This window comes from Ylistrum balloti, unplaced genomic scaffold (assembly GCF_031769215.1).
Source record: "Ylistrum balloti isolate Yb309-2 unplaced genomic scaffold, AGI_CSIRO_Ybal_v1 Utg370354, whole genome shotgun sequence".
NCBI lineage: Eukaryota > Metazoa > Mollusca > Bivalvia > Pectinida > Pectinidae > Ylistrum > Ylistrum balloti.
In genome coordinates this window covers 14282-86370 of record NW_026782252.1, presented here as the reverse complement: position 1 = coordinate 86370, position 72089 = coordinate 14282, and the positions used below count along the sequence as shown (strand labels likewise).

General features: G+C 34.0%; 1 protein-coding gene across 1 annotated transcript; it reads right to left on the bottom strand.

Moving 5' to 3' along the window:
* Positions 1-19428: 19428 nt before the first annotated feature.
* LOC132553784 (ras and EF-hand domain-containing protein homolog) lies at positions 19429-47820 on the bottom strand. Its single transcript, XM_060218063.1, is given in 17 exon segments — positions 19429-19519; positions 19726-19802; positions 20102-20221; positions 20562-20676; positions 21487-21580; positions 22233-22368; positions 22893-23105; positions 23466-23605; positions 25897-26054; positions 26455-26552; positions 27196-27286; positions 29982-30050; positions 31790-31983; positions 32358-32453; positions 34430-34520; positions 36288-36437; positions 47531-47820. Coding segments are annotated over 17 exon segments (2223 nt in total).
* Positions 47821-72089: the final 24269 nt, after the last annotated feature.

Here is a 72089-nt window from a genome sequence, read left to right as displayed (position 1 = left end):
AGATTACAACGATTCAATTTAATTGTCGAGTTTACATATATGTTTACTTTTCATACCGTGAGATAATCAAAGAAGATTAAAGATACAGCGGTCCCGGAATTCAGATTCAGACAAACGCTTGTAAGAAGATCTATAAGTACGGCCTGCTTGAGAAGAAATCAGGAGACGATAAGATCGAATCCTTTCGATTGATTTTCTAGTGATATCCTAAATATATACCAAGAAGCTCCTTGTGGGTGTCACTCATAGGGCGGCGTAGATCACAACATAGATAGTGATTTATACTGTTTTAACCAAAATATAAATTTCCTTACTTTACTTTCTCGTTTTTAAACACAATTTAGTAATACAGTAAATTCTAGATTTGGATAATTTCTCTACTTTCTACACACACACGTATAAATATAAGGTGACAGATAAATAGTTTGATATGAATGTTGTGAATGAAAAAATGTGGTAAACTTAATTCTGTTTTTGAATTATCATTTAAGTTGGTTTAAATTTAACTTAATAATGTATTGAATAAATCCCTGTTTTGAAATTTGTAAATAAATCAAACACTTAAATATCTAATTATAGATGCAACCTAGGAATGTAACATCGTTTTTCATAGTACTCGTTAAACGTAATTGTTATATATACCAACGGTCTCAAGATCTAGAAAGCGAGTTAAAATCTGCCAGAACAACATAGAGATGGGAGTATAATTAGCCCTATAATTCAATATAAGTCGATTTTCGATGTTCGACAGTTTAAAATAATGTTAAGTATAGGTGTATATACTGAACCGTGGTACAATTTATATGAATTTAAACAGACCGGGCGGATTTAAAAACCATATGATTATAACTAGATTTTAGAAGTTTGAGAATACACGGAACGTTCTGGATGCAACCAAAATGTCGAAATACTTTATGTTAAGAAAAGTTGAGATAAGAAAGTTAAGAACATTGAAGTTGATGTAGTCAGTCACATCGAGGTTATAGGGACAAATTTCATAGCTAAAGCGTATCTGGAAATATTCACTGAAGTTACTGGAATTAACGGGTTGAACTTTATCATCTTTTAAAAATATTTGAATGAAATGATCAAAATCAGTCCTATAACTTTTCCAGTACAAAACTACGAACTACAAGCCTTCATTTCAAAATGGCGTAGTTTTTCTATATTGTTTACAGTGGAAAGATGAAATGTATAGTAAACAATTCAATAACATTAACAAGTTAAATAATATTGGATAGTAAAACATTCGCATTTCGATTTCTAAACGAAACATTTGTTCGCGCCTGTTATTTGCTTCTTGCTTTATGCAATCGTAAACATTTTCCACATATCAAATAACCGATTTTATTTTATCAATGATATGACAGTGGTAATCCTAAGTTCAAAAACTCGAACAAACTTACTAACAAAAACTTGTAGTTCTAAGTAGTCACATCTGAAGTGCTAAGTGAGCTGATACCTCTAAACAGAAAATTGAATTGCAACACAACAATGCATAGCATGGAAATAATTGTGACATTATCAACAAACAAACATGTCAAAAATAAGATTAAATATGAAATCCATACAGCAAATGTTTCGCTCCAGCGGTCATTCGGAAAACTTATTCTTGATAGAGAAGTTTTAAGAGCTTAAAGAGTTGTTTTAAAGGCCACGGGACACTCAGATGGCGTTTCCTAGACAAAAAATATATCGGATTGTGTAGATTTCTCGCGCGTGCCATACTACGCCTGCCTTGCGACTGACAAATTTTTACCGGCGGAACTACTGCCACAATTTATCAATAGATGCTAGGCCGACATTTTTGTGGTGCTCACCTTCGCTTGTTGATGAGAGGATGTGAGTTCATACATCACACGTCGTACGTAAATACTACTGGACATTGCTCAGACACGATGGTCAGTGTTCACAAAGTCACGTGTCTTATTGAGGGCTAATTAACGAAACTATTCTGATAGGGAAATTTTCACCAGTCATGACCGTCATTGAAATGATACACATTAGTATTAGATAAGTATAAACAGATTTTGATAAAAATTATTGAAAGCAAAGTTCGAAGACCTAATTCAAAACAGCATTTTAGCGCTAAGTTGAATCATTTCAGTACAGTGTAATTTGTTGCGAATAAAGTACAGTTTTTGTAATATTTTCTCTTGAATGTTTAGAATATATACATAAAATTTTATCTTTTATCTGTTCACGTTGAATAAGAAATTCCCTCGAAAGTTATTCCCCAAATTTTCTCTAATATTTATATGGAATTAAAAATGTATGACTTTCAGTTGAAACTAGATTAATTCACATAGTAAAAATACGCAGACATACTTATATTGGTTGTATGAAAAAAGTAGTAGTTATTCAATTTTGATTAAATATGTGATGTCAACAAATTATAAAGACGTAAACCGAATAAATAAATAAATAAATAAATAAATAAATAAACCACTAAATAAATAGATAACTAGATACATATAAATGATTGGATGCATTACTTACCATGTTTAGATGACCACGATCGTATGTCCACAGGTAAAGGAGTCCGAAACAACATATTGTTCTGCATATCGTCCTGACCAAACTGACCGAACTGCAGGACCTCCTTATCCTGTAATTCAAATCTTCAAGCACAGTTAAGTCTTTTAAAAAGGAATTTCTATAATTTGCATTGGGAACCCTCAATGTATAAAAAGATTGAGTTTAAGTAGGGGAAACCTTTGACAGATTAGCCACGAAAGCGCTCCTGCGTTGTGAAGGTTCGGCGCCGTACCCAACTCCTGGATGATGATAGAACTATTTGATAAAACCTAGAAGTGAGGCCGAAGCTGAGAGAGACAACTATGTTGTCGGGTTTAAGCATCTGACATGCGACAGAATTTTTGAACGAGACTAACATGTCTGGAGTAGGAAGTGTTAGTGCTTGTTTTTATTCTGGAATTATTTCCCCGTATCTTACTTCCTGTTTTGTGATCTACAAAAATGCATTTTCAGTCAGACCATCTACGTCACTTCCTGTTCCATGACTATGAGTTAAAATGCTTTCAATCGATTCATTAAACATTTGATTTGATGCTGCAATCATTACTGGAAGAAGTCCCTGTTCTGACAATTTCCAATGATACTCGTGTAGGTTATCACAGAATATATTATAAGAAGGTCATGATACTCGTGTAGGCACTCAGTCGATTACGTTATACGGAAATCATGGTACTCGTGAAGATCGTCACCAGTGTACATTACTGAGTATAAAGGAAAGAATCATGATACCTGTCTGCATTTCTACAAACCTTAAACCAGGACAAATTAATGGATTATACTTTTCAACATTCTAAACGATAAAGCGAGGACAAAGTCCTACCGACTTTACCGCTGTACCCTATTATCATGAATCTAGATACACTGTGTTACATTTCAGCAACAATGCAGTATTTGAATTCCCCAATACCCATTAAAACCTATTCACCTATACTCACGTGCTGGCTTCACAATTCCATAATAGTATACTTTAGATACTGATACTCTTGTAAGTCACGTGATTTGTATAGTTCCTACATACAACTCGAAAACGCTTGAGCCAAACATCACCCTTTGTAAACTCAGTACTCTTGAGAACAAATAAAGGTCTACCCAATAGCTATTAATAGAACGTAATCGTAAACCAAATACTCGGAAACCTTATACTCGTAAAAATTTACCTTTATCCTCAGAAAACCAATACTCGTAGCTAGTCCTGTAATCCTATCACATGCTACATCCTCCTACCCGAGGACTGGTGTCGTGGATACCCCACACAGTGACACCGTCATCACTCACCGTGCTATCAAAGGGATGCGTAATTGTTGTGATTGTACGTACGAAAGTTTCCGTCACGTGAGATAAGAGAGTTAGAGCTCATCTCGCTACTCATCCCCGTGTTTACTTTCATTAACTGTCCCCTAATTCCCTTTTTGATGTTCAAATAATCCATCTACATGTAATACCTATCTTAGTGTATACAAGGATTCCTATAGTCATCTATTTTACCCCCTCCCTCCCCCTCCCATCAAAGTGTACTCTACTTCCCGTTTCACAAGGTACTCCGAACAAACAACATGAAAGGAAGGTTACTAATTTTTTTTATTTATTTGTATTTTCTGGATCAATTTTTGAATTTTTTTTTATTTCGAAATCATGATTATTAATCCAATTTGCAAATTATCAGATAAATGTGGATGTATGTAAAATATTTGAATGTTCTCTCAGGACTGCTTATTTCCTGTATGTTGGAACACCAAAGATACAGTAAACTAGGAAATAATATATTTATGTGAAAGGAAACATTTTCGTCTTCCAGTAGTATATGTATAGATATTTCCATCTTTACAGCTTCACTACTTGGGTCTGATGTCGCCAATTGATTCATAATAAAACGTACAAGATTTATAAACAACAATAGAGTTTCTTGATAATGACGAATTCACTTATTTATCTGGGCTAGTCTAAATTTGGTCATTAGATTTTGATTTGATTTGCTTTATAGTATAAAGCCACCAAAATATTATCAAACGAACCCCATGAAGAACAACATGATTTACTACGGAATGTATATTACACAGCATTATGATATAATAAAACAAGCGGAGGTCACTATGCGGTGTATTTTCCATTCTGTGTTATATTCTTGAGGAATGGCAAATTAAAACGATGATTTACTGCCTGTGTAACGATTCTGGGTAATTTCCTCCTTGTCCTTCATTGAACTCAGTGATTTCTACGTGTTTGTGTAATTCTCATTAAGTTTGTCCCTGTCTTTGTTGTCAGCGGTTTCTCCTTGACCCTTTCGCTCTCAGTGATTTCTTCATATCTGTCGCTATTCTCTGTGATTTCTCAGTGTCCGGCATTATTTTCAGTGGATTTTCCATGTGCGTCTTTTTCATCATTGGTTTCCTATGTCAACCTTTTTTTCCTATATGGTTTCTCATTGCCCGTCTTTTTGTTCTACACGGTTTCTCTCTGACTATCCTTTTTGTCACTGATTTTCTTTGTCCGTCTTTTTCCTCCTTTAATTCTCCTTGCCCTTTTTTTTCAGCGGCCTCTCCATGTTCGTCTTTTTTCCTCCGTGGTTTCTCCTTGTCCGACTTTTTTTCAGTGGTTATTGTATGCCCGTTCATTTATCCGTCTTTATTTTCAGTGCCTTCGCCGTGTTCATCTTTGTACTCAATGGTGTCTCCTTGCCCGTCATTTTTTCGGTGGTTTCAACATGCTCTTCTTTGTTATCAGTGGTTTCTCCATGTCCCTCTTTGTTCTCAGTGGTTTCTACAAGCCCGTTTTCCTCTTGGCCAGTTTTGTACTGCCTGCAAAGATTCTTGCCTTAAGATATTGCTTTTAAGTCCTAAAGAGTACAAACACATGGCTTTTATTTGCGTACTAGCATCAAAGTATGTATGATACATTGGGATACCGTAACTACATATTTATTGGTCCTCAACTTCAATTTAATAGTTAAATCACAGTGTACCAGTGAAGGCGGCACCACTGGAGGTTCATTGATAACGTTCCCTTCCAAAAAGAGTACCAAGGGCAAATTAATGAATTATGTTTTTTCTTTTGTTTTCTTCTTATTTACGTTTTCTGTGAATGTGTACAGAGAGTAGTATTATCGTTAGATATCTTGCATGCCTCTCCACATTTAAAAACCATACACACATTGCGCATTCACGTACAAATGTAGTGAGAAGACGCGAGTAATCTTGCACAAGCCTAATCGCCATACGTAATATCGGTAAATATAAACATTAGGGTTGGTAAGTTACATCTTAAGACTGTGTAATGGATGAGGAACTAATGTTGTCTTGAATAGCACACTCTCATACGACCTCTTCTACCATTCGGAAGCTCTCTTTAATACACATACTTGGTCAATATGAGGAAACAGATATTCTGAATAGGATGCTCCCGATTAGACCACACGTTTTCTGGAATATACCTATTAACTAAAGAGATTTTCCAAAGACATATTGTGACCAGACTACAGCTGCTTATATCACATAATATCAGTAAATGTGCCCCGTAGGCGCACCCCAGCACTGACGGAAACTATCTTGTGTATCATTCCTTAAAATGTTTTCACTGTATCCTACTTCAGTAAACGTTTGATACCAAACAAACACGGGTATATTTTCCCTCTTCATCATACCCAGGAGTGTAAACACACGCTGGCCTTATAGCCGTTTGTCACCCCGACTGTCACCGCTAGGGGGCGCCCTTCACTCTAATTGGTTTGGTGATGCGCAAGGAACGCTTGATGGCAGTGTCGGTTCGCTATGCATTCTAAACTTGGTCATTATTGGAATTAGGTGTTTGTATAAATAGAAAAAAATACACTCATTTGTTACTGATATCAAACATTTACTCACAAATTTTATTCATTTTTTGAAAGCTTTCATCTTTTACTTTTAAGCATCGGACTATACCTAAACACTCTGTCATTTGACTCAAAATGGAAAGATATGTGATCAGGTCATTTTATAGAATTTACTTGATGTCAACAATGTTATCAAGTCATTACATCGGCACTGTTAACTGTCTTCTTTTCCATACCATCGTCAGAAAGTCCTAAAAAAAATGCAGATTGAATGTATTAGAGGATAAGCAAGCTAGGCATGGTAAATGTATTTGTATCTTAACTTAAAGTGATTGTTGAATACCAAAGCACAGTAACATTAACAAAGATGGTAGTCACCCGTGTTTGTCTTTTAACCCGGTAACTACTTGTTTGTTTTGGGGATTTATTCAAAACTGAGTTAAAATAATACAGTTTAGTGTTAGTGGTAAATACAGTAAGTGTTGTAGTTTCAATTAACATTGAAGGATAATATACTACTTGACCAGTGTTTTGAAATAGAACATAATTCGTGATCTAAAGGCTAGCTACATTTCTTCATCTTCGCCTTCGGCTTATCAAGTTTTCCCAGTATAAACACCATCACAACACTAAGTTAATACAGATATTACAAAGACTGTGACTTTGTAGACTTACGTGATAGTCAATGGTTATTTTGGAGTGTGTTTTGTGAGGTAGTAGATACGCAATCACGTGGTTTTATTACACTCCAGCACTGTTGTAACGGTCATATTTGGTTGACTTTGTCATCAGAACTTGTCCTTATAGTTTGATGGTAAGGTAACTTTCCTCCAGATTCGCTATCATGTAACACGGTATATTTGAAGCGGCGTGCCGGTTATCTCGTCTTTTGAACATTTATAAGTTGTAAATAGATACAACCTGACTATCCCTAACACAAGGAAGAAGATTTTGGGCGTATCAAGACTCTGGTAGAAGGAATTAATGTTATTTACATATTTTGATCCTTGACACAAACAAGTTATCTATCACTTATCAGGAACATGCGATGTCAGAGAAAGTTATAAACCGGGTTACGGGGAAGCTAGCTAGATGAAAATTACACAGCGATCAGTTTCCTATCGAGTGGCACCAGTCAGAATTATACTTTCAGCTCAATTTCAATATCAAGAGCAAAGCTAGAGTTTGCCGAGGTGAACACATAACTGAGACAGCAAACAAATTTAAGCTTATAGAAACTTGGATGTTTAAAAAAACAATAGGGTAGCAATATTGCAGGGCAGTTCTTGTTATTATTTCCATCAAAAAGCTGTATGCTAAACTTGACGAGTTTACTTTTTTTTATAAAATCTTTGCCATTATATAATGTATTATCGAGACATCATGACGTCTGTGATATATGTCACCTACTGACAAACCATTAACAAAGAGTGTGAAGAAATGGAGCGGCATCAGAACCAAGGACATGTATTATGATAGCCATCACCAAGAGATATTCTCTTTCTGTTTTAATCTTGCTTATTTCACACTGTAGTACAATAAGGTCTTGTTTGTAAATTTCCATATTGAGGTATTGGCCCGCGTCTGTTTTCCATACAATGAAGACAAATATTTTGACTTTGCCGTCATACTTTTATACATGAAGAGTGTCAAGGTGAGTTTGCTTGGCTCCATTAATTTCATCATCACATGTCAATTTGATGTTGCTGGTATATACAGTATATTTATGTATAGCCAAATCCTTTTGTAACCTTTTCTCGACAATCTTTTATATTTTGTCACTTTCCATAGGCAAGCTCTGTACTCTTAATTGGGAAGTGGTTGTAGCTGGACTATAAATAATTGTTCATAAATGGTGTCATTGGGCTGCCCATACGTCGAGAGATACACAACATCGGGCCGATTATAAACAAACCGGGGCCGTGTCAGCTTTCGTTTGTCAAAATATGGATAGTTATTACCACTTAACATATCAATGAAATAGCATTTACTCGACTCTATGATTTTCTTGCCATCTAGTGTATTATTTGTTCTTTGGTTAAGATTGGATGATTTGATGATCATCTCGTACACTTCTATTGAAATGTGCTCGACGGGTTATCCATCAGATGAAGGTGAGACAATTTCTGTCTGGTTTTGATATCCTCACATAGATATAAGAATGATAGGTTTACTGCATGAATTGAATAGTGTTTAAGAATATGTTAACATTTGTCGATGGGTATTCTAGTGGTGAAGAATGACTCACATCAGCTGATATCGTTATTCTAGCAGGTTTTATTGCAAGTAAATAACGCGTCCTTGAAAATCATGAGAAATGTAAGCATATTTATACACAAGATGCTTTTCATTTATTTAATGTAATGGTCAGGGAGGCATTACTGTTGCGTAGACATTGTCAAAGAATATACTTCAAAGACGTATGTCATCGTGGTGCTAAAAGACGTGTTTTCTTTTTTTTTTTTTTTAATCTATTTCGTTGATACTTGATAAAAAAAAATGTACACAAGCAATTCACTAGTACAACGTGCATGCGTGCTTTCTTTGAGTACTAACACAATAAATGGATTTACAATATATATGTTCAGGGTGAGGTTCATCGGTATTTAGAAATAATGTTTCTCTTTAACACAAAGATTTTCATCCCAAAAATACATTATTGCTACATGTATATTTTGTAGATACCGCCCCATCTTGGAACTCTACCATTTGGTTTCTTCCTAATGGTCTTTGTATAACTTTAGTGTACATGCCCATAATCATTATTGTAAGCTTTGCCGTTTTACTTTATTGCAAAACGATCTAATGCAAATTACCTTCATCTTATTGACTACTGTGTCTTTATAGGCATTATCAGTGATACGTAGAGTTTAGAGTGTGGAAACTCAAAAGAAAATTTTAAAAACGTCTTTTAGAAAAGCAATAGACTAAATTATTATACCAGGGTTGGCAAATATGTGGCATTTGGATAAGTTTTAGCTTGCTAGTAGATTGCGAGTCCTTGTCAATTTTAAGTACATAGACTTTGTATCTAGGATTGGAACAATACTACACTATCGTCCTTATTTCACTAATGTAAGAGGTATGATAATAAATCTATACACGAGCCAGTTGATTTCTATTTGTATATTTGACAATTGATTATAAAGTAATGTGTCATGTTGGAAGGGTTTACATCCAGTGTCGGTGGTTTTAAACTGAAATATCAAATATCATAAGATAATTTTTACACTCAATAGGAAACATTATGGTAGAGATTGTACAAAATCACACAAGTGAACAGCGCCTTTTGATACAAAGTAAGAGTTAAATACAGTAGAGTTAAATAATGAAATAAACAGTAGCAAACAGCTGTTTCGTGTTCTTATGACCTGACAGTGATAGTAAGGGCCTAAATTTTGAAGCCTAGGAGGCGGCTCAGAAAAACCCAAAATGATTGAAAGAAAAGTCAAAATCTGGACGGGGAGGTGCACTAGCCCCATAATGCAATATCTGGATATTTGCTAGAGTTTGGCACATTGTAATATAAAATCTCCATAGGTAAAAATTCGAAAACGGTTTTTGAAATATGGTAAAAATTGGGTTTCCAGAAATAGCAACGACTGGAAAGGACTTGCCTTTCAGAAATATCTGATCAGGTATTGAAAATTGAATAATCATTCTTGAGTTAGAACTAAGAATATATATGAATAATTTCTGTCACAAGTTTCAATGAATATATTTTGAGATTTTACATTTGTTATAAAAGCAAATTATACAATTACGATAATCTTATCCTTTAAACCTTTAAAAAGAAAGGGAGAGATGAAGATTTATAGACGTCATTTGCTCTGATAGAAACAATTGATGTCAGGAAACCCACTCCCATTTAAATTTTGAATGATTTAGGAGTCATGATATTATCATGGTAAAGTTTCTTTTTATTTTATATTCAACAGCAATGTTTTAATACTGTCAGGATTAATCATCGTTTTGTGGTTTATTCTATCTTAATTTTGATCGTAAATAACATCAAGAAGCATTGTACGTCGTTTAGAGAGTATTTTATGATGATCTGTGTTGACTGAACGCTTGAGACCCCCTTTTGATAGTCTGCGTTACAAGACGGTAGTCTTAGTGTTAGTGTATTTATCAGGGGACACCTAATCCACGTTGTACTATACCGATATTTATTGCTGGATCTCCTTAAAATCTTTACTCCGATCATTCTAGGCCCTTCACGTAACAATGTTTTCTATAAATGACAAACATTTAAACGACCCTGAACGGTTAAGTACATTTTAGGGCAATTTAGACAACAGTGATACAATGGTTGCATACGGTTATACAATATGGTGGAATCACAAATAATTCATAATAATAAAGGATATTAATGAAAAAATAGATCTAACTGAAAAAGCCTAGATTAGCAGCAGTACGTGCAGTGGTTTGAAAGTGATCGTGCCAAGTACTAATTAGTATAATCTATCAAATGCTAGGATAGTTTTAATCGTCCAACAATTCGATATACATATCTGCCTAATAAAATATGCATTTTTTCTTAAAACGCATCATGTTTGCAAGCTGAAGATACACCTTAAGAAGGCGGAATAAGTAAGTTTAGTGTTGACGTCAATTCTTAATGCTTTCTTAATGTTAATTTCATCGCTGTTAATCTGGAAAATAGACCACATAACTTTTTTGAAGATGTGTTTTATTATGACGTTAATGACGTTTCTTCAGGTCTTGAAGAATAAATGTTTACGTTTACGTAGAAAACGCAATGGCGGGTGCTCCGCTTTAGGAACTTACGGAATATCTAGTAGAATTACTAGAAGAGAGGAATTCAATGGATGTATTATTGATGGTTGTTACTGATATCAAAACAAAGCAATAATATATTACATACACGCAGCATAGATCCAACATATATATTGGAGTAAAACACTTGTTTCATAGCTATTTCAGGAACAGTCAAAGTTACTACCATTCCGTAGCGGGAAGAGTTGGAGTTTTGTTTGCCCTCGGCTTGATAGGTTTGACTGTTCCCGAACTACTCATGAAACAATTGTGTATTGTTTACCAATTTAACACAATCAATTAAAACGTTGTTTGAGGTTGAAGCTAATTTAACAGTTTAATTATAATCTCATTATCGATGATGACTTTATACATATGATGCCACATACGTGTCCACGCTTTCAATTATTTGTTAGATGATAAGTCTTTAAAGATCTACAATATTTATCAGTTATTTTCTGGTGCGATATGAAGCTGGATGTGTTTGATGCTCGTTAGTTTGCTTGTTGGTTCCGTTGTTGTATACTTTGTTCTCATTTGAGAACATGGCATTACTTACTTGGATTGACCAACATTTACATGGCGGATATCATCGATAGAGCAGAAGATGCTTACTCTTCCGAAACACTTGTTCTTCTTCTCCTTGTACTTTTGCATGAGCATCCGTGTAAATATTTCTTCGTTAATTTGTTACACTAGTTTTATTGAGACGAGGTTGGATTGTTGTTATGTGGATATGTTGGTATTTTCTTGTTGTTTTTGTTTATAAAAATCTTTGTTTCTTTGGCATATAATTAAGACAAAATCGTATTATTATTGTTCTCACAATAGTTTAAAGAGTGAAAAAAGGAAAGTGCTCACAAAACAATCTCTTTTTGAGGCAGAAAAATGTTCACTCAATCTCTTCGTTTTTCACTAACAAGCTGTCGTTTGATTTTGCTATATTCATGTAACCCCGTTCCCTTATGATGCACGCAATGCAGGCTTTCCATCACATGATTATTGACATCGGTACTCCGAAACATTGACAATAAGTGAAACGGCGAAGCTATTTAGAATAAACTATATCACCTATATAAGAGAGAATATGTACAAAATTGATCAATTGATTAATTGTACCTTTGGAATAGATAATACTACTAGGAATGGTAGCTTTGATTAACCATTGTTGGGCATTTGGCCATGTTGTTTTGTTGAAAAGGAATCTTCTGAGGTTTAAGAACATCGTTACTTAATCGGATATAATGATAGATTGCAATGCTGAAACCTTATTAACTTATCTTGCCGTCTTTGGAATTTAAGAATTGATAGGGGTTCTTTTTTATCTTGCAAACATAGATTGTTTTACAAAACAGGAAATGCAATTATCAAATTATTTTCAGATCGTTTGACGTAAACGACGTTTCCCTCCATTTGTATATTGCATAATGCTAATTATTGTAATGATGGTTGACTTGTTGTAGCAACTAATTTTAAACGTGAATCCAATGCATTTCGTTTTCCAGAGAATCCATAATCATTTAAAAATCTATATGCTATCAAACGCAGATTGAAGGCATCATAAGTATATTTTAAATGGTGTTTATCTTTACAGAGGATACTTCATCATTACCCCATTTACAACATATTGCAAGCTAAAATACAGTATAGCCGTAGTATAATTTCCCGGTACACTAACGTGATCGCGAAAATTTAATCCGTGAAATAATGAGATGAGACTCTTGTGCATTAGATAGCATTTTTCATTTAGATCGTGAAATGCCAACCCCGTGAAAATTACCTATATAAGAATTATACGGTAACTATATAATACACATCTAACCTCGTTTTGAAAGTTATCTTGAGGCTGTAAATGAGTCAGAAAATATTTTGTCGGTGAAAAATCAATAAAAACGACATGCACTTTTTATTCTAGTTTTATTAGCCCCTTTTCCTAAATCTGACGTATTAAACAATGATTTCTGAGTACGTGAAAATAACTTTATATGAATTGTCTCCCTTTGATATACACTCTCGGCAGGAGGTGAATTTTCAAGAGAGCCGGGATCAGTTGGTAGAGAATAGACATAAATTTTGTAGTAGTGTTAGTGGCGATATCTGTATTGCGTGCAGAACTGAGTCATTCTCGTGAGCTATAAGCTTTAATGAGTGGGTTGTACTCGACATGGTGACAGTAGGACTGACATATTACGATAGTATATAATCCACTGGTTATTTTGTCTCTAACCTGAATTACATTCATGATTTTTTATAAAGTCTGCAAGGACATGCATAATATGCTGTTATATGTATGTGTGCTTTCCTTTTATATCATCTCGAACTTTATCATGACAAAGAGTTTGATGTGACATTTAGAATTTTTTTATAAAAAAGTTGATAACACAATGTTTAAGTAAACGATTTCACTTACTAATCGACAGTCATTGTGTATGTGGATCTAGACTTCTACAAAGTACATATTTGCATGGAATATAGGTTATATGCATTTCATTATGATGATGTCATCTTAATTGCCAATGTGGAGTGATAAAATATTTCTTTGTAATTTATTTCAGCATTTATTAATAAAAAAAAGTGCTTGTCATTTTTCAACCTTTCTTTGTGTCTTAAATACATACACAACATCTTTCATTCTGCATGTTTGATTTGATTAAATCACGGAGTTAAACTTGTTCGTTGTCTTACTAAATTATAGAATGATCATTTGTGTGGGACAATATGTTTTATAATTAATGTATGAAATGATAGGATACCGTTAATGAGAGAGTTTTGGGTTTTAAACAGGTTTTAGACTAAGTTTGAATCGGATGTTATGGTATATTCTTTCCTGGTCTCACTAGCATAATGACAGAAAGAGGCGGCGACATCCTTATTGAATAACTATCAATAATACCGGTTGTGTCATCAGTACATTAATCTGAGGATGTACAGATAATCTAGGAATATACCTTTGTTATTATGTCCAGTTTAAAGTACCGCAGTAAGTTTAAGTAACATCCGCTACTCTCATAAATATGTTGATTGTACGTCTGTAAGTATCAACATTGTCCAGGGTGTTTAAGTTAGGTGACCTTGTAACAGTTTTGTAATGTTTTGATTCCAGCAATCAAAATGTTCCTTTTCAGTATCATCAAGTTTAACAAACTTAATGAACTTTTCGCTTGTACTCTACAATATACTTCTAATCATACACATTTCCTTTGTTTATAGTGTCGAATGGAAACTGTAGTATTTACATTGAGATAATATTTGTGACTATCATCTGAATGTGTATATAGTTGTTACAGTATTATTGCCTTATTTTGCTTACTTTTTTATTTTTATAAATTGTTTCATCACGAATATTTACATGTATATTTTCTGAATGTTATAAATATCTGAGTATATATATATATGTTCTAGATAACAAAATTTGTCTATTTTGCAGATCTTATAATTTTTGAACATTATCTTATTGTGATATCTTTTGTGTATAACTTCTGTAATTATTTCTATATTATTTATTTTGATAATCATTGATTAACTTTCATATTTCATATTGTAATTGTAAATATTTTATTAAAACTAATATTTCAATTATGATATTATTTGAATTAAAAAAAATTGTATATGAACTGTTTGTAAATATTGTATGTATATTATGTGTCAAAAAAAATTGATGTATTCCATACTCTTGTTAATTTTTTTATCAGTTTCAGACTTTCACTTATAAATGCTATACAATAATCAGAATTTTTTTATGACAGCTTTTTATTTTGTATATCAAGATACTTCATTTGAAATAACTTTTGTGTATGTCACATATTTGTATATGCTATCTTTCTGTAATTCTTCCGTATAACTGTTATTACGTTTCGTGTATTTATGCGATTGGGATTTCCATATTTACTTTATGAAATGATATATATATTAATCCAATATCTGATTAGAATTATTTTATCCGTTTATAAATAATTGATTTTTTTTACACAATTTAATTGTGATTATTTTTGTTGAACGTATTATCCAAGGATGGTTACTTCCAATTTTCCAGTGTTTTGTTTATTTGTTCATTTGTTATTTAAGGAACATTAATTCTGGCTTTTCCTTTCATGCGCCATGCGAGTCATAAAGTCACGTTACAGAATTGTTAAGATCTTCGCTGAACCTTACGACCACTGCTGGTTAACACACACTTTAATATACCCTCTCATAATGCTACCGTTGTTTATCTAAACAGGGCTAGTATAGAAAACTCTAACGTTGCGTCTTTCGGTTATATCATCGCTACACACATTAGCCTTTTGCATGAATCAGATTCAATTTCTTATTTTGTTCTTTTTCTTTTCTAATTCGATGTGCTTTTCATATTGAAGTAGATTTAAGTTAAAAAGAAAAAGAAAAAACCAAAGATATAGGAATTAATTTATTAATCCGTTTTTTCCGAAACACAGAAGACACCACAACGTGCATAACTTAGTGGTTGTAGAAAGGTAAAACACTTAATACACTGGTCCAGCCTTCGTAAAGTGTATAAAGGGAGATTACTCTGGATGTCAATTAACTAAAGCTGTATTCAGGAGTACTCAAATAGAGAACACAATTAAGATCTAAAAACATATTTCGACATGTGAAATAGAAATTCAGTGAAATAAAAACAACGCTATGAATCCAAGTCATTGCGGTCATTATATACAAATTCAATATATGGAATGATAACCGAAAGAAATAAAGAGAAGCTTATCAATTAATAAAGTGTCTATTTATTTGATTTATTTTATGAAACACTGTTGATGGACTTTCCGTCTCCATAGGTTTGCCGTAACCTGGATATCATGTTTTAATTCATTCGAATAATGGCACAGTTCAGAATATGCGCATGTACTTGACGTTATTTGGAAAATCACTCATGATTTTTTTTATTAAAATTTTGGGCTGGCGTACCACAACATTTGGAGGTTTACATTTATTTCGATCGTTTTTTTCTCAGTCATAATTTCTCTCGAAATAATTCAATATTGAAAATCGTGAAAGTGGGAAATATTTTTAAAATCATTACACTTTTGACAACTTTTTTTTTATTCTAGATTTGATAGATATTGCTATTTTGAAAATTTTTTTTAAAAAATCCAGGAACTTCTCGACATTGACAGCTCTTATTTTCATTCCATTTTGAATTATCTTTTTATATTGCGTATTTTGTGTGTGATAATGAGGTCATACACGCATGTTTACTTCAAAATCAATCAATAAGATATCAATAAACTGCAGATAAATTCAATTTTATTCCGCTGATTATCTGTTAGGTTGTCGTAGAGCATATATGAATAGTGCAAGATGATATAGAATTTATTCATCGACGTATGCTTATGAGACAGATGACAGATATGTAACATTCGTTTTAGTGATCACGAGCCTTCCAATTGACATATATCAACAAAGAAAATACAGGAAGAAGTACATTGCACCATTGCATGATGATGAATTGCACACAGAGTATGCAAGACCAAACCACATTAGGAAGCACTTTCTTATTAAATACAAATGAACCTGACATGAAAATATGCATGTATGATATGAGAACGATAGGTAGTGCATATCCATTTCAAAATGGTAAATGTTAGAGGAAGCTTGATTCATCTGAAGCACAATGAAAGAAAATGTTGTTGTAAAGCATCGTGGTTATGTACAAGTCTAAAATAATTTTAAGGACGTAAATTAAACTTTCCGTTTATTGTCATTCTTTACACACTCTCCGCTTTCAGTTCTCCATCAACTCCTTCGCTTGTATTGATTACACTACTTATTTACAAATTATAACAAACTTTGAACATGGACGAAAACTGTACATTATAAATAACATAAACTTACATCTCTATAATTAGCAGGTACATGTACAAAAGAACAGCCGATGATGAGCCTACATTGTTAAGTAAACTGTAGCAACATGTTATCTATATAACTTTCAGTTTTACACACAAGTAAGAAAAATATAAATAACTCAGTCTAACGGTACTTAATACAAATTACAAAAATCTATATTCATGTTGTAATGACATAAAACATCGATTTTTTTTATGAAAGGTATATAAATCTACATTAGAATTCCACCTCCTGACAATTCGGGTGTGCTCATTGTCCTGATATTTTGTTTATTTAGTTTTACACTACAGGTTCAAAGTGTTGCTAGCCATTGGAATGGCGGTGTCGTAGAAGACAGTTACAGGTCAACGCTTAACATGAATTGGTTCATAGCTAGGGGAATCAAAATTACATGTAGCCGAATCCATATTCCTATATGTCATCATTCGTTTTAAATAGTTGTCTAATGAATCATAATTACTCTGATTTACAGTCTCAATCAATGAGTATCTGAACGAGAAATAGATAATTGAATGTGTTAAGGTATCAACTATTTTCTAAAAGAACATGTTACGTTAAAATGAATTGAATTAATTAACAATGTGATATTACGTTGTAATGGATTTCGACTAAACAGAAAATGATTAACTAATGAGACACGAAATAACCACATGTAAGAAATATGCTTCCATATAATAAAAAACAGAATAATGATATTGCCACGTTTTTCATTTCTATTGTTTATGAAATATGTTTGGAATGTGCAAAAATGACTAGACACAAATATGCATTCGATATAAATTAGTTATAATAATTGAAGCATCAATATTCATATATGAGCGCACCGGTGCTCCTAATTGGCAAAAACTAATACGAGAGCAAACGAGATTCTTTGAAATTCAAATTTAAGACTCTAAAAACAATAGAATACGTAAAATGTACCGTGGTCGCACCATGGTTTTTGGTACAAAAAACTTTACTGATATGAAGTTATTATTCAAAAGGCTATGTCCGTTCGTGTAGTTTTCTGTTGCGTGATGATCGAGATTTTATGATACTTAAGCTGATAATGCTACCGAAAACCGAAACAATAGATATTTCATGTCATGTTGGTTATGCTAATTTCTCCGGTTTTCCATGGTAAAAACAAAATTTTTCAAAAACGTTGAAAAATTGGAATTGAAATACAAAATTCCGAATAACAGTGAGCATGTCATACAAACCAACAAAGAAAACACTGACATTTCAACAGAATTTCAATTCAACTCAAATTCGATGACACAAGGAAAAATATTATCAAAAGAAAAACAATTACAAAGAAAAATGTATAAGAAGAATGAGATAAAGTGTTGTGGGAAGGTTTTCACTTCATCGACGACATTCGCAATGTAATTCTGTGTAAATCCATGCAAGTAATTTCACTATAAACGCGCTCATTTAGAAAAAAGTAGAACTACCCGACAATCTAAGGAAAACATTTTTTCTCTAATTGCTGTAAATTGCGTATGCCGAGTCTACAGTATTTAAGTATGTCGTCACCAGCTACTACAAGGAGACCCTACCTGAAAATGACCCCACTGTTCACAGGACGATATACTCAGCGAAACAAATCCCTGTAATTGTTATTATCTGCATCTCTCGAAACCCTGTTTTATGAGTTTGTCTCTCAGTTTCTGGCATCTGGCACGAAAATCACATTTGAGAACAATATTTGGAACAACCCCTTGAATATCTAACAACCTTTAACATGCAAACACCATATGTTGGGGATGCAGGAATGTTGTAATACAGAAATGCAAATACAAACAAATTACTGTGTTATTACGTATGATATGTTGTATCTTTACGCCACAAACATCTCAGAAAATGAAAATGTATTTGCATTTTCTTGACTATGACTATAGCACCATAGTAATAAACCCTTGGCAAATCTGAAATGATGCAGAATGTATGTCATGTTTTGTTAGTGGTACTGATGAATATCTATTCTCGAAAGAGCAATATCGAGCCTTGTAATATCTCTTGTAGAGAGCCACATTTATGCAATTAAAGTAGATAGTGATATAAAGTTCCTTTCATATAGATTTAATGTAAAGAGACAACCCGTACACCATGGCAAGTAAAAGGAACCAATTTCTGTACACTTGGTCGACACAGGTTTACACACGCAGTCAAATTGCAGCTCGTTTCCTTAATTGATTTTAAAAAGGAAGACTGAAAATGATAACACATAGGAAAAAAATATAGTCTTGTTTCTTAACCAATTCCTTGTAAGTCTTGCTGATAAACGTGCTAATGAATCAGCTTCGCCTGAATACATGAATACAATGCCATCATGAATGTCTGGGTATCCGACTCGCGTGCTTAATAATTCTTCTGTTAAGGAAGTACATCCACTAATAAACAACGAATAAGTTATCTGAAACATTCGTCCAATATCATATGAATGTGAATTATTGCACATGTCAACAGCACGAGCTCTTGGTCTCATTTTTTCCTTCAGCTAGTTGCAGCCCGACTGTTTTCACTTCCAAATCCTCGTTCGCCCTCATTAACCTTTGTAAAAGAAAAGTTAATCTGAACCAAGGGGAAATGTGAACTAAAGAAATGATTACATCAAAACCATTGAAATCATACAGAGATAATAAGTTCAGGTGTTCAGGAATGCTGAAAGTCTACTGCTTCATCGATGAGTAATTAAGTAATATTATGTTCTGAAATGAGAGCAATATTGTAATTCAGTTTTAATCGATGTTTCATACCTTGTTAACTCTATGACGGCTTCTATCACGTTAGATCCATCCTTGGCACTGGTTTCTATAAAAAGACTGTCGCACTCCTAAAAACAGAAAACATATTTAAAATTGTATGAGCTACACAAATAGATTTGATGGTTGAGTAGCGCAGTGTACCACATATCCTTCCACGTAACCGCTCAGGGGTTCGATTACCTAAACAGAAGTGAAAAAATCAATCCAGCCTTATAAAACATTTTCTCGTCGCCACAACAATTGTGAAGGATATTTTGATTTTATATTAAGGATAAATGTTTAGTTTTTCATGAATGGATACGGTAGACTATATGCATGTGGTGTACATCTGGATAAATATTCGATGTAAAACACTTTCCATACTGACCCTTGCTAGTCTCTGACCATCCTCGAAGTGCACAACCTTCCGTCCCTGTTTCTCATTTGTATCTCTTAAATCAGTTTTATTTGCACACAACATAACTGGTATATTCTTCTGAGCACTCTCCTGTAAAAGCAAAAACAAAACAAATGTAAGATTCGCTAACCTTTGCTTACAAATAGTATGTTAAACAGATTCCAATTTAACAGAAAAAAATCCACTTAAAAACTGCCCTATAAAGATTTGGTGTACTTACTTTTCACTTTTCATTTTTAAAATACTTTTTATACATGCATACAAAATATACTTAATTGATTAATTAGCTGATCAGTTTATTACATGGCATAATTTCTTATCCTTATCCTCAGTTATCAAATAGTTCGAGATATAATCATATCGCCCTTCTACTAACAATTATCTTTTTATCATATAAATCGGACAGCGTGAATGGTATATTTAAACTCACTCCTATGGATTCTTGCCATTCTCTAATGTTAAGGAAGGATCTCTCGTATGTACAGTCGTACAATAGGAACACACCATCCGCTCTTCGGAAGTAGGATTTGGCAATACTGCGAAACCTTCGGTTAAAGATAAATGATACATTAATTTTCAAATTTTTTTTTTGTAATGTGAATGGCACAGTTGAAGTGTTTTCAAATCGAATACACCTTTTTGACAGATGTACTTTATATTTCAGTAATCAGTAACATTAGTTTCAATATACTGAAAACAAAACGATTCATGACAGTAAACACAGTTGTTGCTTTTTACGATTTGTTTACGATTGGTTGATTAAAACTACACATAAGTACTTCTGGCAGCAAGATTACATGTGTATGCTTATAAACATCGTACGTGTGCTTGGTGTGTATATTTGTCGGGTTAGTGTAAACAACCTATGCTTATGCATTTCTGTCATTTAAGGATAAGAAATGAGTGCTACATCTTAGGCATTTGATATAAATTTCCTTTCAGACGGCATTTGATTGCATATGATAGTTAAGAGGATGATTTCGGGATCAAGGGAAAATATTTCCTTCTTCCGGAGTTGTGTACAATCACACTGGCCTAATATAAATGTACATAAAAATCGATGCATTTGCTAGAGTTACTTCAGTTATTCTATCAGTAACACGGATAAAGGCCTTCCCGACACACTCACGACCATGACACTTACAAACAAAATATCGCAAGAAAAGCCATTCTATTACAGAGTTTCCTCAGTATACATTGACTTTGATCTCATTCAATCAATTTATCCACGCTGAATATACACGGAGGCCAGTTGAGTCGCAATGAAAAGCATCCTGCTGAATACTTTTTCTTTTGAATATCAGAAGACTTTTTTAAACATATCTGTTGGTTATATATTTAGAACTAACAGGAACACTCGTCCTCACCTCTCTTGTCCTGCGGTGTCCCAGAGCTGTAGTGCTATGGTACGACCGTCTACTTCCATCACTTTCGTCTGGAAATCAACCCCTGTAAAACATAGTGATTAATGATATACTTGTGTGCGTTCACTTTCTGTTCGTTTAATGATGTCTTGTAGCGACCCAAAATTCTTATGTAATGGTCCTTATCCTGCTTTATGTCATTATTATAACCATGCCATATTTTGGAAAAGTCTGATTGGCTAAGCCGATATCATCATTGGTAATGACCATGAAATTATCTGTAGTTACCTGAACACGTTCACGACATCATCCAACTGCACAACGACGTGTGCTTGACTTTAAGATTTTGACTAAGGAGTTATCACTGGAAAACCGACCACTTTGTATGCAACTTTCACAATATAAAAAATATATAAAATTTTCACTGAACTTCTGACAAAATGTTATCATGATTAACGAAGCTAGATGTGATTTACAAGTCTGACTCCATGAATAAATTTTGTCCTGTAACATTCAGCTGACACAATGGTAGATAAAAAATGAAACTTATTTAGAAATTACATCCTTTATGTGTAATAGGACGACACATATTGTGCACAAGGCGTATCGATCCAGATATAAATATTCTTAAACAGTGAATGAAAAGCAGAAGTGAAAGATGAGTCTAAGATTATTATGGTGCAGACGAAAATTGACAATGAAAGCAGTAATAGATCTTTAAACTAAAACAGACTTACCTAGTGTTGAACTGAGGTTGGAGACAAATTTTCCTTTACATAGTCTCATGATAAAACTGGACTTCCCAGTAGCTGCATCACCAGCCAGCACTATTTTATACATTCTCTCAGGTTCTCGACTTATCGGCTGCATGACCTAGAATTCAAATTTCCAGGTGATGGTGACAATCCAAGTGGTAAGTTTCGATTCAAATAAGGACAAAAGAATTGGAATAGCTTGAGTATATGCAGAAGAGAATTTCTGATATACACTTAAGACATTTCCCTACTTTCTATGTACACATAATCAGGAGAATTGGATATCGCGCGTCATCACCTTGTTCCCCTAATGATATACAAATACTTCTATATAAACACATCCAAAGCTACCAGTCGGAAACGATTCAAGTATTGATTTTACAAAGGTCATAAAAAGATACACAAGTGAATAGCATCATTCAATATAAATTTAAAACCATATACAGCAGTGACAAAAAGGAATCAAGCTGCATTTCATACAATAATGATTTTTCTCACATATGATAATTTCGAAAGAAAGAACCTCAAGATCATATTAACTATATACCTTAACGTATAATAGACTATTGTGTTTACATATGTGTTGCTATTGTTGAATCTAAACGTATTCAGAAGATCCTGAGATGGCTCATAGTGATTTACCTCGTTTTTAGTTTTTTGTTGTTTCCTGATAGAGCGGCGACCACCGGAACCACCCGAATCTCTTCCGGCTTGGTTATCACGACTTCGTGATCTGGCACTTCCACGTTTGTTCGACGTTACTGGAAGACGAGACGTGTCTTTATATTTATAGACCCTTGGGTCACGCTCAAAGCGACTTTCACCTTCTGAGTCTTCGTCATGTGAGTCTGGGTCCTAAAAAAAGACAAACAGTATGACAGTTATAAACTTAAGTCACTAAACTAAAAGATCGACCAATTTACTTTCGAAATGATGATGGATACTGGGATACGTGTCTGCAACACGGTTTCATTGATGGGGTAGTAATCCGATTTCTTATTCAATGCGGATTTTAGAAGATTCTTTCGAAGTGAAGTCCACAATACTATGGCGTAAAACGAATATAATTTCCGAACATGCATTATATTTTCTTGCATCATTTTAGAGTTTGAAACAGTGTATTAGGTGTGAGTAGACAAAATGATTATTCAAACGTTGCGAGTTATGATTCAAATCCTATGTCACCGCGATGTAATGCACTATATGAAATTTTACCTCATCATCGACATCAATGAAGGCTCTGCGATTGAGTCTAGTTTTACGGATGTGGTTATGTCGGGTATCGTGTTCCGGAAGAATTTCTGACTCAGAGTCGATGTCGTTGTGATCACGAAGTGTGGAGTGCCCGCTGTCTGCTTGGTAACAAAAAGTAGGAATCACCGGAGTTAGTAAGCATATACATTAAATTCAGAGCGGTGGTAAGTATAAGTTCCGAAATACATGAGGCAATTATGGTCAAGGCCAAAGAATGGAGAACGACAGGGAAAACGAATGGGGAAATGGAGAATAATCAGAACAGAGGGGAAAAAACTAATGTAGAACACCCAGAACAGAGGGACCAAACTTATGTAGAATGACCAGAACCGAGGGAACAAACTTATGTAGAATGACCAGAACCGAGGGAACAAACCTATGTAGAACGACAAGAACAGAGGGACCAGGCTGATGTAGAACGACCAGAAGAGAAGGACCAGGCTGATGTAGAGCGACCAAAACAGAGGGACCAGGCTGATGTAGAACGACAAGAACAGAGTGACCAGGCTGATGTAGAACGACAAGAACAGAGGGACCAGGCTGATGTAGAACGACCAGAACAGAGGAACCAGGCTGATGTAGAACGACAAGAACAGAGGGACCAGGCTGATGTAGAACGACAAGAACAGAGGGACCAGGCTGATGTAAAACGACAAGAACAGAGGGACCAGGCTGATGTAAAACGACAAGAACAGAGGGACCAGGCTGATGTAGAGCGACTAGAACAGAGGGACCAGGCTGATGTAGAACGACTAGAACAGAGGGACCAGGCTGATGTAGAACGACAAGAACATATTACTATAATCAAACCACCAAACAGAGGTGTGAAAATTGGATACAGGATAAAAACAGACACGTCAAACTAATTGAGAAATATTAGACCAACAGACAAAGGGGAGGCAAACTAATGGAGAACGAAGAAAACATAGAAGGCAATAATGAAAGAAATTACCTACCATCAGAATCTTAATTTAAAATCTAATCTATGAGACGAAGGCAAAATAATGACAGAAGTATTTCCAAAAAGAACGCTGAAAAACTAGAAAACAAAACCACGTTTTCCTGTAGATGTTTGACTACATCTGCCAAGTACAACATTCAATTTAATTCAAATATATCACTTCCCCCTATGACAACAATGAGAATGAGAATTGAATTACTAGGCTCAATAGCAAGCATTAATCAGGCCCAACTTCGTATCAAACACAGAAATAAAAGCTTTCCCAACAAGATCATTATGACGACTACAGAACTGATTTTTTTATCAACATCCATTTCTCAAAACCATGTTTAATGGTTAATCTGCCATTCCTGCAAGGAAATCGTGATATTGAGAATATGCTATTAAATGTAAAATTCCTACGTTTCGTTAACACCACAGGTTGGTGCAATAGGAAAGTCTAAAACTAGAAAAAAGGAAAATGGGGAATTAAATCATGATGTTTATCACACAAAGCTGTCCCTGTCGGCACTGATGTACAACGACAGGAAAACGTGCTTTACACAAACAACACAACTACAGGAAAAGATAAAAAGAAAACAGCGGTATAACGACAGGAAAATATGATAGACACAAACAAGAGCACAACGACAGGAAAAGATGAAAAAAATAAACACAATTCAACGACAGGTAGGGATGACAAACACAAACAACAGCACAATGGCAGACAAAAATGGCACAAATAAACAACACAACAATTTCATACACAAACAACGGGTACAACGATAGGTGAAGATGACAAAAAAAAAAAAAAAAGCAAAAACAGCATCGTTAGTGAAAACGTGAACATATATAAACAATAGTACAACGAGAGGAACTTATATAAAACATACAAAAGGGGGGTGGGGCGGTTAGTTATAAACAGCAGTAGAATTACAAACAATAGTACAATGATAGGAAAGAGAAAATAAAGTAGCAGTATGAGCTAATATTCCATAGGAACCTTGCTTTATGTTTCAAGCAATCAAATGTAAGGAGTAACTATATCATGATACATACCTACACATTAACAGTATCTTAATGATCTGCGCATCATATTTCGTCCAGTGACGGTAGCAATACTGACAGTTAGCAATACTGACAGCAGCACTACTAACGGCTGCTTTACTGTACCTTTTAATTGTTTATGTAGTGTGCGGAATCTCTCCCACATCATTATCACTTCCACCCTCTTGCGGAGCGTAAAATTGCATTATTAATGTTCCATGGGGGAAAATTTAACGTGTTTATTGGCACAAAAATAATGCACCAACGCATTTCGTGACTTCGCTCTCGACAATGCACACGTGTGTCTATGTGTAACACTGATCGCTGACACTGTCACCATTGACTGCGCATTTTACTTTTAAAAATATGAATATATCTTGAATCGTCATATTACTATTTCTTTACCTATGTCATCACAGATGTTATCCTCTTCACAGGTTTCCTCTCTGGGAAGTCGTGCTCGAATTATTCGTGGTGAGGGTAATGATCCGGAGATAGAAATGTCATCAAGTAATTCATCTTCGGCTATTGAGGTTTCTCGACTGAGATGCAATGAGTTAATACTGCAAAGTTAAGTATCAAAGTATCATACATCACCAAAATTGGTCCGACTTTTGTTTGTTATTTACAGTGTAAAAGCATTATGTATATATACAATTAAGTTTATCAGAGTGTCCACTGCCCTTTAGTATTTCTTTAGTAAATTAAATTCTTGAACATTTACAGGACATAATGACAAGCATATGCTAGCTTATCGCTTTATACTGTACATATCAAATATATGTTCTGATTACAATATACAACAATAACAAGCCTACTGCATGCAGGGCAGAAAGTCACACCAAAGAACTAGAATAGATCACAAGGCGAATAATATGTATGATGTATGACATTAAAAATAATTTACAATAACAAAATAATACAAAATATAAAATGCTTGTGAAGACAAAATTGAGTACTTACGATGGAGGACCACTATGTATGTAATCACTCATGAGAGAACCACGTCGTTCTCTCTCTATCATGGACGCGTTAGAGGACGATCGGGAATGGTTCTGTATCTGTACAAGTCAAAAATGATATGTCGTAACATTAATAATGCAACACAGCAGAACAGCGCCTTAGTATGGAACATCGAACAATCTATATCCATACAACAGCGTGTTTGTAGTCGACACCTTGTTGTTACGAAGCTAATTTGATTAGGTTTGATCACGGTGCCAAAATCGTTTTAATGTGTTAAATGTATGGCTCATCGATAAACGGCATTAATGATATTGGCATTGCTTCCAGACTCATCAATCGATTTCCCATTAAAGAGAAAAAAACTCAATATTATCAAAATAATTTTCTGCTTTTTATTATATTTTTTAACGATTTCCTCTTGTGAAATGCATTAAGATTCCGTATATCTACTGTGTAAACATATAGGGCAGTATTCTCATTCTAAACAATAATGCTAGTGGGAAATTTGTTTTATAAATACATTACATTTTAACGGTAACAGCGCTCAAGTATCATCTATCGCACAATTACCTTCTATGCTATTCAAAATATGTCTATCATGATTTTTTTTTCTATTGAAATATAGATGACGGTATCCATAGTCTCAAGGCCGCTTAAGGGTTGATAGTGAATTAAGAAAATATCTAGAAAAAATATATATTGACAGGAATCAGCGAGTAATTCGACCAGGTAACTTACCATTGGGGTTGGGCTATACTTCGGTATACTGCGGTTAACAACGGCCTCCCGTAAATCATCATTTGTATCATGTAGCTGTTTGTTAGCATCACTAGAACATTAAAACATCATTTTTATGGCAGATCACTTATTTCATTAACATTTTAACTGAGAGAATATTGTTCTCAAAATGTTATTTAAACGCGAAATCAATAGTACTAGGGCAAAACTATATAGAACACAAAATAAACATACAAGGTCATCGAAAGAGAACAAGATTTTACGAAAGGGTAAGCATGTGGGTATCATGTGACAATCTTATAAAAGGAAGTCGAAGAATGAAAACAAAAGATATACCAAAGAACTTTGAACTTGTATCACACAAGAATATATACCTTCTAATGTAATCACGATGGCAATGATAGTTAAATTAAAGTTCTCTCATCAATATTTCTCGAATCATTGTGTCTAACGCTTTTTCTTCAGTCAATACTAATACCTATCACAAAATTGGTGATATGAGAAACAAACCATGTAACATGTTTTGTTTTTGTCGTTTAAGTAGTATGCATTTTCACAAGAATGGATAAAATGAGCTTGATGTTTATATCATATTTGATATTGTTCGTCAATGGCAGGTGGTATTCATTTATCTCATTGATTTTGTAATGTCAGTTGTACAAATCATATAATGTAAATTATGTATTCATACCCGGTAGCGATGATTAATATGATTATTTACAAAATCTCAACAACCTTAATGCCACTTGTAAATGAGCATCTGAACAGATATCCTTTCACTTATCTTTAAACACATATCAAAACTACAAGTTGCATAACATGCAAAGCCCTTCGACATTCTGATTTGCACATGCCCAATATTGATACATACATGCTAACATAAAACAATAAAGAATTGTAGAGATGTGGAATATTACATGATAGTATAAAGCACAGTTATTTGATCCAGAGACCAACATGTTAGAGGGAGTGTCAGTCTCAGGTTACAACATCAACTCTGATCGATAGACATCCGTATTTTCTGTTTTTGTTTTTGATTTGCCAACAAGATATGGCCTGTAGTTACTAACAACTGTAACATGAAGTTGGACGTCAGTTTTGTGATTGTATACATTGTCCTCATTTTAGAACATGACATTACTTACTTGGATTGACCAAGGTTTACATGGCAGTCTCGCCGCTGAAGCAGAAGACGCTTACTCTTCAGGAACACCTGTTCTTATTCTCCTGGTATTTGTTCAGGAGTATCCTTATAAATCTTTCCTTTTCTTACATTTTGCCCTAGATTGATTAATTTTGAGTTTAAAGTTATGATTACGGTGACCTGTTGATATTTTCTTGTTGTTTTAAACCTTCAGCACCTTTATATAGAGAATCACCCTTTTTACTATGTTAAACATCACCAATACCAGTAAAGTCAGATCTGGTAGTTTTGGCCTCTTAAATTCAGGTATATTATACAATGCAATTGGTCACATTCAGGATGATTGTATTAAAAAGAATAAATGAATAATAAAATTTTCGCATTTTCAAGACTGTTTCCAAGCCATTTGATAAAATTATTGAACGTATTTGTCATTTTTCATAATCAAATCTGTTACATAACTCACGCTAACAGAGTTTTCAAAGTCATTTGTGCGTTTTTCACAGAATCTTCATTTCGAAATTTTTATGAGGGTCCTTTGAAACCTTGATAATTTGATCATTCTTTCATTCTTCTTTATCATCTCAATGAAAGGTCCATCTTTATATAAATTATGATATTATCGCACAGCCAGAGTATCTACGGTACGAGAAGAATTAGTTACTGTTTGTGGTGCTGGTTACTGGTGACGTAATTCCTGTAGGCTAATTCCATGTCTCTGACGAAGTTAATATTGCAATGACCACTAAATCAGTTTAAGATAAATAAAGAAAAATCATCCAAATTGCAGATGAAATCCGATCAAAACCAGATACCAGAGTTTCAACATAACAAAGAAATCTGTCATGTACAGTGATGGGCGAACTCATTCCAAAGTCCGAATAGGGTTTCAGTTTTATGAATATTCATGATGGAAGAGCCATGCCAATAGTATTATATGTTACGAGATACTACAATACACAACATATATAAGTGTGAATGACCTTTTCTGATTTCGTGCCCTTTTCGCTTTCTTGTAATAGGCCAGTGATGGGTTAACTCTTGAAAATAAATATTATATGTACAAGTTTTAAAGATGTCGTAGGGGTACTCTATTTTACATAAATGATACATAAACAGTGTTAGATCTGACATTCATATGTAAAAGACTTGTCTTTATGTTAGAACCGGAAACACACACACACACACACACACACACACACACACACACACACACACACACACACACACACACACACACACACACACACACACACACACACACACACACACACACACACACACACATATACATATGTGAATATTTAGATTATATTTCTCTGTTGGAATATTAGATAAGTAATAACGCACTAGGTATAGGAACAATGGTATAATAAAAGATCAGTGAATCAGATACAGTAAACATATTGATTTCTTTGTACATATCATTTTAAAACATAGGCTTTGTTATTAAAACCAATTCGCGACATGTAATAACCACGAGCGATGAGAGAAATAATATACAATGCTTTAACCGGCTGTGTGAGAGTAAATCTCCTTTGTGAAAGTTAATTACCGTTAACTTTAATAAAAAAAAAAAAGATAGAATAAGTTGCCACGGAATAGATTTGGTTTCTAGGATAAATCCACAAGTGATACTTACTGAAGGAGGTGAAGCTGCCTGGTAAGGTTATCCTGTTCCTTTACGATGTCCATCACCGTCTCCTTCTCTCTATGAAATATTGATTAGGGCCAATAAATGGACGGTTTTTATGGCGAGGAAACATAAAAGAAAAACACTATACAGTTCCTCGATTTCAATATAACTTGATGAATGCTAGTAATAACAATTATTCCTAAACTAATATAGGAACAGTGACCTATATAAACATTGCTATATTGTCATATCTTTAACACACATAGTATAAGTTGATTTAGTTTCTTAATTGACAGCATTTGTATATTTGTTTGGTATTTACTGAATGGTCGTCCTGAAAAAAAGAATAAATAAAAGACGACATTGTCAAAGCAATCACATCCCTCGGAAGCAGGGAGATATCAGGCACATGAAAATGTATTCGTCTTTCAAAGACGTCCGATGGATTTTTAAAAATCTTTTCATTAAACATGTCAAGAAGATTATTTCTACTGTTTGATTGCCTGATGTAAATATTTGCTTCATCATAATAAATTCTACACATAGTGTTCAGAATTCCTGTGTATTTGCTTATGTGATATATTGATATATTAAGTGACGCAGTTACGAACTAATCAATATACCTTTCTTTCTTTAAAACACACGGTATTTGCGAAAAGATAAACATTCAAATTATAAACATCCACAGTTACTACATGTAATTCTCATTTACGGAAATATTTAAGTGGAATGTGCGGATAAGAGACAAGACAATAGTTATATGTTTAACGATAATAACCTCAGAAGTCTTGGGTTTGTGTTGCTACTAATTAATATATACTCTTCAACAGAATTATATCATTATGATGATGTTTTTCAAAATCACTATTTTTCACTTTTATTGTGTATTGGAACTTTCACAACTTTATGTTTTTTCATGATTAATAAACAAGAGTTGTTTCCCTTCGATACCACTACTGACACATTGATATTCCATTATGTTTATGGCCGCATTAACAGTCTGTTTAAATAACCATAGTTGAGAGACTCAAATAGAGTTATCAACGATAACGTTTAAAAAATGATACACAGTAATCAGTAGGCTATAACTATGAAAACTAAGCAGTAATTTCCGTTACTAGAAGGCATATTTCATCTGTAAATATGTATGTTTTGGGAGTCAGCACTAATGTATTATAACGAGAATCGATGGTATTTACAATTAACGTGCATTCGTATCTAATAGGGAGAGGAAATAAATGCCTATCATTTATCATGTTTGTTTTAACGCTAAGAATTGAATAAGAAAGCACCTCGTGAATGGAAAGTTAATCATGACAGAAAGTCAAATTTTGTTACAAAAACATAGACATAAAAGGAAAACTGTAATTATCACTGTATTTATATCCTTAAACTAACAGACTGGCGTTTAGTGCCCACTGCCTGGTATTATATGTATGATGTAATCAAAGCGGCGATAATTGGTGAAATTGAAAGACAACGTAGGTTTTCTGCTGATGTAGAAAATAATCTTTATATGTGTTAATAGTGTTTTATTACATTATCTAGTAATTATAACAGTAGGGACCAGTGTGGAGATGTAGACTCTGTTCCTTTGACACTGATCGCTAAATGATTAGTGTTACTTTGTGTGGTCATATCAATTAGGCCTATATACAATTATCGCCAATCATTCAGACACTACTGAAACAAACTTCACCGTACATATCAGATTAAATGTTTTCTAGATTGTAAGTTTTCGTCCTTTTTTATGTTAAAATTGTCTCTATGTTAGCCGTAGAAGTAGAGATGTGAAAAGATATCGCGTGACCTACCGATGTAGCTCGCGACACTTGTCAGTGTAATTGTTTCGTACGGACACCAATTCACTTCGGACAAGCGCCATGTTTGTACGAGTGTCCGTCAGCTCGCTCTTCAGTTGTCGATTGGCAATAGTTATCTCTTCCAGGCGTTTCTTCATATCCAAGAGATGTTCCTCTAGTTCCTTGTTTTTCTGACCGTTGCCTTCCTACGAAATAAAACAAAATAAAACTGTTAATACCAAGCCTCTCTTTAAATCAAACCAAGGCATTAAGACAATTCGTTGACCACATTTCATCTAAATTTCTTTTGTTAGATGTATTTTTGAGGAGATTGCCATGGTATTTTAAATCATATATCATTTTATTGGTTATTTGTATTCCACAGTTATCCTAAAGAAATTAAAAATCTTCAGTTATACAATTATAAATCTTGCAATAGAATAAAAAAAATATGATAGGATTATCTCCCTTTTAATATAATTGTGTTTTAAGCTTTGTATCATGATGAAAACATTACTCATAGTATTTCAGCAACAGAGCTGACAATCTGTTCCGGTACAATACGATATAATATAGTTACCTCCTGCATAATGGTGAGGTTTTGCCGTAATGTAATTAACTCCTCCTCTACTTCCTTTTTCAATTCAGCCCTCTCTGCCATCACTTTTTCTTGCTCCTGAAAGATAGAAGAATGTCATACAATGCATAAACGTTAAACTCAATATATGTAAGCTAGAAAATCTTTCTATAATGATTTCTTCCTATCGTGGTTGAAATAGAATTTAATTCTTTTATCAGGAAATTGGAATCTTAATATTCATGGAAGAAGAATATGGTTTATAAGTAATAATTATTGAGACCAGAATGATTCTTTAGTGTGTACCCAAATCATTCTTTCATAATTACATCACCAGTATAGAACCACAGGGCATGTTTAAATCGTAAAATATGTCAACGTTCCGGAAATGATGACGGAATACAAATTACCCAGGACAGAAACGTTTAGAAAATTAATTTGTTTATGTTTAAGTTTGGGTGAAATGATGACTCAAAAAATAGATAATGTCAAACATTAATTATTGTATAAGAATAAATTTGATTATTGCTATCGTCACAGGTGGATAGTTAAAAGTAATTTCTCATTTGAAAGATTATTCGAAAGACATACATATAGCACAGCAACAAAACTACATAATACAGTTGTTCACACTTCTAAATCTCGTCAGTGATGCATAGGGCCTAAATTATGAACCTAGAATGAGACTGAGAGAAGTCCATTGTTATCGAAAGAAATGTCAAAATCTAGACTGGGAGGTAAACAGCCTCATATTTCAGTAAATTACGTAATGTTCATTTATCTAATAATTGTAGGGTACATCAAGTACATGGATCTATTCTTAACTGAATCATTCAATTTAATTATTGGAAAGACACTTACTTGTATTGGAATTTCTAAAACCAATAATGATAAACGGATGTTTGATTATATGGTATAACCATTAAAAGGGGTAAAGATAATTTCAATATGTTAAAAAAGTTTTTTTTTTTTTTTTAAATTTTTTATCTGTTTTTATGGAAAACACTAGCATGACAATGTTTTACAACAACTCAATTTGTTACAATAACATTTGCATTTGTAACATATTGACATATTGGTATATCCAATCAAATACGTCTCATTTTTTACAAATGTTATTATGACAAATTTGGTTGTTGTAACAAAATGGCACGCTACAAAACACTGTAATAAAACTCTTTGTCTCATGTTAAAGAATATCGCAGTGTTCTCATCTTAAATGGAGGAGCAAATATGTTGTACATTTCAGCACAACAAACAAGGCTGTTTTCATCCAGGCAAAGTGCTTGATATTGAAATGTGTAAAGTATTAAACTGTCGCGACATTTTGTGCGCAAACACATAAAAATAACTATATATTTAGCCCGATATTAAACATTAAGAATATAAATGAGTTGGAGTTATTGTACTCGGTCGTTTATAGTCGAACATGACTCATAACGACTATCACCATATGTTGTATGCTTATCTGCCCACATTTGCAGCTTAATAAACACTAAACTTATAATAACTGCAAGTACAGGTCCTGATGCAGACAAGTATAACGTGAAGGACAAGAATTGATAAAATAAGAAAGATGCTGAATTTTCTGGAATACATATTGAAATGCACTCAGTTTTTGCAATCAAAATTCTTTTCTCAATACCACGCACAAGACCGGGGCGGGGCTTTATTAGAGTGGAAACAGCTGATAATATTCATATAAAAGACGTGAGTAGAATAACAAAGGATTATATGGTGGAATTGTGAATATCAGATCAATGATGGTTCATTCACGCGGAAAGGAATGTAAAAGGATTCTGCATGGTATGACTGATGTGATATATAAAAATATCTATTGCATACAAACAACAATATCCATGAAATACTTTTCATAATGATACATTTTAAACGTTTTAAAATAAAAAAAGAAAATAAATAAAAACGAAATGACATGTAAATGATAATATATAACTTGCAACAAATATTTGAATAGTTAAGATTTTTGGTTAAAACATCTTCAATCAGCAAAACATACTAGTATCCGGATAATGATGAATGCAACGATTTCTGTACACACTAAACCTTCAACATACCTTTTGTCTTATTTTCTCTTCCATTTTCTTCATTTCTTTTTCCATTTCCTCTTCCAAATGTCTGAGATGTTTCTCGTGTTGGTCCTTCTCCCTAGAGTGGACATAATTAAATATATCAAACCTTAACGAACAACAAGAAATACACTCTCTACCTAGTAATTTCCTGCCTGGCGCGCTTCCAGCACAGTGTGTTGAAAGACTAGATCATTCATTTTTCATATTATTCCAGTACTGTGACGGGAAATGGCCTATTTAAATCGTATTTCTGAAACAAAGGACCGGACAGTAGATACATGTAAATGTCAGGATGATTTTGTAATCACAAAAACAACAAATGTCATATCAATCAATTTTAACAGCGAGTTGGGAAGTTTTATACTTACAAGCTATCATTTCTATATATACAAAAGTAATCATAATTTGTAATGCTTCAATATGTTTTAAAACACATTACGTTATATTCATACTCGTTTCCAAATAAATGAATGCAAATAACTTTAAAAACACAGCATTCGAAACAAAGCATCAGGTACTATTTACATTAACCCTTTTAAAAATCCCGCCACTCAAATGTACTTTCAGTTAACCCATTTCGCTGTTATCGTGTCTGTGTGCACACATACGGAACAGCTGCTAGCTACCTTCAGTCGTCATCGGATGACAAAAAATGTTCCAAAACGATTTTATTATTATTATTATGTAAATATGCTAAAATCAGGGCATTTCGAATTTCTCTTTCGTTTTTATTGAATAGGACATTATTAATGACTAATATTATACAGCTATCGAAAGTGTACCTTCCTACGAAATGTATCGGGCCGGAGTACCAAGTGCGAAATAATTATGTAAACATTAACGATTAATATCAACGAATTGACAATTGCATATCATACAGAAGTATTGATTTGAACCTTAAATGAGTGAAAATGCTTTATACAGCATTCTGAATTATGTTTGTAATGGAAAAAAGTTTGGTTTTGATAAAGATGTTGAAATACATATGCTGAAACTTCGTTTAACATTGTACCTTCCTACGAAATGTATCGGGCCGGAGTACCAAGTGACGAGATTGTGATTTGGTCATGGAGCAAGCGAGTCAGGTGGAGTTGTCAGGTGTAACGTTTTGTAATTGCAAACATATTGGTGGAATCGTACGAAAGCATGAGAAAAAACAAAATGAGGAAAATTCTGGCAAGGAATCTTTTGGGTTCAAACACACATCACGATAGAGCCGTGCAGCATAGGTTCAGCACTCGATGATATCTCGCAAATGACTAACGCTATCGTATAACAATATATGTTGCAGTAATGAGATACAATGATATCACCCAGGAACATTATCTGATACGATAATAACGAATACTGACCGACAGGGCAAATTCTATTTCACATGAAATCAGGTACCCAAAGCCATGTGACAATAGGATATTTGTTGACGTTATGATACTTTTGGGGAAATTAATGTTGAATTTGATTATGTGTTTTTTAGCTATTTGTAATATATTGGTATTTTTCATTGGCATATAAAATATCTATTTTTATAAAACGGTGCACCATTGCTATAAATTGTATCTTTTTGCCGAAAACATCTGGAAATGAAGCTATTAGAGTTGGATAGTTTCACAAAGGAGGTGCGAAATAATTATGTAAACATTAACGATTAATATCAACGAATTGACAATTGCATATCATACAGAAGTATTGATTTGAACCTTAAATGAGTGAAAATGCTTTATACAGCATTCTGAATTATGTTTGTAATGGAAAAAAGTTTGGTTTTGATAAAGATGTTGAAATACATATGCTGAAACTTCGTTTAACATTGAAAATAAAACACGAAAAGGTTAAAAGGATGTACCTTCGGAAGCTCTTCTCCAGACGTTCGTTCTCAACCTTGTATCCTCGAACATCTTTAATGACTCCGAGGATAATAGACTCAAAGTTTTCGAGGAGTTCCGGGTTGTCGCTTGCATGAAGGTGTTGGTACAATTCACAGACTTGTTCCTGACTGGTAAACAAGAATAATATAACATATAGGCAATGGTTATGTTGCATGTAGCATGGCGGTGAAAGAGGATGATTGTCTTGGAGTAATTTTTGACAAATCATTTACTATAAAATAATATAATATGATGTAACATACCCAACATTTCATTTTTTAAACTCTGAAATACGCATGTTTGCATACATCTTCATAATCCTTCATAACGCTTCGTGATTGAAATATCGTTTAAGTGGAAATATAGAAATAAATATATATAAATTATTGCATTTCTTTTGGGGAAAATGATTGTGTTTATATTGTTGCTCAAATTTCGACGACTGACATCGCTTTCTTGAAGACGATTAAGATAAATAAGGTAAAAGGTGGTAAGACAAATCAATCAAGAAAATTACGTCAATATCTTTAAAAGTGTTTTGTTAAGGATAAGGATAATGTCAATGATTATATTAAAGACAAACAACTAGTACATTTCAGTACAAATTTAGAAAATTGCGTCAATATCTTAAGATGTTATTTTTGTTAATGATAAGAATGATGTCAATGATTGTACATAAGACACACAACAAATAGAATTTAGTACAAATTTAGATTTAGATAGAGTGGAATCAAATTATAAGTAAAATGCACCATACAAATGTTTCGTCCTTCAAGGCCGCGTCAGCGATGCTAAGGCCGTGAATCTTAAAACTTCTTCTTAATACTGATTCTGAATCATATCTATATTTGAATGAATTCAATCGTGACATATGGGTTACGTAAATTATTTTCGACTGAAGGCCACTAGTTAGACACATGAATAACACCTTTCAATACATATTTAGAATTAGATACATTATATCCATGCAGAACAAGTGCAGTACTACAGATCAACATGTAGACAGTACAGTAATAGATGTTAATTTTGATATGGAATCTCTAGTCTATATGACAACTTTTCAGATAAATATCATAATGTCGTTTATGATGGATATAAATGCCATGTTCAATTATTTCAAATATTTTTCCAACCGTACACATATGCTGCTATTTTGACCGATGTGCTTTTGTATGAAAGTTTGAAGTAATGCAAATGGTACGGAAATGGAAATATGTATTGTAAATGCTGAATGTAAACAGTAATATCCTTATGATGTGAATCTGTTTCAATGAAGTGTAGACAAACTTTTGCTAACTCGGTCCTTCAGCAGACACAGAGACTGACTTTTCTACAGATGTCCATTGAATACTGCAGAGGTTCAGTTTTATCAGCTGTATATCTATGTTTAGTAATATAAAAAAACCAATAAAATATCAACATGTTAACAAAATTATACTGTAAACATGTATGTGTGTGGTAGGTGTGTCTGTCAAGGACATGACTGTAATATTCCGGGTTTGTAAACATGACTTTATGCAATTACCATATTGATACATTGTGTATATATGTTAATATGTGTTTATTCATAGTAAAATTTGAATAAACTGTGAAATAATGAAGAACATATGTATGCAAGCTGTTCATATTGTTGCAATCGTATATGTTAAATCAGCATGGCCTTGACAAACCAATACATATTTATTTCTAAACTACAACGCCTTGTAACGTTTGTGATATTCGTATATATATGTTGTATATTTTCTACGTTTAACTTAATAACAAACTAGTTTTTTTATACAAACACGTGACAATTGTAATTGGAGCAGTATATCAAGTAAAAATACAGACACATCTTTGTAAAACCTGTTTTGCGTTCATACACTTAACAGGTTTACATTGTATAGCGATAATCAAGACGCTTTTATCGAAATATGATATTTCTAAATAAAACATTGAAATTTTGTATAAAGATGGTGACAGTAGCACAACACTTGCAAATTTCTGATTTTTTTTTTTTATCTCGATATGTTTTCTTTCAAAACATGGTGCACTATCAGGTAAACGGAGTTTGTAAAAAAATTGCTTAGGTAGACATTCTAACTGCAGTTTGTTCTTGTCCTTGAGATCCGAAAACTACTATCCCTTTCATTGACGTAATGAGCGCAACATAAATGCCTGATAAAACAGAATTCAAACAAGATCAATAGTTAGCAGGATCAATAATGTGATATTACTACGATCATACCTTGATATGCATAACGCTTGTAATTGTTTAAGGATGCGTTACCTAACTCCAATGGTGTCAATATTATCATATTATTAAAAGACGGATTTGCAAATTAAAACTGTTACAAGGGGGTGGTGTTGGAGGATTGTTACATATACAACAGTACTTATGCAAAGCGCTAGCATAAATTCACTTAATGAAAAGTATATTGTTATTTATCTCGTAAACACATATATACAAGTCGACGAGTATTCATAAACTCACCATTTAGCAAGCTGGGGTGAAAAAAGTCTGGCAGATTTGGGTAAATATTGTTTACTTAGATTAAGCTTTAGAGAATCATTATTATACATATCATGTGTAGGTATTTATATACCTCATTCATAAAACTGTTGGTGTAGGTTTGTTGGATAATCCTTATAATCCGGACTAAGGGAAACGACATTCTGCCACATCGGCAATTCTTATTCCAACAATCAATGGTAAATCATTCACAATATTTTTCTATTTATGAGATAATAACTGCTATCTGCTTAAGTGTATCTTTGTTAAAAATAAAATGGTCAAATAGTCCCGGAGTTCATTATATTTGATTGAGATAATGTTTAATTAAAGTGTGAATCATTATCACAAATTTCTTGTCTAAGGGTTAAGTCTGACTACTTGAGGTTTGTTTTCAGAACGATAGTGCAGGGCTGTATAAGTACTGAAAGAAAACATCAAAGCGTTCCAATGAAATGTCATGATTTTGACATGTCTTGATGTCATGACAATTCATTTGGTCATAATATACTGAAATGATGTTAGCAGTCCTTATTGTCATAAAAATACCAGGACAGCACTGAAAGAAAAATCATCTGGACTCTAAACTGTCTCTACAGCAGAGAAATCCGTTTTTGGTCGAAAAAGCACTTCAAACTAAGGCGTCACAAGCCTACGAGTGTATAACAATCATGTTCTTAAGTACATATTGATAAATGAAAAGATACATACAAACATAAATAAATTCAGGAAAAGCCGATATTTGGCATATGTTTCTTTTCTTCATATTTTTGCCCTCTTTAACGATTTTTTGTAGGAATTATTGTAATATTTGGAATATTTGTAAAACATATAGACATGCAGATGTGTGGAATGTCAGTATGTATCGAAGTTTTCATTCTGAGCTGACGTCACACAAATAGTCCAGAAAAGAACACCGTTACTATCTATATCATATAAAGAAATGTTCTGTTTATTATGTTTAAAATAGTGGCCAAATCAAATCAAACTCTTGTTGCTTCTGGCAAGTATGTTTATCACAGAAATCACAATCTTTTATTTTAGTTTATGTTCAGTTGTTGATATATTTATATGATCACTGATTGAATGTCCGATGAGGTTTAACAGCTGACGTAGACTGAGATAATAATTTCATCGTCCGATAATACATGTCCATTCTCTTCGGTCAATTTCCCGATGATCATAGAAGCGTGCGAAGACTGACTATAGCATAGTATTTAGGGTAGCCTGTCACAATGTCGTTACGACTTGTCCCAGGGCTATGAGCTCTTATTGAAGCAAATATACATACTCTTGATAAATAGATGCTTACGTTATAGGGAATTTACCAACTCACGTTTAAAATACATGTAATGTTCAAAATTGATATACAACCATCGAACAGTATAACACAACATTTTATGATATTGAACATTAGATATGCTGAATACATTTAAGCATTACTCTATGGCGTTTAAAAACTGGTATATTTGTATTGATTTTTTGTTTATTTTGTACATTGGCTTTAGATATTCTACACCACGTGAGTATTGGTAAATAACGTGTAATTGTGATCGTCCAACTACTATCCTGAGTGATATCTTATAGAATAAACAGTGTTTTGATTGTATTTTATTTACAAATAGAAAAGTCATTGTCACATTGTACACATGAACAGTCAAGCCCCCTGGTATGGTGACATCGAGTGAATGTGTCGTCACGCAATAAGGGACGGAATTTGATGTTAGGAGTAATGTAAGAGGGTAAAGTAATTGTAGGTGTTGTCAAGGACAAAGTAATTTAAGTCACAAAAGGAAATAACAAACAACGGGAAAGGGATTTAGAAATCCTTACCTGGCTGATCCTACCCCTCGTTAGGGATGAGTATGGGTGGTCATTGGAGCAGAGAGGGAAAACTATCAGGGTTCAGAGTACAACATACGTGTCACTCCGAGTTTCTCATTTTATTTTTAATTACAGATAACCGCGGTATGTGTGCCTAGGCAAGGTGACTATCAAAAAACTTTTGTGTCATTGTGTAGATATTTACTTATCTATTTATAGATCACGAATTCATTTTCTGATAGGATAAAAAACTAATTCATCTATGTTTTGACGTATGTTTCTGAAAGCTGATAAAGATAGCTTTGCGGAGGTTGTATTATACACATACTGAAGAGGGTATTAAATGAATTAATGTTCTTTTTAGACATTACACATACTAACGTTACAGACTAAAAGCATCCGGGTATGTTGTGTCAGTATACTTGTTTACACATGTATGTTCAGCTGGAAAAATATAGATAAAAATGTAGAGTACAGCACGCCATTATTATTTGTACATTGTATTTGACATATTCAAAACAAGATACATTGTATGATATAATAATTATTTATCCCAGGTAGATCTGATTAAGGATCGGATCAACATGTTTATTTTTTGGAATGTATTTCGTCTCCACACAACGTTCTTTGAAAAGATATGTTATAACTGAAGGTCCATGTAGGCTACATACGTATTGTTGTAAGTGTTGCTACTTATAAGCCCTTTCTAAAATCTACATCCTTTAAATCTCAAGTATGTTTACATTGTAAATAATGATTAACTTAGTACATATACCAGCTCTCTGACACAATGACGTTGTATGGGGCTGTCCAAACACTTAAAGGCTAGTGGAAGCAAACAATGGATCTAGATTAATTGGTTATGCAAACTAGATTGGTTATACCAGATGTATAAGGGTTTGCTATATCTGAAGTTACAGTATTGTAATAACTTATGATCGTTTTCTTAAATGTGAGTTATGTTAAAAAGTACAATGATAAAATGACCCTCAACATCTTCACTCTAGTCTTCATGTCCAATACAATAAATCATACTCTTTTACGATCTCTGCAAAACCGTTTACTGATTAGTAGGTCAGAGGTGACGACTTGGTGTCTTTCAAATTGATTGCTTTGTCGCTTACCTTTGTTCATTCATATGCCATATTCTGAAACAGCAACAAGCATGATAGCATATGTCACTATATTGATAAAGAATGAAATACGTGGTATTCTTATGTAACCAACCTCTGCTCTGAAAGTCCATCGAAGGTGCTAGCCACATCGGTCATAGAATCCAGTCGTATTCGTGATGAATGAGGTGACCGCGGAGATCTTGTGGACAAATGACCAGAGTTATAGCCAGATAGATCCAGGGAAAGATCTTTCTTTCGGATTTTTCCATCGTCATCACTATCCACTGCCGAGAACACGATATCCAGTTCTGCGGCTGACAGATTCAATCGTTCAGAAAGTGATTCTTTCGTAAACGTCTCATCCTCAGATTTCCCTGATAAAGTTTTGCAAAGACGAGGAAGGCGACGATGGATGGGAGGAGTCACATTAGGATCTCCCATTGAGACGGGGTATTCATCTGCATTCTCATCCATATGTCAGGGTTTGTCATCTTAGAGTCACTAATATGGCATATTGTTTAGTTAACATTTCTTAATTATGCTTATTGTTATTAATACCCGGTCAAATATCCCACACAGTTTAAAGTCCAGTTTACCTAGTTATAGATATCTAAAGCAAAAGCAAAAGTACCTATGAATTGGTTTGTAAAAATACAGGTAATAAGTGTTAAATACTCCTACAACATTACATACATTGATGTTGAATTTAGATCACCTGGTTGGTTGTTTTAAATACTTCCTGTCCCGAGACGAATCCTTTTGTTACACTTAATCACACAGACAAAATATTGTGTCCTAGATTTAAGTAGAATCCACACATATATCAAGCTTGTGCATCACACATTGTAGAAACTTTACTGTCAGACCAAGTAGATAGTCCGGTCGCCATTACCGATAAGGTCTCTATTCTGTTTGCGATAAGCTCCAGGCTACAAGTTAAATTTGTCTGTTACACTTCGTGATAACATTCACTTTTCGGCAGGTGCTTTCTACATGATGAGTAGGCGTATTCAATAAACACCGGGCACAGTATCGGCTTGGTTTGTTTCCCTCGCCACGTTTCTAAACTGCGGGATATCCCTGGTCAAAACTGGGACGAAATAACCGTCTTATTTTACATACACACGCACGCCGGGTATGTAAGTAAGTCGTATACACATATATACGATATGCGAAAGCTACACAAAATAATCAGTGTCAATATTTGTATGTCTGTTTTTCTGTCACGCATGTCAAGTTTTTAAATTCAGGTGTATGCCCTAGAAAGATAGCCGAAACCACTGAACCATAACATCGTGATGTTAATATTTGTGTCGGATGTAAAGGAACGACAAAAGATAGAGTCGTGTATTTAACAGGTAATCATCTACTTATACTAAAATTTCCATGTTCTGCATGATCATGAGTACACTTAACACCCACAAAACAGATTTATTGTCAGCTTAAGACACGTAATACAAATACCAAATCTACCTTCACACATTTCCAAAAAACCAATATCATATAATATAAAAAAAGAATGCATTAATATTTAAATTGTATTGGTAATTATAAAATTAGGATTTGTATATAGATATTTGATTTCTCGACCAATGAAGCTAACAAATCTTGTAAGAAATCATATAATTATCCCCTTTTAATACCTATTTGAATACACAGTTCGTACCTATGTATGATCTGGATAACATGACTTAAATGAATCCATTTAACTACCATGCAGTATTGACATTATGCAAGCGTGGCATATCGCTTTTTAATCTAATGCAATATGTTATTAGTTATGTATGTTTGTAAAACATTGGGCGAGATGTAAAGTCGGTGTTACTATGTATGAGGTTTTAAACGATAACCAATAAACACATAAACACGTTCTGCTAAGTTAATGTACCTGCTCATTACTAGTAGTTTTGATGCTTGCTATAAAGAATTCAATATATTGAACACATGTTTTCATGTGAATGTTAGGATGCAAATATGTAATGTCTTTGTCAGAAAAATAAAAACAAAATCCAAAATTCAGAATCTTGATTCAAACTCTGCTTGACGAAACAAGAGCAAACTACGAATCAACCACACGAGTCCCCAGGAAAAAAGTAAAGAGGGAATAAATTCAAGTGTAACGGAAGTGTAAACGTCTTCTGTTTCATCGACGACACCCACCATGTTCATCTGGTTCATTCAAGGAGGTAACGCACGTTCCCGATTGAGAATAACACAAAGAACAATGTAATCACCCTAAAGACAAACGAGATTCAAACTCGTCCAACTTATATCATATAAGGGAAACGAATATCTCCACATGGAATCATTAAGACGACCGTAAAGTTCCCCTACAATCAATAAAGTACCATTGCATTGGAGAACATATACTTATTATTCCCTATGTATACTACCACACCCATCCTCGATACTTCAGGGGTTACGACATCTTTTCTCTGCAGCTGAAAAAGTTCATGGTAAAAATTGAGTTTCCATGTGCAACGCATTATGGATAAAATGAAAGACTAGTTTGATCCTTTGGTGTACCTCAATCAAATCGCATAACGGTATCTTGTGATGGCTATGAAGTTTGGTGTAGCTCCTTTGTGATCGTGAAAGGAACGTATCAGTCTGATTGGTCAGTTATTTCACCTGAAGGAATTAAGATGGAGACAGTCACAGTGTTCCTCCGCTTTTCAAATAAGAAAACTAATAAGCTAGCAAGTGAAGATTAATTTCCATTGAAGAATGCTATATACAATCTGTATTGACATGCTTGGAGTTCGAACACAGAATACACATCATCACACCCACGACCAGTCTGCACCATGCGGCTTAAGGAAAACAATACAACAGCAATACACAGCCCGACCGACATCTGTCGACTGTTGTGTCACAGTGATTTATAAGAAAGGAAGCCGAACGTGTTATTTTCGTCACGATGAAAGATGAAAAGACCGCTATAAAACTGACTTTAGAAATAAACATGCGTATCAAGTTCATAGTGCATGATAAGCTCTGGTATAGAAGAAGATTTTCTTTTAAAACAAGATTAAAACATTCCAGCAGATTTAGTTTCCGATGGCAGAGGTGACATAAATTCCCCTTGTTGTTTGACGAGTTATTTGGCTGCTATTTTTCACCTTTCTCATTTAGATATACCTAGGATGAACAAGTACGAAAGAATTCTCCGTCTTATTCTCTTCTTTTTTAGTCAGCTACGTTATCATAAATGTAAGCCTATTAAAATACTGGTTAAATGAAAGGCAACATATAGTAGAGAGCTTGTTGATATTATTAATACTCGTCATTATTTCACGTTTTAATTCATCCGAATAGTGGATTGCATGGTGCAATTTAATTCATCGTTGGGTTCTGCTGTAGCTAACTCTAAATCATCAGAGGGTGATATTCTTTTGTGTGACAATTGTACAATCTTCAGGGTAAAAATGTAATACGAAATGTGAAATGACCGTATTAGGATCCTGTTGAGATTTCCGATAATAATGTTCAGCTGGTGTCAAACAAATGCTGATAACTATACCGTAAGACACGAACTCATTGTTATGGAAACAATGTATCAGCTATTGCTGCTATTTTTATGTCTCTTATCTACCTAACATAAGTTATAGTTTCATTTCCAGATGACATCGAATCGATATCATTGTATAGTATGCGCGGGATGTGTCTGTATTGTTCATTTAGGGTTTAATCAATATAAGTCACAATGACCTAGATTTAAACATAACGATGTATGTCGGTTAACGGGATAACAGAAAGAATTATATTACATAATTGTTAGTCATGATGAATATCGACTTTTGAGTGGTATGTTATAAAGGCTGGGGAATAAAGCTAACTCTAGTTTGTCAGTCACAAAGCGTCACCTGTATGTCACGTTTCAACTCACTCGGAAAGTGGTACTGTTCTGCATACAAACATACGTTCTTTTAAAAATAATCGAATATATGAACATTGTGAAATTAATTGAATGGTTTGGCTAGAGCATCTCCCTGTCTAGATTTTGATATTTAATCGATCATTTTTCATTTTCAGCAGTCGCCTGTTACGTTTTAAAAAATGAAAAACTTAGTGTCACTGACGAGACATAGAAGGATGAAACAGCAGTATAATGTAGCTCTATTCATAATTTGTATACTATATTGAAATATAACTCTAAATTGGTATTGGGAGGTACTCGTGACTCTTGTCTATTTTTTACAATCATTAGAAATATCTTTTGTTCTGAAAAGGAAATAGTATCCTGGTATTTTGGGTTAAAATCATGATATACATAATGATACATGAAAACTATTTTGATAAAATGATAGTGAAGATTCCTGAAAGAATAAATTATCAGTAGAATGTTAAAAATAAATTTCAAAAGAAATGCCATAGTTAAATTCAGGTACACACACTTCTTGTAATGTCTTTTATCAAACCAAAACTTTCCAAATAAATGTGATTTTTCATGAACGCTTTGCTATCAGTGAAATATAAAAGAGTTATTCCCTAAAAAAGCTGTTACATGGTGCTCTGGGAAGCGAAAATTATGCATGAATATTATAATATGAATATCAGTCACGTTTATCAACTACGAAACAGTTTCGAGGAATATATAACCGAAGTCCTTATACCACAACAAATAAGAACATTATGTGTGACATTTGATGACTACAACGTTACTTTCATCAGATCACTGGTGTTTGCCTCGTTCGTCAAAAGGCATACTAAAATCAAGATGAATACAGTTAACATAGCGAAATGACCCAATTTCGGGAAAGTTGTGATTGCAACTACATAGTTCAAGATATCTCGCAGGGAATGGTCTAAATCGGCAAATAAATGGTTGTTCTGAAATTGGGTATGATTCACTGTATATCATGTCGTAAAAGGTTTTCCAAACACTGTTAATGTCAAAATTCAGTTAGTCAAAGACTCATCTGACAGCGAATTCCGACACCGAATAACTCTAAATTGCCTTCAAAAACACCCCATGGTAATTTGCTTCAGTGACTTACTTGTGGGCTACTTCTACCCCATACGTTCTAATGACAGCTCAGATTTTAAAATGCCTGGTACACAATCTTACTGAGGCCCTTAACGGGATACTGAGTCCGTTTAGTTTCAAATCGTCAGAGTATTATACATTTGACTACTGACACGCTTTTCCCCTGACATTCCTTAGAATAAAAGATTATACAGTTCTTCGAAAATAAGATAACGCACACATGCGTAAAAAAAGAAGCAAAATTGTTTTTAGCGGTCATAGAAAAGAAGTACAAGTGAATAATATTTTTAATGCAAATTTAGAATTAGATATCGTGGAGTCAAACAACAGCCAAAATAATATCTCGAAGAAACATTGAAATGGCGTTTGCTACTACATGATTTGACATGCATATGGAAAATGAAAGCATTTTAATGCTTGACAGAATCATATCATGATAATGTTAGCGGGACGAAAGAATATTAAGTCTTGATACACAAACAACAACTAAATGTATTCATGTTTCATGTAAAAGTAACTACACATAACGGGTCCAACACGAGTGTGAAAAAAAAACATTTTATTGGTATTCTGGCTTTTGAGTTTTCACTTCTCACGACTGTTGTTATTAGCAACATGCATCATTAAGGGTAAACTAATGTTAAGTAATTGAATTCTTAGAGAAAATATTGATACATGTATAACTGCTCACAGCTATTATCCATGAAAAAGGCAAATATATAGTGCAAGCTGTCAACTCCAGTATGCATTAGCATTAGTAGCATGTAAGAATTAACTTTAATGAAAAGAGCATGTACTTACCAAGAGAGTGCCTTTAGACCTTCATCCAAGGGACCAACAAAGTCGTCCAGGATACCATCCTGACTGGATGTCCTCCGCTTCTTTACCTGTCTAACACAGTCTTTGTAACTCCTTCGGAACTCGGGAACAGTGATCTTGCCATCTTTATTTTTATCCAACAAGCTGAACAAATCATCAAGTTCGGACGGCGCCAAATCGGGAAAAGCAACGCCAAGTTCCGATTTGTCAATATAACCAGAACAGTCAGTATCCAACACCAGGAAGAGATCGTCAGCTGAACAGTCGTCCATAGTTCGATCTCACAGATGATAAACACTATTTGATATATCTATCTTTATACGAATAAATTGTCCTTTATGGTATAACAGTCATCATTTTGGACACATAGTTGGTGTTTCTGAAAAAAAAAATGGGACAAGTTCAAAACATTTTGAGCTAAATTCTTTTCTATAATTTGATATAATAAAGACGGTTTGCTCTGATTTTGACTATTCAAATATTGTACAATGTCATTTAAAACACTTGAAAATGGAAATATTTATATATCGATAAAGAATTACTAAATTCTTGAATGCATTTTTAGACTTAACATATAACTTAACATACAAAATGTACGTTCAATGTTCGGCAATGTTTGTATTATTAATGACCAAAATTACCTGTTACCATGGTGACAAAAAGATTTCATTGCGGAACAGAAATATAGCATTAAGAATAACGATATCTATCGAGGACAAATCGTGGGGAAAATGCAATACATCGATCACAAATTAAATAATAAGTGTTCTGTATTTGGCATTTCTTTTATACCCTTTACTGAATTTGTAATAGCACGGTATTTTTTCCGTAGAATAAGTAAAACACATTGTTAGAACATCTATTGTATTATGTTTGAAACACTATGTTTTTCACATTCCATAAGTACTTTCAGTTTCAATTTTATTATACGTTGTAGTTATGTCTGGCTCCGTGTTTATTAAGGGTCGATTAACTTTCTAAATAATTTTATATCTTAATCCAGTAAAAGACAAAAAGAAAATCTTTCATAACTGGGTACTCACATATGTCGTTTCTTTTCGGAACATAATTGTAGCGTTTCGATTGTTTCCTTTTATTTTATATTCCCAGTGACGAAAACGATAATTCATCTACTTTATAGGAATGTTTTCTTCAGATATGGGAACAGAGCTTTCACAGGATTGTTCGGAATTTCACAGAGTCTGTGGTGTATGTAAGTATCGCCAGGCTGTACAAAATATACGTTAACACCACCTTCCGATATAAATCTAGAAGATTGTACAAAAGACTAGTAAATAACAGTTTTCAATGTTAATTTAGAAATTATTATAACCAAATACTAAACAAAATGCATCATACAGCTGTTTCTTGAAATTTAGGGGGCGACCCGAAGGAAAACAAAACTTGCTCGAATAAAAAATTTGTAATAGTAGCACGGTTCACCATGTTGTCGGCGTTCTTTTGACGCCATCAGACATATGCAAATTACGAAATTCATTAATTTTGAGGCTGGAACATCTGCCCATCTAGATTTTGACATTTCTTTCGATCAACTATGGTTTCCCTCAGTCGCCTCGAAGGTTTAAAATATAGGACCCACGCATCACTGACGCGTAATAAAAGTACAAACCAGGTGTGGGTGCAATTAACTTCATTATCTTGCTCCACTACATCTATTTCTAAATGTGTATTTGAATGTTTTTATGTAATATTCAGAAACGTCAGTATGGATTTAAATATGCAGGTTACGACATATACATGTTCGAGATATGTAAATTGATAGTTTTTGGTCGTCGTCATGATCATATTCTAAATGTTGTACATCCTAGTGCAATATGAAGTTAGTTGTGTTCTATACTCATTGCTATGCCAAGGGGTACCGCTCGCTAATTTTTCTTCTTTTGCCTTATTTCATCAATTTTGTGTTTAATAAAAATATTTTGTGATTATGTGATAACATTTTATCAACTACAGGTAAGGTAGGATTTTATAAACACCAACTATACCTTGTAAACAAACAGAAAAGAGAACAAACGTCCGTTTATCTTTAGGATACCATGTAGTTTGTTTGGAGTGAATGACAAAGGCGAATGTAGTAGTAGATCGTGATCTATAAAATACGTGATGACTTTGATATGGAAATCGTTAGATATGTCCTTTCCCAAGCAGTAAAATAACAATATTTCAATACTGTGCGAGTGTATGTCTCATATAATGTTCCACTCTTGAAACCTGTTCTGAATGTGATTTTTTCTCTCGATATTTTCCCACTTACCTTTACAATTTATGGCAAGGCTTTGCTATTGATATAGTTTGAATTACTGACTTTTATTCGAATAGTGTCGTGGTTTCGAATATAGATGTGCACTTAACGCTGTTCTGAAATTGTCTTTCTTTCGATCATTTTGGCTTTTTCTCAGTTGCCTCATAGTCTTCAAAATGTAGGCCCTTAGCATAACTGACGAGTTCAGAATGAAGAAACAGCTGTATGATGCAGTTAAACTTATTGTTTGACTCTACCGTACATCACTCATTACATAATTTCTGTTATAAGGCACTATTCACGTGTGTGTCTTTCGTAAATTTCTGATTGGTTACCCAAGAATAAGGGTCCCTGCAAGAAAGCGTTCATCGTCGAAGCCTGCTTAATATTTACTGTCAGGAGACAACACTTAAAACCCGCTACATTTACTTTAAAAGGGGAGGGACGTGGTCAACAGTATCGGACGTCATTAATCACAAATTCTCACTACACGCTGCTTTAGACGTGTTGATTACCCCAAAATATTTTTTTTAATTTTTTTTTTATTTGAAATGGCTTTCAAGAACTTGAAGCTTTCACTTGACACTATGATAGCCTATGCTAGCAGAGGTCTTACACCTAGCGAAAAGAATTACCCGGCTCACAAGTTGTAGTTCTTGGCACTTAAGTGATCTGTGTTTGTTTGTAACTTTTGAAAAATAGTTTGTATCAATATGAAATTACAGTGGTGAACGTCAAGGTCGAGCCAATGTCTCCTGGAAGCTTTGATATGCATGCATATGGATGATGTCACCGATCGATGTCACGGGAGATGTAAACTAATGTGCCAGGTGCACAGTGTTTCATGTGTATGTTGTTCATTATAGGAATAGTAATAAGCTGAAAGTTTTAATATTGATTTCTGTTGTATGTGGTGTGATAGCTAAAATATCTAACAGAGATCACACACGTTTGATTACTTTTTTATTTTGTACAACTTTAGTGTAAATATTTCAAATCATATCTATATTATAGAATATAGCATGAAACAATGTTCAGATTAAAATTTTATCCCTATATATATAAAAGCACACTTTCTAGAGTAAAGTGACGATAAATACCTGATTGTTGTAATAAGCCTAACGATTATTGTTTATATACATACATATATATATATGTGTGTATGTGTGTGTGTGTGTGTGTGTGTGTGTGTGTGTATGTGAGTGTGTGTGTGTGTGTGTGTGTGTGTGTGTTTGTGTATGTGTGTGTGTGTTTGTGTGTGTGTGTGTGTGTGTGTGTGTGTGTGTGTGTGTGTGTGTGTGTGTGTGTGTGTGTGTGTGTGTGTGTGTGTGTGTGTGTGTGTGTGTGTGTGTGGGTGGGTGTAAGTGTGTGGATGTGTGTGTGTGTGTCTGGGAGGGTGTGTGTGTGTGTATTTCCAGGTCGATTTCATTGTATTGTGTTGTACATTAGAAGCAATACGTAATCGGAAATTTTATTAATTATTATTTTAAAATACCGCCACCAAGAAAAACAGAAAAGAAATTCTATGCACAGCATTAAATTGTAAACATATTATAATATTATAATATATACATCTATGCTGTATATGCAGGTTCACAAGGATGCACACCACTAATATCACCGACACCAGAAGGCATACCCGATAATGTCAACAGTGAAAATGACACAAAGCAATTCACGGATTGCAGACTATAAACCCGGCGCAGAAGAATGAAGACAAAACATATCAAAGGAAAGTAACCTGGTCATTTGAACACCCAACACCGAGAGCAATCCATTGACAATGACACTTACTATTGGTAGTAACTCCGCCAGGCCGACCTAGCCCAACTGTTCTATCACTTCCGGTGTTACAACAAAAACAATCCCAAAGATTACGTATATATGTGTGTTCCGTTATAACAACATAACTAAGACGAGGTTTAGTAGTATTACTTAGAGATAAGTTATGGCTGACGGTAATGTCGGCTAGTTGTCAGCACCTCAGGTAAACGTTATCAGAATTATATGAAATCGATATGTATGTCACGTGATGCCTGTCATATATATGGTAATAACGCCATATGTTCCCCCACGTGACATTGTATGGTTGATGTTGTGTAGGTTCATATTGGTCAATAAAGGCGATACATGTACCTCGCTACAATAACTATTTGATTATAACAATCCATCCCTTACACAGAACATTTTCATTAATAATTAGAATGTGAAAGATTTTATAACACACACAAGTGAATATGACCTTTCAATGAAAATCCAGTATTATATACACAATAGATAACAAATTATTTTTAATTAATTCATTAAGCAACTACATATAACGTTCTAAAAATAGTCATTAATGCTAGGGTCCATATGTGTTGAAATGTGGGTGGATGATAAGGAGATTAAAAATATAGAGAAATTTTAAAATGGCGATTGCAATGTGAATTCATCTTATGCTGTAAAATCAATTTTTCTTTTCTTCAATAATGAAAAATTTTAATTTTGTAGTTGCTGTTGAGATAAATTCAACATGACCTGCTTCGCAGTTAATTAAATGTGTCTGAAGAGCAATTCAATTCATCACCCAATGAAATTGATAAAAACAAGATTCAATGTGTAAATACAATGTTAAGATAGCTTCCTCTCTGATTACTAACGTTTCGTCCAATCTTCTTCGGTGCCTTAATTTAAGGCCTCAAGTTTGTATTATTGTCGAATCATAGAAGGAAAAAAACTGTATGGTGTAGTTTAACTATTTCTACTTATCTACTTCTAAATTTGTATTGAAAGGAGTCTTTAGTACAATCACGGTACAGTAGATTTATATTTTTATCATTATTAAATAGTTGCCCATAACGTCAATTCTTTATAATCAAGGTGATCTATCTCATATATGTAAGTAACCCACTCGCCCCTTACCCAGATATCACCCATACCTTACCCATTGTCCTAATATCCTGTCACTTCTTGTTCAGTTATTTAGTGTTCCTCTATATCAAACTCAGCATCATTCATATTCATTCCTCATAGAGTCTAATAATCCATTTGTCCGATTTTCAACCCACCACGCCAAATCATGCTACTGTTTAATAAAGCGAACTTTCAACCTTTTAACAACATTGCTACCATTATGTTTTGAGCATATTTTTTATATATATATATGGCCGTATCTGCATGTTCCTCGCTAGCCCATGCCTTTACTAAATATTAGTACACATTTAGAGTTAGACCTTAATGAGATAATCAACATTATTGTTCAGGTAGTAGTTTATCCAAACATTAAACATTTTTTTCGTTCGAATAACTTCAAAAATAAATGTAATAACTACTAATCATAAGCTACTGAGTGATTTTTGTTGTTGTTTTATTGGTTTGTTTGTTTTGTTTTTATTTTGTTTTTGTTTTTTGTTTTGTTTTTTTTTTTTTTTTTTGTTTTGTTTTTTTTTTGTTTTTTGTTTTTGTTTTTTTGTTTTTTTGTTTTGTTTGTTTGTTTTTGTTTAATTGTTTGGTTTTTGATATTTTTGATTTTGTTTTGTTTTATTATATTTTTGAAAGTTTCATTTTAAGAAGCTCCATTGACATTATCACGCAACTTTAAGATCAGTTTCATCGATATCATCAAATTTACACGAGGCAGTTGTTGATTATTTCATAAGATTTTCCAGTGATCGTGTAGGATGTTGTGCCAATAGTGGAGACTATATCTGTGCTATGTTGAATTTATGAATATTGTCTGGGATACAAATGCTAAATGTCTTACTATTGTTCGAATGCTGCGGTAACAACACATACATGACGTAATGAAGAAAATATTATCACTGTAATTACAGCCTTTCACAGTACTATAGAGGTTTACTTTGCATTAAATTTCCCGTTTTTACCGTTTTATGAATTGCACGAAGAAATAGAAGTAAAAAAAAAATTCAGCCAAAAAAGATGACGTAAATAATGACTTGCCTTTTTAAAACACAATGCACGCATTCTTACCTTTATTTTGCTGTTTTCACGTATGCAAATAAAAATAAAAACAATAATTTAGTAACATGGAACAGGTAAACAAATGGTCATTGTATACTCCGTCCAGACATATCACCGATCTGAACGAGCCATGTGTTACCAACATAAGGTGTTAAAAGTCGATATTAACATTGACTGCATATTTCTGTTGTATGACTCACAATGGCCAATACAGTACTTTTCCGTGAATAAATCTGATACATATTTTCAAAAATGTAGGAGTGATTTGAAAAATGTATCAATTGTATTATTATTTATAATTTGCATATAAAATGTCATAGATCTTGACAGCATAGTACATTTAATGATTAAGTTAGATACACGTGTATGAACTGGTGAGATACAATTTCAGTTACGCGCGCTCGTGATTTAACCCGAAGTCCCTCTGCTGCAGCTGGTATTTATATCGACTGTGAATATAACTTAAATCTTTTTTAATGCTCCTATATATACGATCTGTTATGAATATGCCAATCTAAAGAAAATAACTGATTTATTCATGTTCCTTATTGAATGGAAATACGATTACCGTTTCACAGAATGATATCCAACCTTATAGTGACACCGTCATGTTAGAGAGAGGTCAGAAAATTGGCTGCGAAAAATGCGTTTTTAAAACACTTTTTGATGTTTAATAAATTCAATTTTTCCTCAATGAAAATTGTGAGTCAAGTAAGTGAACAGTATAAATATCAGAAAATCTCGGTTTTACACAGTACCTAGTAAAATTCTAAGAATGAAATCTGAGAGATCGCCTATTAATAATGAAATACTTCTGTACATATATCATTGGTTTTTTTTATTATGGTTTACTCTTTTTTACTTTTATTTTTACTCCATAAACGCATATGTATGTTGTAAAATATTCTAAAGACTGTTAAGTAAATTATGCTGTTTAATTCATTTCTACTTGAGTTGTCGTTCCTTAGTCACAATACGGTGTTACCACAACACATTCTGGGAGACAAAACATGTTAGTCTAAGGGAGATAATGCAAATTCAACTAGCGTGAAAGTAGCGTAATTGTGTTATAACACATATCAATATGACAGTTTTTTTTGGTTTCTTTTAAAATAACTGAAAATAACAATAGTTTATCATCAAAAGGATATTTCAGACAAGTGACGTTTCAAGACGTTGTGTACATTTTATAAACCCTTTCTAATGACATCTCAAAGTATTGTCAGAATCAAAGTATCTTTTCTGTGTTTACATCCTATGGATTAAAACGCCAAGATACAACACATTCATCATTGGCGATTTTGAAACTAGAACCACAGTATCCAATACAGTAGTAGCGACACTGTATGTAAACTGGAGAAAAAAACACTTTATCATGGCTGATTGTTCTAAATTGAATTTATTTATACATGCAACAAAAAGATACTGAAATTCATGAAAAATCATTTGTAGTAACATCAAAAGGATCGAATTCGATCAATCACCATATGTGTTTGTAGTACATTGAAATAATTAATTGACATGGTAAAAAAATATTTGTCTCATCGAACATACTGCATAAGAAAGTAAGAGTTTTCTCCCTTCAATGAAAACTCCACAACGATGCTAACCAAATAGTTGTTGACCTGGCGCTGTCGTGTTCATGTAATTCAAAATTAAAGAAAAAAGAAACATGCTAAAAGTTTCAGAAGTGAGCTCTCATTAAGACCATCATGTAGGGCTGCTCATTAACTTCAAATAGTCCAGCTTTTTCTATTATATTTTCGTATCCAATGTCCTGAATATATTTGACAGATATATCATTCAAGGACATGTTGGCATTACTTGTATGCGTGTTAGGGGTTGTTATATATTAGGATAGTGTAACATGGTGGTCTCCTTTGTCCATTATCGTTCAACAGGTCGTACGTGGATACATATCAAAGCCAAAATTCAACACTTTGTACAAATGGTAAAGTTTCGATCTTTGCGTAGCGTTAGGGTAAGAGGTAAAGCTATATGTATGGTGTCTGGGATGAATGTCACAGTGTCTGGCGTCTGGGATGGGTGTCACAGTGTCCGGTGTCTGGGATGGGTGTCACCGTGTCTGGTGTCTAGGATGTGTGTCACAGTGTCTGGTGTCTGGGATGGATGTCACAGTGTCCGGTGTCTAGGATGTGTGTCACAGTGTCTGGTGTCTGGGATGGATGTCACAGTGTCCGGTGTCTAGGATGTGTGTCACAGTGTCTGGGGTCTGGGATGGATGTCACAGTGTCTGGGGTCTGGGATGGGTGTTTCAGTATCTGAGATGGAAGTTACAGTGACGAAGGTCTTAGATAGGTATTGGAGTGTCTTGGGTCAGGAATAGGTGGTACGGTGTCTAGGATTGATGTTATAGCGTCTGAAATCTGGAATGGATGTTTTTTTTATCTGGGGTGAATGTTACAATGAATGATACATTTATAAACAATGTGTCTGAATATTTCAATGTGCAGGATGTAGAAATTATGTTCCCTATATCTAACTGACCTCAACAGAAAGAATATAAAAAGTAAATTCTGGTATAAACAATCGACAAGCTTAATTCTGTAAATGAGAGTATAACAAACTATACAAATCTATATTTCAGAAAACTGGCAAAGAGAAGTATATCTAAATTAGATTTTAATCTAAGGCTTTCCACCGAGTTTAGATTGTGCGAGCAATTAGCTAATGGTAGAATAAAAATTATCCAAGATTGCAAAGTTATGAACAGTCTGTAATTCACTGGATGATAAATGACATTTCCTTCTTTATTGATAAATCAACTAGATTCTATCTCAAAGTTGTGGGAATATTTAGTCCTACGATAAGTGATCATTTAAACTATACAAATATTTGTCGTTATATGATATAAAATTCATACTTCAGACCTGTTATATATTAAACAATCATTAGACCTGAGGAAGACTGGGCTGTCACCAGTTGGATGAAGTATTATTTGGCTAAAAATATGTTCTACATTTGTAAAATTTGATTCGTTATATCTATAATGTTGATGTTAACAATAAGAGTTTTTCATCCTTTTTTATTATTTAACTCGATATGTAAAATAACATATATATTTTACAACGAATTTATTGTTCAACGAATAGTTGAATATATATATATATATATATATATATATATATTACAGGAAAGTATTGTGCAATAAGGATTTATCTGAATGATGGTGGTCTAATTTTTCTTTATATCAACATTACTTTATATACTATGAACAGTGGAAACCATACTTTATATACTATGAACAGTGGAAACCATACTTTATATACTATGAACAGTGGAAGTCATACTTTATATACTATGAACAGTGGAAGTCATACTTTATATAGAATGAACATTGGAAGTCATACTTTATATACTATGAACAGTGGAAACCATACTTTATATACTATGAACAGTGGAAGTCATACTTTATATAGAATGAACATTGGAAGTCATACTTTATATACTATGAACAGTGGAAGTCATACTTTATATAGAATGAACATTGGAAGTCATACTTTATATAGAATGAACATTGGAAGTCATACTTTATATAGAATGAACAGTGGAAGTCATACTTTATATACTATGAACAGTGGAAGTCATACTTTATATAGAATGAACAGTGGAAGTCATACTTTATATAGAATGAACAGTGGAAGTCATACTTTATATAGAATGAACAGTCATACTTTATATACTATGAACAGTGGAAGTCATACTTTATATAGAATGAACATTGGAAGTCATACTTTATATACTATAAACAGTGGAAGTCATACTTTATATACTATGAACAGTGGAAGTCATACTTTATATAGAATGAACATTGGAAGTCATACTTTATATACTATAAACAGTGGAAGTCATACTTTATATACTATGAACAGTGGAAGTCATACTTTATATAGAATGAACAGTGGAAGTCATACTTTATATAGAATGAACAGTGGAAGTCATACTTTATATAGAATGAACATTGGAAGTCATACTTTATATACTATAAACAGTGGAAGTCATACTTTATATACTATGAACAGTGGAAGTCATACTTTATATAGAATGAACATTGGAAGTCATACTTTATATAGAATGAACATTGGAAGTCATACTTTATATAGAATGAACAGTGGAAGTCATACTTTATATAGAATGAACATTGGAAGTCATACTTTATATAGAATGAACATTGGAAGTCATACTTTATATAGAATGAACATTGGAAGTCATACTTTATATAGAATGAACATTGGAAGTCATACTTTATATAGAATGAACAGTGGAAGTCATACTTTATATAGAATGAACAGTGGAAGTCATACTTTATATACTATGAACAGTGGAAGTCATACTTTATATACTATGAACATTGGAAGTCATACTTTATATAGAATGAACATTGGAAGTCATACTTTATATAGAATGAACAGTGGAAGTCATACTTTATATAGAATGAACATTGGAAGTCATACTTTATATAGAATGAACATTGGAAGTCATACTTTATATAGAATGAACATTGGAAGTCATACTTTATATAGAATGAACATTGGAAGTCATACTTTAAAAGCCACTTATACTCTGATGTGCTTATAACGTTTAGTAGACATTTTAGTGTGCTGTACTAGGACGAATAGTTGAGTTAAGATTAAAGCTGTCAAATGCAAAATAGTTATATATCATATGAAAAATGGCATGATTTATGCATTTACATCTATCATGGATCTAAGTAAGTCATAAACATCAAAATGACATGAAGAGTCAATACTAAATGTATACATCCATTAATATATGTATAATACAAGACTGCACATCACATACCTATATTGCTTATGCAATCTAGTAGATTTTACTTTCTTCTCATTTTCGTTCAATCCCCCTTTATGATTGCAAACTTTTTTCTTTGATTTAAATTCTAGCTTTTAAAAAACCATAAAAAGTTTTTAGGTTTTGTAATACTATAAAGGCAATTAAATCCTTGACGCCAAGTTTTGCCTTTTTCAACTGATCGAAAAGAGATACTTGTATAAATTAAATATAGCTCACTGAGATATTGCTTTCGTTCTGATTCATGGAGTGACATGATGATATTTTTAAAATTAAGATTTTATCTAAGAATGAAAACGACCTAGTTAGTTTTTAAGCTACTGTTAGCATCAGTATGTTGAGCTTGTAAAGACAGAAGAAACTACATACAGTATATTTTTTTCTGTTGAACTTTCTCCACTGACACCATTACATTTAAACGCTAATATATTGAAATATTTTAAGAAGATAGTTTTTATATCACACATTAAATTGCGTGTTATATTTGGCATAATAATTTGGTCAACATGTATCATTTTTTATTTAAGTGATATTTGGTCGCACAACACAAAAGACCTGTTTTTAGTCTTCATTAAAAGTTACGAAATGATTCATGTGTATTTACTGGACGGTCTTCATACGTCTTAGGACAAGTAATGTTTTCGTTAAAGTATCCGATACTTTAACGAAAGCATACCTATTTCATCCATAGATGGAACTTCACTATCATGCTCCCAGTGGCTTAATATTTGCATAATGATGTGGATAAAGATACTGGCAGTCGTCGTTAAAATGGCATCAACTTCTTCCAGATCAACTGGTACCTGTATTAAAGCTTATAAATTGATAACATATTATTAAGTCGTATGTATTGATTAACAATTATTTTCATCAGTTATTGAACAAAACTTATATTGTCATGTTAGCATAGTTTAATGAGATATGTAATAAACTCAGTCTGTAGCAACTAGAATGTAGATATCATTAGCAAGCCACCAGTTAGCATATGTATTTTATTAACATTTGTTCAACGACGAGGTAAACGTGTTTTTGTTGTTGTTGATACATCATTTGTAATAAACTTGATATGTATGAATATATTTTGGTTTTGTACGAATAGTAACATGAATTTCTTTGAATTTTTTATAAGGTGATACACAGTTAATACGTTTACGGTTTTTGTAAGGTATTGTTTCAGTATTTTAAATTTTTATGCCAATTACGACTTTCTTGTGAGTAGTTGTGACTGTTTAATGTAATGGGTTGTACAAATTTGATTTCATTTCCTTTTAATTTAAACGAGATAAAATCATTTCTTCTTTATTCATATATTTCTAGATACTTTAAACATGACAAAGCATCGGCATTTATATCTCATACCGTAAGAATTGTCATCTTCCCGTTAAAAATGGAAATAAAGGCAGATATTTATAAAATGTTAAAAACATGTTCTTGAGTTATATATATATATATGTAAATGAATATCAATGTACAAATCATATGGATTTAAAGTAAGTCGAGTAAGCTTAATTATGAAATAAATACTCTTCAGAAATAAAATTGCAAGATGTACATATATGTTTCGTGTGTCTCGTTGGTGAAATGTCATCGGGCGCTTTTTAAAAGCTTGCAACATTGAGTTATTCTGTTCAAAGCTGATAATTTATTCAACAAGAACACATGTAGTTATGTGTCATTATGTACACTAACACTGATCACTCAATCAGTATATTTGATAACAGGAAACGAATAACTAGCGAGGTGCTTTTAAAGCTAACAGAAACAAGGTAGGGAATTAAAGTGAATGTTACTGTGTCTTGGGTCTAGGCTGAGTGTTGCAGTGTCTGGGTCTAGGCTGAGTGTTGCAGTGTCTGGGTCTAGGCTGAGTGTTGCAGTGTCTGGGTCTAGACTTGGTGTTATGGTATATGTGGTCTAGGATGGGTGTTAATGCATCTGTGGTCCAGAATGGGTGTTTTAGTATCTGTGGTCTAGGATGGGAGTAAAAAGTATCTTGGGTTTAGGCTGGTTGTTATAGTATATGTGGTCTAGGATGGGTGTTAGAGTGCCTGAGAGTCTAGGATGGGCGTTACAATGACTAGAGTCTAAGATGTCTAGTACAGTGGTTGGGTGTTTAGGATGGTTGTAACAGTGGCTATGTCTAGGCTGGCTCTTAAAGTGATTGGGGTCTAGGCTGGTTATTACAGTGACTAGGTCTAAGGTTAAAAGTACAATGGCTGGGGAATAGAATGGTTGTAACAATGTCTGTGGTCTACAATAGGTACGAAAGTGTCCTGTGTCTAAGGTGGGCGTTAAAATGACAGATGTCAAGGTGGTTGTTATAGTGTCTTTGAGACTAGGATAGGATAGGATCTGCGGCAGTATCTATAATTTGGGGCTAGGATGTATGTTACAGTGTCTGGGGATTAGGGTGTGTATTACAGTATCTGGGGTCTAGGATGTATGTTACAGTGTCTGGGGATTAGGGTGTGTATTACAGTATCTGGGGTCTAGGATGTATGTTACAGTGCCTGGGGATTAGGGTGTGTATTACAGTATCTGGGGTCTAGGGTGGGTGTTACAGTATCTGGGGTCTAGGGTGGGTGTTACAGTATCTGGGGTCTAGAATGTATGTTACAGTGTCTGGGGTCTAGGGTGGGTGTTACAGTGTCTGGGGTCTAGGATGTATGTTACAGTGCCTGGGGATTAGGGTGTGTATTACAGTATCTGGGGTCTAGGATGTATGTTACAGTGCCTGGGGATTAGGGTGTGTATTACAGTATCTGGGGTCTAGGATGTATGTTACAGTGCCTGGGGATTAGGGTGTGTATTACAGTATCTGGGGTCTAGGATGTATGTTACAGTGTCTGGGGATTAGGGTGTGTATTACAGTATCTGGGGTCTAGGATGTATGTTACAGTGTCTGGGGATTAGGGTGTGTATTACAGTATCTGGGGTCTAGGATGTATGTTACAGTGTCTGGGGTCTAGGATGGGTGTTACAGTGTCTGGGGTCTAGGATGTATGTTACAGTGCCTGGGGTCTAGGATGTATGTTACAGTGCCTGGGGTCTAGGATGTATGTTACAGTGTCTGGGGTCTAGGATGTATGTTACAGTGTCTGGGGATTAGGGTGTGTATTACAGTATCTGGGGTCTAGGATGGGTGTTACAGTGTCTGGGGTCTAGGATGGGTGTTACAGTGTCTGAGGTCTAGGATGGGTGTTACAGTATCTGGGGTCTAGGATGGGTGTTACAGTGTCTGGGGTCTAGGATGTATGTTACAGTGCCTGGGGTCTAGGGTGTGTATTACAGTATCTGGGCTCTAGGATGGGTGTTACAGTATCTGGGGTCTAGGATGTATGTTACAGTATCTGGGGTCTAGGATGGGTGTTACAGTGTCTGGGGTCTGGGATGGGTGTCACTGTGTCTGGGGGTCTAGAGTGGGTATTAAGGTATCTGGGGTCTAGGATGGGTGTTAAAGTGTCTGGGGTTATGGTTTGTGTTGTAATATATGAGGTCTAGGGGATGTGCATAAATCTGGAGGTCGTCCATAAAGGAACCTAGTTGTTGATCGGACGTCTTGGTTAGGTGTTACAATTTCTGGGGGCTGGATTGGGTGTAACAGCGTATAAGGACAGGGATATTTTACTGTCAAAGACCAAGGATGGATGTTACTACTGGAAACTAGGGTATTTTCTAAGAGAATTGGTGTTATAGGGTCTTGGAATTTAATGCGGGTGTCACGGTGTCTAGGGTATGGAATAGGGGTGACAGTCTCCAGGACAGGTATTACAGTCGGGGATCTGGAATTGGTGCTACGGTGTCTGGAATCTGGAATGGATGTCACAGTGTCTGGGGTCTGGAATGGGTGTCACAGTGTCTGGGGTCTGGGATGGGTGTCACAGTGTCTGGAGTCTAGGATGGGTGTTACAGTGTCTGGGGTCTGGGATGGGTGTCACTGTGTCTGGGGTCTAGAGTGAGTATTAAAGTATCAGGGGTCTAGGATGGGTGTTACAGTATCTGGGGTCTAGGATGGGTGTTACAGTGTCTGGGGTCCAGGATGGGTGTTACAGTGTCTGGGGTCCAGGATGGGTGTCACAGTGTCTGGGGTCTGGGATGGGTGTCACAGTGTCTGGAGTCTGGGATGGGTGTTACAGTATCTGGGGTCTAGGATGGGTGTTACAGTGTCTGGGGTCCAGGATGGGTGTTACAGTGTCTGGGGTCCAGGATGGGTGTTACAGTATCTGGGGTCTAGGATGGGTGTTACAGTGTCTGGGGTCTAGGGTGGGTATTAAAGTATCTTGGGTCTAGGATGGGTGTTACAGTTTCGGGAGTCTAGGATGTTTGTTACAGTGTCTGGGGTCTAGGGTGGGTATTAAAGTATCTGGGGTCTAGGATGGGTGTTACAGTATCATGGGTCTAGGAAGGGTATTACAGTGTCTGGGGTCTAGGATGGGTGTTACAGTGTGGGAGTCTAGGATGGGTGTCACAGTGTCTTAGGTCTACGATGGGTGTTACAGTATCTGGGGTCTAGGATGGGTGTTACAGTGTCTGGGGTCTATAGTGGGTATTAAAGTATCTGGTGTCTAGAATGGGTGATACAGTATCTCGGGTCAGGTATGGGTGTTACTGCGTCTTTGGTATTTGATCCATGTTTCTTTCTCAGAGGTCTGAGGTAGGTGTTTCAGTGGGGAGGAACTGAGATTGATGTACAGTGTCTGGTTTAGTTGCTACAATATCGGTGGTGTGGGGAAAATGTTACAGTGTCTGAGGTGTATGGCGCGGGCTTCAAGTTAACTTGTCTAGAATCTGAGGAGAATGTTACAGTGTCTAGGATTAAGGATAGGTGTTAAATATACAATATCTTTAGGCTGGGTGAATGTCACAGTGTATCTGACTGTAACAATACAGTGTCTCTTGTCAGGAGTTATGTTACTAGTTCTGAGCTAGGTGATACAAATTTTTATTTGTGTGAGAAGGCTAATGGATGTCTGTTAATATTTTTTAGTGTCTGATGTCTGAGCTAGGTGTGGCAATGCTTAGAAGCTGATGTTAGTGAATGCATTGTGTTTGGAGCAAAAGACATAGTAAAATATTAATTGGTGTAACAAACACAGATGTTACGACTTATCAATATGATCATTCATGTTAAACTTCTTAATCTAATGTAATTGCTGCGTTTCGTGTCAGCATAGAGATAATCTGATTACGACATAGTGAGGATAGACGAGTATAGAAAACGAAAAATACTATCGGGATCAGTAATGGAGGAATAAAAATGAGTGAGTTCATTTTTTTTTTAACTTCAGATTGAAATCAATGAAATGAATAATGGTTCAATGACATAAGTACCTTTTGGATATACTATTTATCTCGGTATGTAATATTGTCAGATTTCTATATAGACACGTCGATTCCTACTGCCTGTGTTTACACCCAAACGTGGGTTATGTACAGACATGTGACTTCATGTGATAGGTGAACATATCTAACATCTATTGATCATGTCATACAATTATTAAGATGGATGTACAGTATGTAGATGAAAATAATAAAAGGGAAATTATTTTTATTCCACGCATCAGAAATCAAATCATCCACTATTACAGGATGACAGATTTTCTTTCAGTTAACACTCTAATTGATCACTAAGATTTTTTAATCTCCTGACCAGTAGAGCTTAAGTAGGTATAAACCGGACAGAAAAAAACCTATATAACGTAAATATGGATAACAGATTAGCCAACAGAAGCGAAACATTAATTGATAGAATCTGTTTTTCCTTGTACTTTTATCCTCGACATTTCAAATACTCTCCCGGGATAATGTCATTATCGAATCCTATTGAAAAATCCCGTGAACACGGTACACATCAATAGCTACATTAGGTAGTGTAGTAGCACTCAGGATGCCAAGAGGATTATCACTTATATTAAGTGACGGCATTGCGTATAAACCAGCCTAATCAATTTCATTGTTTCTTTGTGTTTATCGTGGAGACACATATGACATGGTGAAGGTATTAAATGTAGAAACATACCGATCTTAAGTGCTTCTGCACTAGCTAACATAAAACCCATAAATAGGTATCTTTCCAATATATTGTATAGTCGGTTATTTTCACTAGGAGGATATTTTTTGCTATTTCGCGTGCATTGACATGAGCACGAATATTTGATCTGCGAGTTGATAAGACGCGTGTGTATTAGATGTTCATTTAAATCCAAATCGCGAAACTTGTACTCGTTAAAATAAAACTCGACCGTTGTTTGAGCAAATCGCGAAAATTTTGACCCTTGAAAATGACAAGCTGTATGGTATTTACTTTAACAAGTCATATATTTTTTTTATTATTTTTTCAAGAATGACAAATTTTGACATCAAGTAAAATGATGACTACCTGTTTCACACCTTAGATCAACTGACACGGATTGTTTTGGACAATCCATTTTTAAAGGTTAACAATAAAATCACGTCACCCCCAAATCCACTACGTATGGATATATTTGACATATTACAGCTGAAAACACGTTATCCATGTCTTACATATGGAACGGAAGGAGAAAATGTTTTGTGCAGGACCAAACGCCAAATAAATGGTCAAATATGAGCCCATTTGGAGAAGTACTTGGTTATAGTGTTAAATATTTCAAGTCGAAAATATTGAAAGATAAATTGGACCGAAAAACTTATTCCCGGATAGAATTTTTCTATATATAATAGAACTCGTTCCATAAATTTACAGATACGTACATCCTGTGTATCGATTTGGTTGCATCTTAGGAAATAGCAGAGAAGTATATCTTTCCAAATGTAACACACATAATCATAGACATGGTCAATTAAATTCTCGCTATTGATATACCAGACATCTTCAATATATCTAAAGATGAAGAAGTACAATTGTTACTTGTTTTAAAAAGCTCTTCAAATAATTCAGCTTCGTTTGAAACCAGAATATAACTCAGGAGATATGTTTACAAATTGTGGAATTGAAATTTCATTATATGAAAAATATAATGTTCTTATAGAAGGCTGTTTCATTAAAGGGCATCCCAATTAAGTAGTTTAGTAAGGGTTTGTCTTTTTAACAAATTCTACAATAACAGATGCGTTACATGTTCTTGTGGCCGATATTTTATAAGAAATAGGCAGAACAATTCTGACAGCCCATTCCATCACCGTCGAAGCTTTGAAGTTACTAAATGCGCATGCGATGTAAAACTTGGTATTGAAAATAACATGGTGACTTGTCGGAAATGATGGCGAACAAAGAACAGTCAATGTTTTAAAAACTAAACGAGGCGTTGTCAAATTTTGCCAGGATAATTCGAGAATCATATTGAAAATCAGAAAAGATTTCTAGCAGTGAAACAACTGTAATAGGAATAAGCATTCCATGTTAAAGTAAGTTATTGAAGTTGACAAGTAAACTCGTGTTGTAAAGTGGATCCCGGATAGTGTTATCAATACGTGTGGTGAAAAAGGTTTGGGCTGTTAGAATTTACAGTCTTTATCCATGCTTCCTATACAAATTAATGCTCTCGTCAAACAAATGTGACTGCCTCGTTTTGGATTCTATTACAGTATTAGCCATTACATGTATATAAATGATCGACTCTATATTTAGAAACGGGACTTTCAAGATGGACTGTTAGGACAGCGATAACATATTCACATAAGTGTGGGTGTAAACGATCCTATTTCTGATATACTCTACAGTGATGTCCTTTAATTTTACGTCGTGGCTTTATAGTTTCACAATATTGCTTCGAAATAATAGAAATAGAAGAAGGAAGCTTAGAAAAATATTGAATAACTAAACAAGTCAACAATAAAACGTTGTGAAATGTGATCAGCTAGTCTTTAAAAAGCTTGGTTATTGAGCAGGCCAAATTCGTATTGTACAAGTAAGCAGAACTTGTGATTATAAATATCATCTGCGGGTACAATCACTTGTTACCGTTTGTCATGCGCAGTCTTGAGCTTTACTTTCAGTTCCGATTTTAAATTGCTAATAGCAAGTATTTGAGAAAAAAACTAGACCGACTGGATTTAATCCACTCAGAAAATGACTCCTTGATGTCATTTCTGCCATTCACTGACAAAGTTTTCCATTGAATTCATAAGTAAATTTCAAATTTACAAACCAGTTCAATATTATTATTTATCTTGATCGCAAATTAATATCTGGGTAATGTCTAGATAGTCAGTAAAAAAGGTACATTATTTAAGCTGTTGTCATGTTGCCTGTAGCTGAAAAGTTGTGATACATTTACCTAAAGTATATGTAGGAAACGGCAGGTGCATTTCTAGGTCGAACGTAAGGTATGGTGTTAGTTTATCAACGATCTGTTTACGTGAAAATTTCATAAAGAGATGCCAGAGATGATATGTCGTAATACATATATACACGTGTTTGTGAATGGAGTTCTAGTAACACAGTAATAGCATTTAAGCTTTCAGATGTAATTGAATTAGTCTTATTAAAAAAAAATTAAAAATTAAAAAAAACAAAAAGCTTAGTGTGTGAATATTTCTGCTTTGATGCTTCAACATTGAATTTACAATGATATACAAAATATTGATCTCACATGTATATTATCCCTGATATGTACTTCATTTATGTATCATTGTCGTCATCGTAGATACACAGATTGAAATCATTAAATGTATTGATAATCACTCCACATGTTATGCTAAACGCTGATATTCAAGGGCAAATATACAACTTGTTTATGGAATATTTTAGTACATATTTCAAGATATTCAGACGACCGTCATACAATTTCATACGTCATGATATTTTTCTGACAAAGCGCCATCCTACAGTTCCGTGCATTAATATGGCTTCTCCAAAACTTTATCAAACCTCTCACTTGAACGTTTAGCAAATAAGTATAAAACTATATCAATATGTGGGTATGAAGAATCCTTCATATTTTCGTTGTTCTTAACAAGAAATGTATTGGCCACGTCTATCGTACATGCCCACCAGAATTGGAAATCAATGACACTACACGCTTTTCTACATCAGCCGCTTATCTCCATCTGTTCCTTCGACGAAACCAATATGGACAGCTTTCCACCAAGCTGTATGATAAGTGTGATGATTTCAATTTCCCTTTTGTAAATTTTCCATTTCAGGATAGCAACATCCTAACATCCCCAATCTATGGTGTTTATACGTCACGGTTGATTCGATATTCGAGGGCCTGTTTTCATTTTCACGATTTTGGGGCAGGAGGTTGCTAACAGACGGACGAACTTGTAACGCAGGGTTTCAAAAGATGTAGGTTGATGAACATTTTGGTTAAGTTTTACGCTCGTCATAGTGATCTTATCAAGAAATGTTCTAATTCTTTGCGCGATATGAAGCTGGACGCATTTGATGTTAATGTGTTTGCCTGTTGGTTCCGTTGTTGTATACCTTTTTTCATTTGAGAACGTGACATCACTTACTTGGATAACCAAGATTTACATGGCGGGTGTCATCGATGAAGCAGAAGACACTTACTCTTCCGCAACACCTGGTCTTCTTTTTTGTACTTTCATGAGTCTCCATGAATATTTAGATATCTTCTTGTTCAGATTTTGCTCTAGTTGTATTGAATATAAGTTTGGATTATGGTTATGTTGAAATGTTGGTATTTTCATGTTATTTCGGTGTTTCCATATTAGAACGTGACTCGCGGTGAATAATCAGACTGTACATTTAGTTGTAAAAAATGAGTTAGTACATTCAGTTGTGAGTCGGGAAACGGCGGAATGACGACACGAAGGCCACTTCAAACATGGTAAAGTAAAATAAGTGATTTCCGTGTCTTATATCTTGTAGCGCATTTTTTGTCTTCAGGAGTGGTCTGTTGGTAATTTCTCTTTTCATTTTTGCATCATTAACAATTCTAAATTTTAACAATACTTGTCTTCCATTTGAAAATCACTCTTTGTTGAGATTTTGTTACACTTATAAATTCTCACTCTTGAATACAGCTCATGACTCTTCTACATTCTTACAAGTCACAAAGTGAGTTTATAAGTATGTCAGTGTTTTGTTTTTATCAAAAGATCAGGTAATTTAAAACCATATTTGTTTAAATATAAGAAATCAATGCTCATATACAAGCACTTACTACGGAGGTCTGTAAAATCAAATGGTAACGTGTTGTTTCTATTAACGATTGAAATATTTGGTATATTTATACAATCAGCGTGAATAATTTAGAGTTTGGTATTTTCGGATTAGACATCAGTCGATGTATAAGGCAATAAGACAGAATTGGTATCCATTTCGCATGTGAACCTTCACGTATATCTCTGAATATCGCGTTTGCCTGCAAAGTTACGTCACAGAACAGCTCAGTGTTTTAGTGAGCACTGTCTACCTATGGGAAATGCATTGAGCATCCATAGATATGATGTCCTGGTAGAAAACAGTGTGACAAGACAATTCAATAGAAAGACATGTTTTATTTCAAGGAAATTCGGTACTAAATCAAGATGATATTTGTGCTTTGTGGCACTTATCGGCATCAGAATTTCCTATTGATAAAAATTTGTTGTTGTATACGTTGGTATAAATGTTACATGTCAATTCCAGATTATTATGAGAATCGACTATCGGAATCGGATTTCCGTCAAAATTTGATTTTGGTTTAGTAAATTATATATATATATATCTAAATTTTCAATAAAGTTCACGTTGGTGCTCGTGCACTTGAAAAGTAGCCGAACACTTAAAAATATAAGTATAGTTTTAACATCAGATTTTTCACTGGTATTTTGTCCAGATGAAAAGACGGAAGATACAATTTCAAACAGCTTAAAGGCTGAAAGTTAGTACTAAAATTTCTCGACCAAACAGCGGGGTATTTTTGAAATTTCAAACTACATCCAATATGTTCCGTTAAAAATCGAGGACCTGGCTGTATTTACAAACGTGAGAATACCCATACTGAATTGCGCAATGTACGTTATTTACCAGACACAAGAGTAAGAAGTGTCACCTGACTAAAGGTGTCAAATTTTCCTACGGTCAGTATTTAACTGACCAGGCAGACCAGTTCGTTAATCTGGTTACGTAATAAATGGACGATAACTTGAGTTAAACTGTCTTCAAAGCTAACGTGAATAAAAGCGTCACACATGAGAGGAGTATCTCTCTGCACGTCAACAGTTCCAGTTTTCTTACACCAACTTATATGAAACAGTTTATAAAAGACTTGCCATTGTTTCCTTAAACAACACTTTTCTATTGTATGAAAAACTTTGGCGTTGATAGAACATCCCCCAACCCCAAGTGAGAAACACTGGACTGGATATAGGATAAAAAAGTAGGAATACCAAGGAACATACAATGTTTATGATGTATGATAAGTCAGCACTCAGTAATCAGTGAAATGTCTATTGAAAGAACTCTGTAAAGAAGATCCGTAAGCAATACATACACACATCAGATGTACCAATATCATTTAACTTCTAATTACTTTCATGACTGATTATTGTTATGAAAGTTTCATGATATAGTTTCACGTGATTAAGGGGAAGTTTCACAATATAACGTGTTAGTTTCGCGTGATTAAGGGGAATATTCACAATATAACGTGTTAGTTTTACGTGATTAAGGGGAATATTCACAATATAAAGTGTTAGTTTCGCGTGATTAAGGGGAATATTCACAATATAACGTGTTAGTTTCGCGTGATTAAGGGGAATATTCACAATATAACGTGTTAGTTTCGCGTGATTAAGGGGAATATTCACAATATAACGTGTTAGTTTTACGTGATTAAGGGGAATATTCACAATATAAAGTGTTAGTTTCGCGTGATTAAGGGGAATATTCACAATATAACATGTTAGTTTCGCGTGATTAAGGGGAATATTCACAATATAACGTGTTAGTTTTACGTGATTAAGGGGAATATTCACAATATAACGTGTTAGTTTTACGTGATTAAGGGGAATATTCACAATATAAAGTGTTAGTTTCGCGTGATTAAGGGGAATATTCACAATATAACGTTTAGTTTTACGTGATTAAGGGGAATATTCACAATATAACGTGTTAGTTTTACGTGATTAAGGGGAATATTCACAATATAAAGTGTTAGTTTCGCGTGATTAAGGGGAATATTCACAATATAACGTGTTAGTTTCGCGTGATTAAGGGGAATATTCACAATATAACGTGTTAGTTTCGCGTGATTAAGGGGAATATTCACAATATAACGTGTTAGTTTCGCGTGATTAAGGGGAATATTCACAATATAACGTGTTAGTTTCGCGTGATTAAGGGGAATATTCACAATATAACATGTTAGTTTCGCGTGATTAAGGGGAATGTTCACAATATAACGTGTTAGTTTCGCGTGATTAAGGGGAATATTCACAATATAACGTGTTAGTTTCGCGTGATTAAGGGGAATATTCACAATATAACGTGTTAGTTTCGCGTGATTAAGGGGAATATTCACAATATAACGTGTTAGTTTCGCGTGATTAAGGGGAATATTCACAATATAACGTGTTAGTTTCGCGTGATTAAGGGGAATATTCACAATATAACGTGTTAGTTTCGCGTGATTAAGGGGAATATTCACAATATAACGTGTTAGTTTCGCGTGATTAAGGGGAATATTCACAATATAACGTGTTAGTTTCGCGTGATTAAGGGGAATATTCACAATATAACGTGTTAGTTTCGCGTGATTAAGGGGAATATTCACAATATAAAGTGTTAGTTTCGCGTGATTAAGGGGAATATTCACAATATAACGTGTTAGTTTCGCGTGATTAAGTGGAAGTTTCACAATATAACGTGTTAGTTTCAAGTGATTAAGGGAAAAATTCACAATATAACGTGTTAGTTTCGCGTGATTAAGGGAAAAATTCACAATATAACGTGTTAGTTTCGCGTGATTAAGGGGAATATTCACAATATAACGTGTTAGTTTCGCGTGATTAAGGGGAATATTCACAATATAACGTGTTAGTTTCGCGTGATTAAGGGGAATATTCACAATATAACATGTTAGTTTCGCGTGATTAAGGGGAATATTCACAATATAACGTGTTAGTTTCGCGTGATTAAGGGGAATATTCACAATATAACGTGTTAGTTTCGCGTGATTAAGGGGAATATTCACAATATAAAGTGTTAGTTTCGCGTGATTAAGGGGAATATTCACAATATAACGTGTTAGTTTCGCGTGATTAAGTGGAAGTTTCACAATATAACGTGTTAGTTTCAAGTGATTAAGGGAAAAATTCACAATATAACGTGTTAGTTTCGCGTGATTAAGGGAAAAATTCACAATATAACGTGTTAGTTTCGCGTGATTTAGGGGAATATTCACAATATAACGTGTTAGTTTCGCGTGATTAAGTGGAAGTTTCACAATATAACGTGTTAGTTTCAAGTGATTAAGGGAAAAATTCACAATATAACGTGTTAGTTTCGCGTGATTAAGGGAAAAATTCACAATATAACGTGTTAGTTTCGCGTGA